Source organism: Macaca fascicularis, chromosome 2, assembly GCF_037993035.2.
Source record: "Macaca fascicularis isolate 582-1 chromosome 2, T2T-MFA8v1.1".
In the NCBI taxonomy this organism is placed as follows: domain Eukaryota; kingdom Metazoa; phylum Chordata; class Mammalia; order Primates; family Cercopithecidae; genus Macaca; species Macaca fascicularis.
In genome coordinates, this window is record NC_088376.1 from 143287318 (window position 1) to 143337807 (window position 50490).

The window sequence follows — 50490 nt, forward strand, 5'->3', positions numbered from 1 at the left end:
TCTGGGCACGGTGGCTGATGCCTGTAATCCTGGCATTTAGGGAGGGTGAGGCGGGCAGAACCCTTGAGGCCGAGAGTTTGAGACCAGCCTGGCCAACATGGCAAAACCCCATCTCTGCTAAAAATACAAAAATTAACCAGATGTGGTGGTGCATGCCTGTAGTCCCAGCTACTTGGGAGGCTGAGGCAGGAGAATTGCTTGCGTCCAGGAGGCAGAGGGTGCAGTGAGCTGAGATCATACCACTGTACTCCAGCCTGGGTGACAGAGTAAGACTCTGTCTCAAAAACAAACAAAAATAGTGCATATAAACAAATGCTCTTGGGTGTCATCAACAAGTGTTAAAAGTGCAGAGGGGTCTGGAGACCAAAAAGGTTGGCTGGGCACAGTGGATTGCACACCTGTAATCCTAGCAATTTGGGAGGCCAATGTGGGTGGATCACCTGACATCAGGAGTTTGAGACCAGCCTGGCTAACATGATGAAACCCCATCTCTACTAAAATTAAAAAAATTAGCCGGGTGTGGAGGCGCCTGCCTGTAATCCCAGCTACTTGGGAGGTTGAGGAAGGAGAACCGCTTGAACCTGGGAGGTGGAGGTTGCAGTGAGCCGAGATCGTGCCACTGTACTCCAGCCTGCATGATGGGAGCGAGACTCCATCTCAAAAAAACAAAAACAGGTCGAGAGCACTGGGATAGAGTATGGATCAGAATTCTTTTGGATGCAAGAGACAAACAACTTCAACAGACAAAGCCTATCTTTCTCCATCTCTTTGTCCTTCTCCCCTCAGTGTTGTATTCATACTCAGGCACGCACTCCATGGCTATCAGCAGCTCCCGATTTACCTCCTATTTGCTTGGCAAACCCCACCCATTTTTCCAGCAAAAAATGTGCTGGAAAAACACAATGGTTCCAGCAAAAGCCCAGAATGGCATGATTCCCACCACATTTCCATCCCTAATCCAACCACTGACTCTAATTCACCAGGTCTTGTTCTTTCGTTCATCTCTGGAATGGTGAGTTCTGTGCAGTCCATCTCAAATGAACCACATGGACTGAGACAGGTGGCTTAACAGAGGAAAACTGTTACCGTGAGAAGGGAAAATGGGGCTGGCGTGTTGGTTCACGCTTGTAATCCCAGCACCTTGGGAGGCCAAGGCAAGAGGATCTCTTGAGCTCAGGAGTTTGAAATCAGCCTAGGCAACATAGGAAGACCCTGTCCTTACAAAAAAATTTTAACAAAATTGGCCAGGCATAGTGGTACATGCATGTAGTCCCAGCCACTTGGGAGGCTGACTTGGGATGTTGAGGCTGCAGTGAGCCATGATTGTGTGCCTGGGTGACAGAGCAAGACCCTGTCTCTAAAAAAAAAAAAAAAAAAAGAGAGAGAGAGAGAGAGAGAGAAGGGATGGGAGATGGGCAAGCAACATTTGTCATCTGGGGAGGATATGAGTAGAAAGCTGAGGAACCTAGAATATTAAGTTATCTTAAATAACCAGACTTTAAGGGTTCAAGTTCCAGAATAAATATACCATGTCCTCTCTTTTCTCTTCTCCTGAATCTTTCCTCTCATCTGCACCACCATCTGGAATAGCTGTTGGAGGGAGCAAGTTAGAAAACAGGAGAACAGACAAAGGTGAGAGTGTATCAGGGAAAGCCAGGCTGAGTAATACATGTTGGGACAGGATTGATTGAGGGGAGGTGTTTCGGGGCTTCCTGTTTCTGTCCCACTGTGGAGAATGGGTAGTTGTGCCTCTGCATTGATTGATGTTAGCCTCTTGAGCATGGTTGGGTTATTCACTGGAAGCCCCACGTTTTGCTCCCACCTAACTGCTTCTTCACTCCCCCTGGTGCTCTCTTGCTGCACTCCTGCATGGGCTGGATTAAGTCTGATGCCCTGACCCCAAACAATGTCTATACTGAGTCCCATTCCTTCAAACCTCTGCTCTGCACACGTGAAAATTAAGTGAGAGCAAGGTTACCCTCAAAGAGTTAGGCCAATGTTGGAGTTGGGAAGGAAAACTTGGGGCTGAGGGCTCTTGAGTATTCCTCAAATACAACCATACAAGAAATTGCCTCTTACTGCCCCAAAGGAGAAAGCTCCCCATGGAGAAACTTATCCTCAACAAGGACCACCCTTGCCCTCTGTCTTTCCATGGAGCAGGCCTTCACTGTGGACTTCTACAAGTGAAAGAAAGACTAGACTTGCTTTATGTGGAACCAAGGCAGGGGTGGAAAAAAAACAGGGAGATAAATTTGGCTTAGTAAAAAGGAAAATGTTCAACAGAGATGTCCAAAGCTGGAAGGCTCAGCTGTGTGTTTTAGGGGAAAGAGTCACTTATATTCTCACTCATGACCTCATTTTCTTCGAGGTGATCAGCCTTGGGGGTGCTGAAAATCAGTATACAATATAAACACAAGATGAATCTTTACTCCTAACTGGGCACCGTGGCTCACACCTGTATACCCAGAACTTTGGGAGGCTGAGGTGGGAGGATCACTTGAGGCTAGGAATTTAACACTAGCCTGGGAAACAGTGAGGCCCATCTTTACAGATTTTTTAAAAAAATTATTTACCCTGAAGTGTCCTTCCTTCCTTTTTCTGTCAGTGTCAACACTTTATTTTGGTGTAAACACAGAAATCTGGAAAGTACATTGTATTTGAAATTTTCCTGGTTCCTGAGCTAATCTGTTTAAATTCAAATACTTAAAGGGTCAGGGGAATGGAAGAATAGGGAGACATTTGTTTAAGGATACAAAATTACAGCTACACAGGAGGAATAAGCTCTAGAGTTCTATGCCACTGTAGGATGACTTTAGTTAATGCGTTACATAGTTTCTTTCTTTCTTTCTTTCTTTTCTTTTCTTTCTTTCTTTCTTTCTTTTTTTTTTTGAGATGGAATTTCCCTCTATTGCCCAGGCTGGAGTGCAATGGCATGATCTCGGCTCACTGCAACCTCTGCCTTCCAGGTTCAAGCGATACTCCTGCCTCAGCCTCCCGAGTAGCTAGGATTACAGGCACCTGCTACAACGCCCAGCTGATTTTTGTATTTTTACTAGAGTTGGGGTGTCACTGTGTTGGCCGGGCTGGTCTCGAACCCCTGACCTCAAGTGATCTGCCCACCTCGGACTCCCAAAGTGTTGGGATTATAGGTGTGAGCCACTGTGCCCAGTCTTTTTTTTTTTTTTTTTTTTTTTGAGAAAGGGTCTCGCTCTGTCACCCAGGCTATAGTCCAGTGGCATGATCTCGGCTTACTGCAACCTCTGCCTCCCAGGTTCCAGTGATTTTCCTGGCTCAGCCTCCTGAGCAGCTAGGATTATAGGTGCATGCCACCACACCCGGCTAATTTTTGTGTATTTTCTTTTAGAGATGGCTTTCACCATATTGGCCAGGCTGGTCTTGAACTCCTGACCCCCTGTGATCTGCTCTCCTTGGCCTCCCAAAGTGCTGGGATTACAGATGTGGGCCGCCGCAACCAGCCTCAATATCCTTCTTCTAGCTACTTGAAACTATGTAATATATTAACAGGGCCAGGTGCGGTGGCTCACACCTGTAATCCCAGCATCTTGGGAGGCCAAGGAGGGCGGATCACTTGATGTCTCAAATAGGAGTTTGAGACCAGCCTGGCCAACATGGTGAAAACCCATCTCCACTAAAAATACAAAAATTAGTTAGGAGTGATTGTGGGTGCCTGTAGTCCCAGCTACTCAGGAGGCAGAGGCAGGAGAATCTCTCGAACCTGGAGGCGGACGTTGCAATGAGCCCATATTGCGCCATTGCACTCCAGCCTGGGTGACAAGAGCAAAACTCCATCTCAAAAAAAGGACATTGAATGTTCCCAACATAAAGAAATGATAAAGTTTTGAGATGATGGATATACTAATTACCCTGATCTGATCACTATTATATGTATGCAACATCACTATTAAAAATGCAAATACTTAAAAATTACAGCAGCAAAATAAAAGCACAGAAAAGAGAAAACCCAATGGAGAAGGCAGCCCGGGTCAGCTGTGCCACTTGGTGTGGATGCCTGAGGTGCAGAACAGGAGCTGCTGTGTACGTGTTTTTCTTTCCTCTCCTTTTTCTTCAGAGAGGGGTCGGAAGTAGCTGCTGGGTCTGGCTTCATGAAGGCTGCTTTGATGGCTTGGCTGAAAGAATGTTGGAAACTGGGCACAGGAACAGGGTCTGAGTTGTCCCTCTCCCTATTGCTGTCCACAAGAGCAGGAGAAACTAGGCTGTTTGCATCTTTGGAGCAGTTTTGGGTCAAACATCTGCTTTTCCTTTTTCAATTCTCCACATCTGGGCAAAAGAAGGAAAGAGAGTCATCTTCCAGATTCCTGATGCTAAATGAAGCAGTGGGGTGACAGAGGGGTCAGCAGAAAGTCTGCTTGGGACCCTGGAGTTCTATTAAGAGGAGAAAGGGAGGGGGCCCCAGGCCCTTCGTGCAGGGGGCCCCACAGTGGAACTGGAGGGGCAGGTGTAGGAATGGCAGGCAGGACGCTGCTATAGATCCTGCAGGTCCCCTGTCTGGTTCTCCTCCATCTCTGCCCTGTGCTCTCAGCAGCATGCCTCCTGAGACTTCTCCTGGTGACTTCTCTTCTCTATACCAGTCTAGGGTTACCTTAGAGACCATAGGAGAGGGTCCCATTTCCCAAGACCCAGTCAGAGAACCACCCTGTGTTGAGAGTTCCCGATTCACTCACATCCCATGTGACCTCGACTGTACATCTTGGAAACAACAGCTCCCATCTCCTCGCCCCTGAAGGACCTGGGTACTGCTAAGATGTGTTAGTGTCCAGGGATTCTGATGCTTATTCTCTATGTGTTCCTGGTGCCAGAGTCTCCAAGGACCTACATTTCCAATTCTACCACCCTGCATTGTTTTCCAGGGTTCTGGTACCTAATTAGGAAAGTCGTCTGTATCCATAAGTTCCTCTGGCCCTCTGGAAAGTGGCCTATTTACAACAAAGCCCCACAGATCAATCTCCTTCATCTCACCACAAAGCCTCGCAAATCAACCTCCTTAATATTACCACCGTCATACGTTGGATGAGTCCCTGTAGGATGATGCCAATAAGAACAGAAGCCTCCAGTTCTTGAAAACTTAGTCCCTTACATGGATGAATTCCTTACTTCTCTCAACAGCCTTTTGACATAAGTACTACTATTATGTGCATTTTACAGATGAAGAAACCAAGGCTCAGAGAAGTTAAATGACTCACCCAAGAGCACATTGTTAGTTTCACATTGACAAGGAAATTCAAGCCCTAGTCTGCCTGACACCAATGTCAGTCATCTTGACCATTACACAAACTGTCTCAGGTTATTTCTACTAATCTCCCTATGAAGAATTATAAAGAAAATTTAAACAGTAGATTGAGGGAAGAGAATGGGAGGGAGATGGGATAATTTAAACAGTAGATTGAGGGAGATTGGTCTTTGTATTAATAAAGAAAATGCTAGCTAATATAATAATTAACCTCCCAATTTTAGTGTCTTAACACAGTACAAATGTATTTTTTACTCATGTTGCAATCTGATGGTGTTCCTGTTGGGTTTCCTCCATATGGTGATTCTGGGACCCAGGCTTGTCTCATCTTATGGCTCTGCCATCCTTTAGGGCTTTGGAGACCTTTGCATCTAGAAGAAAGATACACCCTCTTCTTAACTGCCTTGGCCCAGAAGTGACACATGTCCCTTTCTGTTCACGTTTCATTGGCCAGCACTGGTCCTGTGGCGTTGCATAGATGTAAGGGGACTGGGAAATGTGTTTCTTCCCTAGGCAGCTACTTCTCAGCATCAACTCCATACCATGGAAGAGGATGTGCAAAATATTTGGTGAAAAGTTAGTTATCTCTGCTCCAGCTTCAATGACCTTAAGTGTCTTCTATTTCATAAATTCTAAGGTTCCATAATTTAACTGTTAAATTAACAATTTAATTTAAATTGTCAATTTAATTTAATACATGGGAATCTGTTGGAGACTTGAAGGTCCTTTCTTTCTTTTTCCTTTTCCTTTTTTTTTTTTTTTTTTTTGAGATGGAGTTTCGCTCTTGTTGCCCAGGCTGGAGTGCAATGGTGTGATCTCAGCTCACCACAACCTCCGCCTCCCGGGTTCAAGTGATTTTCCTACCTCAGCCTCTTGAGTAGCTGGGATTACAGGCATGCGCCACCATGCCTGGCTAATTTTGTATTTTTTTAGTAGAAACAGGGCTTCTCTATATTGGTCAGGCTGGTCTTGAACTCCCGACCTCAGATGATCCTCCCACCTTGGCCTCCCAAAGTGCTGGGATTACAGGCATGAGCCACTGCGCCCGGTCTTGAATGTCCTTTCAATATGGCCATATTCTTGTGAGAAATGATGAAGACAGACAATGTCTGTGGTAGTGTGGTTAGTATACTCTGTGGCCTGATGTTTGCGGTGCCTGAAAGGTGAGAATGTCTGTCACCTTTTCTTCATGTTCCCATAGTGTGGCCCATGATAGCTTTCCAATGGGAGGGCAAGATGAACTCCAAGGGCAGAAACCTCGCCTAGTCTCCATCCCTTCATGCTGAGAGAAGCGCTCGAAGACACGGTTTTTACATAATGTTTAGAAATAAGCATCTGAGAAGTGTGGAAACATGCCGTCCTGATTTACTCAGCCCCATCGCTAAGTGCTGGCATTATCACCATCTGCTGAATGTGGAAGTTGCTGAAACATGAGTCACCTGGCACCAAAAGCCATTTCTGCTCTGAATCCCCCCCACACACTAACCCATCTCTTAGTATCAACAAAATGTCTCTGCAGCTTGTAAGTTCTGAGAAGACTAAGAGAACATGAGTTCCCCCAAGTGGTGTATGGTTATTCACCCTCTAATACACAGACATCGATTTCCTTCACCCTTGTTGGCACACTTGCTTTAAAAGGATGCTGAACTTTGTTGCATGGACAAATACAGTATTATTTCTGAATTCATATGTGGACTGGCTGGACCAGACTCCCCTGAATCTCTTTCCCATTTTATACTCGGTATGTTTTTGATAGCTGGCACCTTAACAATAGGAAATACTATGGGTCAAAACATAATATGGGCCAGGCACGGTGTCTCATGCCTGTAATCCCAGCACTTTGGGAGGCCGAGGTGGGCGGATCATGAGGTCAGGAGATCGAGACCATCCTGGCTAACACGGTGAAACCCCATCTCTACTAAAAATATAAAAAATTAGCCGGGCGTGGTGGTGGGTATCTGTAGTCCCAGCTACTTGGGAGGCTGAGGCAGGAGAATGGCGTGAACCCAGGAGGCGGAGCTTGTAGTGAGCCAAGATCGCACCACTGCACTCCAGCCTGGGCGACAGAGCGAGACTCCATTTCAAAAAAACAAAACAAAACAAAAAAACATAATATGATAACCTCTCATGCATCTGTAAACATGTTAACTTTCCCCCAGTAAGGGACCCCAAACTTCCTTAACTATTTTTGGGTGATGTTCATTCCTTTTCTAGTTGAGCTACACTGCCCTTTTGATATCCTGTAACTTAAATACTGAAATATAAGGTTAAATATTAACACTTTTTTTTTTTTTTTTTTGATGAGAGGTGGGTGAGGGATGGTGTCTTGCTCTGTCACCCAGGCTGGAGTGCAGTGGCGAAATCATAGCTCACTGAAGCTTTGACTTCCCAGGCTCAAGTGATCCTTCTGCATTGACCTCCATGAAAAAATCAGGAAGAAATTCCCATAACTATAACAGACCTAGTTCCTGCAACTGGTCACATGGTCATAACTGACATTTACACCCGCCTTCTTCCCCGCCTCATTGCACATTGGTTGTGGCTCCTTCCCTGAGCCTAGATCTTCATTCCTAACCCACTGACAGTGGCCTTTTTAAATGAAGGGCATAGAATATGAGAAGGTTACAACAGGATCAGCTTGCTGTGAAAGCTGCTCCCTGCTTGAGCCCTACAACCCAAAAGACAGGATGCAGCTTGAAGTATCTGTGGCTGAGAGATGCTGTTTGGAGCTGCTGGTAGGGGTGGATCAGCATGGAACCTCAGGATTTGGAAGCAAAGCTGTGTCCTCCTCTGCAGAGCACTACATATTCACCTTTTGAGAAGCCGGTTTGGGTTTGCTACAGGACCTAAGGGGAGACTGAATGCTTTACTCCAAGCTGCCAAGTTACCATGTGACCTGAGCCATCCATCATGAACTGGGCTTTGTGCTCACTTGCTCTTCAGAAATTGTGAAATATCAGAGCATGTGTCAACCTGCAAGGGCCCAGGCAATGTTGTCACATGGATTTCTGCAAAAGTTAGCAGACCTGAGTTACGGTCCTAACCAGTGCTGCCAGCTGGCTGGGTGACTTGAGTGCTAGCTTCCTCATCCGTAAAGTAAGGGCACTCGCATGCATGGAGAAAGGATCCAGCAGACCTGGCGTAGGCTGTCATGCCATCAACTGGAGTCTATTGGGCAGTAAATCTGCTCAGTAGGGGTGTCTCCAAAAAGATTTCACCATCAGATCAGTTTGCTAAGCCTGTTTATGCCCATTGCTTTCTTGTGTGACTTCTCAGTGTTTCTAATATTCTAATGTGTATGTTGGTGGGGGTATTGAAAGGGAGTAACTGTGGGAAGAATATGTGTATTGTTCCCCAAACTTATTATAAATGTATATATATATTATGTATAATATAAATGTAAAAATGTATAAAACCCCTTTTTATTACAGATACTTATTCATATCACCTGGAGGCAGGTTTTCATGGAATACAGGTTAGGAAATTCTCATCAAGTACTCCATTAACATAATAAGCAGTGGTTAAAATTGGTAAGTTTAATGTCTGGGTTTATACATGAAATGTTTACAGAAAATAGATTTACGTTAAAAAGAGCCCAAGATGAAATTACATGTGTGTATTGATGATAGCTATGAAAAACGGTGTCTAATTATATCGAGGAGGAGAGAAAAATAAGAGACGGGTAGTATTTGAGAACTGTGTGATTGTTTTTCTATTTATTGAATTAATCAGTTTAATTGATTAAGTTATCAGATGAAGTGTTGGACTGGATGGGTTTTTTTTTTTTTTGAGATGGAGTCTCGCTCTGTCGCCCAGGCTGGAGTGCGGTGGCCAGATCTCAGGTCATTGCAAGTTCCGCCTCCCGGGTTTACGCCATTCTCCTGCCTCAGCCTCCCGAGTAGCTGGGACTACAGGCGCCCGCCACCTCGCCCGGCTAGTTTTTTTTTTTTGTATTTTTTAGTAGAGACGGGGTTTCACCGTGTTAGCCAGGATGGTCTTGATCTCCTGACCTCGTGATCCGCCCGTCTCGGCCTCCCAAAGTGCTGGGATTACAGGCTTGAGCCACCGTGCCCGGCCGGATGGGTTTTCAGACTGTGCCCCTGGTGGCCACGAACAAGGCCATGGTTAAGGAGAGAGTGACCAGGATTCTGGGGATCTACTCTCTGCTTTAACAAAGCAATTTGGCTTTTATCTGAAAGTGGAGACACAGGTTGAGGGGTCAGGAAGTCTGAGTTCAGATCCTATCTCCCACAGTCACTGGCAGTATGACCTTGGGCCATCTCTCTGACCTCCTGTATCTTCCTCTGTAAAATGGAAGAAGTAAGAAAAGCCCTCTTGTAAGATTATGGTCCATATGAAAAGCGATAATCCAGGTAAAGTATGAAGCACAATACCAGGCACATAGTCATGTATTTAATAAATGTGAACTATTAACATTCTTCTAGGCTGGGCATGGTGACTCATGCCTGTAACCCCAGCACTTTGGGAGGATGAGGTGGGAGGACCGCTTGAAGCCAGGAGTTCAAGACCAGCCTAGGCAATAAATCATGACCCTGTCTCTATAAAAATGTTTATATATATATATATATATGGGTGTGGTGGCACACACCTGCCTGTAGAGGCTGAGGTGGGAGGATCTCTTGAGCCCAGGAGTTTGAGGCTGCTGTGAGCTATGATGTTGCCACTGCACCCTGGCCTGGGTGGGTGACAGAGAGAGAGACCCTATCTCTTAAAAAAAGGAAGAAATGTTTTTTTAAGTGTGTGAACAAGGCGTTTCACAGCTAAAAGGGCTTGAGAAACATAGGACTTGAGCATGTGTGTGTGTTTCTTGAAAGGTCTTTTTCATCTCTAAGAGTATGAGATCCTGCTGTATGACAGACACATCCTGAGACAGACAATTCCCCCATCCCTACTGCCTCACTGTCACTTCTGGTCTGTTCCCCAAATGCAAAACAAACAAACAAAATCTCTAGTTCCCTGCTCCTTTTGCTAGTTTTGGTTCTTCTTCTAAATATGAGAACCAGCAGAAAAGTCATAGAGGCTTGCAGTGTATCTTCATACAGAGACACACTTAACTCTTGATAAACAGACCAGGAGTAGCCGGACACGGTGGCTCACACCTGTAATCCCAGAACGTTGGGAGGCTAAGGAGGGAGGATCATGAAGTCAGGAGTTCGAGACCAGCTGACCAACATGGTGAAATCCTGTCTCTACTAAAAACACAAAAATCAGCTGGGCGTGATGGTGGGTGCCTGTAATCCCAGCTACTCAGGGGGCTGAGGCAGGAGAATCGCTTGAACCTGGGGAGGCAGAGGTTGCAGTGAGCCAAGATTGTGCCACTGCACTCCAGCCTGAGCGACAGAGCAAGACTCCATCTCAAAACAAACAAACAAAAAAACCAACAGAGCAGGGGAAAAGGCTAACTACTGGCTTGTGCTTTCAAAGCAAACACTGAAATGTACATTTACTGTAAAGTGTCTTCATACTAGTAACTGATTAACAATGGAGGCCACATTTTTTTTTTTAAATAGGAACATACTTCTTCCTTTGCCAAATAGTTGGGTTCATAACATGAACCAAATTTTTAGTGCTGGCTGGGCGTGGTGGCTCATGTCTGTAATCCAGCACTTTGAGAAGCTGAGGTGGGAGGACTGCTTGAGCCCAGGAGTTCAAGACAGCCTGGGTAATGACTGCTATTTTTGTAGTGAGTCTTCATTTCTACAGAAATAAAAATAAAATACTTAGCCAGGTATGGTGGCACAGGTCTGTTGTCCCAGCTATTTGGGAGGCTGAGATGGGAAGATTGCTTGAGTCTGGGAAGTTGTACTCCAGCCTGGGTAACAGAGTGAGATCCTGTCTCAAAAAATTTTTTTTGTCTTTAGTGCTGAACAAATTGTATGTGAATCAACTGATGTGAACAAGGAATGCTTGCTGCTTGTCATGTGGGCAATTCTCCACCCCTCTCCACAACCCCAGTTCTTTTTTTTTTTTTTTTTTTTTTTAAGACAGTTTCACTCCTTGTTACCCAGGCTGGAGTGCAGTGGCATGATCTCGGCTCGCTGCAACCTCCATCTCCCAGGTTCAAGCAATTCTTCTGTCTCAGCCTCCCAAGTAGCTGGGATTACAGGCACCTGCCACCACACCCGGCTAATTTTTGTATTTTTAATAGAGACAGGGTTGGCCAGGCTGCTCTCAAACTCCTGACCTCAGGTGATTCGCCTGACTCGGCCTCCCAAAGTGGTGAGATTAAAGCCACCGTGCCCGGCCAACCCCAGCTCTTTTCTCTGCAAACCCTGTGTAAACCATGCTGTGCACCCTGGGAGGCTGATCTCTAGGGACTGGTTTCTGGTTGGCCAATGGTAGGCACCAGTAGGAGGTTGAAGCTTGGAAAGAGATGTGTCTGGATATTTCTTCCTCCTGTGTCTTCCATGACTCGGCCTGGATTGGGCAGTGGCTGCAACCTTCTGTGGCTTCAGCCTCCGTGGGATGGATCCTCTGCATAGAACTAACTCTTAACCAGATTCTGGTTACATCTTCTGGCCTGGGGACCTGGGGGTAGTGATGGCTTCTCCACTTACTAGTCCCTGGGTGCCTGGGCATCTCTGGCTGCTTCCTTTAGTCCTGTCCACACTTCTGTAAATAGTTACTTATTAAAGTCTCTTTAAAAAGCCTAGCTGATGGCCAGGCGAGGTGTGTCTCACCTATACTCCCAGCACTTTGGGAGGCTGAGGCAAGCCAATTACTTGAGGTCAGGAGTTGGAGACCAGCCTGGGCAACATGGCAAAACCCTGTCTCTACTAAAAGTACAAAAATTAGCTGGGCATGGTAGTACATGCCTGTAATCCCAGCTACTCTGGAGGCTGGGGCAGGAGAATCGCTTGAATCCGGGAGGCGGAGGTTGCAGTGAGCCGAGTTTGCACCACTGCACCTCCAGCCTGGGTAACAGGGCGAGACTCTGTCTCAAAAAAAAAAACAAACAGTCCTAGCTGATGATACTAACTATATGGCATTCCAGAAAAGGCAAAAAGATAGAGACAGTAAAATGATCAGTGACTGCCAGGGGTTTGAGGGAAGGAGGAATGAATAGGTGGAGCACAGGGGATTTTTAGGGCAGTGAAATGATTCTGTATGACATTATATTGGTGGACACATGGCATCATATATCTGTCAAAACCAATAGAATGTATAACACAAAGAGTTTCCCCTAATATAAACTATGGACTTTGATTGAAAATGATGTATTAATGTTGGTTCATTGATTGTAGCAAAGGTACTACTCTGCTTGTTGGTGGTGGAGGCCATGCGTAGGGGGCAGGGGATATATGGGAACTCTCTGTACTTTCCACTCAATTTTGCTGTGCACCTCAAAATGCTCTAAAAAACAATCTTTTTTTTTTAAAGTTAGTTTTAAAAAAATCCCAGCTGAGTGTGCTTTTTCCGTGATTGATGTACACCTGTTGGACGCATGCTGAGCAACAATGGCATCATAATGATGATAAAGGAGAAGACATGAATCTAGCTAGCATAATCAAGACAAGATACAGAAGACAATGGGTCTAGCTAGTAAAAACAAGATCATCAATATCAACATCATATTACTGTGTCAAATAGTTTAGATTTGGCTGTGAGCTACAGAGACCTAATATAAAGGTAGCTTAAACAGCAGCAGAGTGTTTCATGCTCACGTAAAATCCTCTATACTTGCCGGGCACGGTGGCTAACACCTATAATGTCAGCACTTTGGGAGGCTGAGGCGGGTGGATCACCTGAGGTCAGGAGTTCACCTGAGGTCAGGATCACCTGAGGTCAGGAGATCACCTGAGGTCAGGATCACCTGAGGTCAGGAGTTCGAGACCAGCCTGGCCAACACGGTGAAACCCTGTCTCTGCTGAAAACATTAGCTGGGCATGCTGGCGTGTGCCTGTAATCCCAGATACTTGGGAGGCTGCGACAGGAGAATCGCTTGAGCCTGGGAGGCAGAGATTGCAGTGAGCAGAGATCACACCATTGCACTCCAGCCTGGGTGACAGAGTAAGACTCTGTCTCAAAAACAAAAACAAAACAAACCCTCTTTACTTTCATCTATAAAGTGGAGATGATTATTGCACTACCTTATTTGGTCATCGTGAAGATTAAATGAGCTAATGAATGAAAACTTAGTACAGTGCCTACTATATTATGAATTTAACTTTTATTGCTGTTATCATTATCATCCTTTCTCCTTCCCTTCCACATTCACCTTGCACCACTCACTTTTTTGATTCTCTTATGCAGAAAAATAAGTGTTTAGAAAAAAGTGTTTAGTGATATGCTAATCCAGCTTTTGATTTATTAAAATGTTTATGGATCACCTTCTTGGTAGCTGGTTTTGGAGGATGGAATCACTGGGCAACCAGTGAGAGATTAGTGGTGAGAAGCAGGTGGTAAAGCAGCAATTTAGGATTTAGATCACTGAAGTGTCTCCCATGGGTGAACACTAAGATAGCTGTTTTGCAGGATCTAGCATTTCCTTAAGATTATTTTACAATATCTATTGTCTATTTTAAATGAAGAGAGCATTTAGCTTCTGCGAAGCTTAAACATGCCTACATCTTTAGTGGTGGTGATCATGCATCCAAAAGATGGCTGGAGCCTGGGGCGACCCATTGCTCTTGGTAAGTGCCAACCTGAAGGGTTGACATTGCTGAGATCTTTTCAGGACAGGATTCTATGGAATGAGTGACAGCACGTCAGTTGTCAGCAAGCACCAGCCGCTTCCCCAGTTCCACAGCACAACCTAAACCACCTCTGGGGAGCAGAAACAATGAAGTGACTGAGCTTAAGCCTGAAATGACTGAGAAAATCTAGGACAAAATGTTATTTTCTGCCAGGTGCGGTGGCTCACTGGAAGGCCAAGGTGAGTAGATCACTTGAGATTAGGAGTTCAAGACCAGCCTGGCCAACATGGTGAAACCCATCTCTACTAAAAATACAAAAATTAGCCGGACGTGGTGGTGGCTGCCTATAATCCCAGCTACTTGGGAGACTGAGGCAGAAGAATTGTTTTTTCTGCCTCAGGGAGAAGGAGGTTGCAGGGAGGTGGAGGTTGCAGTGAGCCAAGATCGTGCCACTGCACTACAGCCTGGGCAACAGAGAGACTCTGTCTCAAAAAGAAAAAAAAAATTATTTTCTGCCACACAGCGAACAAGGGCTCAATCAGAGATTAAGTTGACCTATGGAAAAAATAAGGAAAGGCTCAGTTATGGTCAAGGTGCCGTGGCTTATGCCTGTGATCCCAGCATTTTGGGAAACTGAGGCGGGAGGATCCTTTGAGCCCAGGAGTCAGAGACCAGCATGGGCAGCATAGAAGGCCCTGTGTCAAAAATAAATAAATAAATAGATAGATAGATAAATAAATAAAATTAAAAATAAAAAGAAGAAAGCCCCACTTGAGGCTTGTGGACTACTGTGGCTGTGAGGATTTATACTTACCATGGAGTTAGGGTTTTTAGGAATAATCATAATATGAGCTGAAACTTGCTCAACTCTGCTGTGTGCCAAGCACTACGCTAAGTGCCTTCCATAAGGGATTCCATCTAATCCTCCCTACAATCCTGGCAGGCAAGCACCATGACTCACATTTTACAGAGCAGGGAAATGAGGCTTACAGAAACAAAGCAATGCCCAAGTTCATGTAGGTATTGGATGAGGAGCTGGTTTCGCCTCCAAGATCTCCTTAGCCATACTTTCTCTTAAGTCTATCACTTTGAACGTATTTTGCCCTCTATGGTAGTTAATTTTAACATGCTGTACTTTTAATGACTTTATCATATTCATGAGAGCAGAAGCATGTGCAACTTATCTTTTAAAAATGTTTACTGAGGTCTAATTTAATACCATAAACATAAATATCAAATATAATGTAATCACCCAAATCAAGTATTTAGAACATTCGAGCACCAAAGAATTTTCCCGAGTTCCATCCCAGTCAAAATAGTGCCAAGAGGCCAGGCATGGTGGTTCATGCCTGTAATCCCAACATTTTGGGAGGCCAAGGTGAATACACTGCTTGAGATCAGGAGTTTGAGACCAGCCTGTTGGCAACATGGTGAAACTAACCCTATTTCTACCAAAAAATACAAAAATTAGCTTGATGTGGTGGCGTGTGACTGTGGTCCCAACTACTGGAGAAGCTGAGGTGGGAGGACTGCTTGAGCCCAGGAAGTCGAAGTTGCAGTGAGCTGCGATTGTGCCACTGCACTCCCACCTGGGTGACACAGTGAGACCCTGTCTCAGAAATAAAATAAAATAAGACTGAGAGAGGTGGCTCACACCTATAATCCCAGCACTTTGGGAGGCCAAGGCAGGCAGAACACAAGGTCAGGAGTTCAAGACCAGCCTGACCAACATGGTGAAATCCCCATCTCTACTAAAAATATAAAAATCAACCAGGCGTGGTGGCATGCGCCTGTAATCCCAGCTACTCAGGAGGCTGGGGCAGGAGAATCGCTTGAACCCAGGAGGCGGAGGTTGCAGAAAGCTGAGATCGCGCCACTGCACTCCAGCCTGGGCAACAGAGTGAGACTATGTTTCAAAAATAAACGAATAAATAAATAAAATTAAAAAAGGAAAAAACAGTATGTGTACATGCATATGTGAGTAGAGATGTATGTGCAGGTATGTGTAGATGAAAATCTATACAGCAGTTTATAATAGCGCTCATCACTGTGCTTCAGGACTCTGTTTAATTGACTTCCCACCCAACAATGAGGCCCTTAGGAGCACAGCTGTTGTCTTATTCACTTGGTGTTTGTGTATATATATGTAGAGTATGTATATGTATGTATGTGTGTATATATCTGTGTGTGTATATATATACTTGGTAGGAAATGTCTCATTGATGACTCAGAGCTTACAAAATATATACATACACCTATACAAAAGACACTTCTGCCCCCTCCCCCATGAGTGGCTCCCCAGAGAGTAGGGGAGAGGGACATCAGGACAGTGCCTATTTTCTCAAAGACACCTCCTTCCTCTCCCCACATGTTCCCTGCTTCTAGTTCTAATTTGGGGGTCTCAGTGGCAGGCTCCTTGGAGAAGAAAGGAGTCCTCCCCAAGCTTCCACCCCATCTTGCATTGGGCTGCAGGTGTGGAGGGGCTCACTGAATTCTTCGGGACACACTCACCCCCAACCGCATTTCCCCATCCATCATCCATGCTGGAACCGCAAGTGCAGAAGTGGGTGGGGTGGGCCCAGCTGGTCTGGGACTGGCTCAGTGTGATGGTTGCATTCCCTGGAGGACCCCCCAGGGCTAATGTCACAGAGTGCTGGCCTGGACTCCTCCAGCCCCCATCCCCATTTTGTTTAAAAAGGAAAGAAAGGAAGAAAGAAAGTGGGGGAGGCCAGTGGGGAGGGGATAGACATGGGGGAGAAACAAAGGTGGCCAGCTGGAGAGGGGAGCTCCTGGGCTCTCCCTGGCTGCCCCAGCATGGGGCTGAGCCTCAGCTGGATTCAGGGTCTGAGGAGTTCCCTGAAGAGTAAGAGCTGGAGCTGCTGCCCATGGACTCATCTTCATCCTCATCATACTCCTCATTCTCATCCCCTTCCTTGCTGCTTGACTCAGAGGAGTTCCTGCCATCCTCAGAGGAGTCCCCATTCTCATAGCCAGGCGTGGTGGCATGTGCCTGTAGTCCCGGCTACTCGGGAGGCTGAGGTGGGAGGATCACTTGAGCCTGGGAGTTGAGGCTGCAGTGAGCCATGATCGCACCACTGCACTCCAGCCTGGGCGACAGACAGAAACCCTGTCTCAAAACAAAAAAAAAACCACATATACACAAAACACCTTCTCATGAGTGTACCACAGTTGCTGGTTGCGGGGAGGGGTGAGCTTCTTGGGGATGTCTGACTTCCTGACATTCTTGATCAAGTTGGAATGATCCTTCCTGAAATGGGCCACGTTTCACACGTTTTCCCCACCCTTGTCCTCATGGCCCTCATCCTCTTTATCATCCTCCTAGGACTCTGACTTGGACTGCAGGATCATTTGTCTGGACTCAGAGGAGTTCGAGTCCGCAGCTTGGTCATGCTCTTACATTTATTGGAGATGTACTTTTTCTAGGCTGTGTGGTCCTGGGGACAGAGACCCTTAACCCAGGTGTCCAGGTGCACCTTGTACACTTTTGCTGCTCATTAACCAGCTTTTTGTAGTGCTCCTTCTGGCTCCGGGAGAGGGCTGCCAATTTCCATCCACTGTGCGCTCCATCTGTGGCAGGTGTTTCAGCTTCCTGGAAGAATTTCTGGTTCCGGTTCACGAGGCTTCTTGCTTCCTCCCTGGAATTTCATCATCTTGGAAGAGTCTGTAGCAGCTAGAAGTGCCCGCATCTCACTCAGCTCTCTCATCGCTTTTGGTCTTTGGCTGCCTTCTCAATTCACATCAGGTTCTCCTCCTTGTGATTCCAGGTCACCTCCATGGCTTTCGAGGCCTTCACCCGGTCGTTCTTAAAGCAGGCCAGGTAGTTGCTGATGATGCTCTGTTGCCAGATCTCCTGTGCTGTCTTGGGTGACTCAGGCGGCTTGCTGAGTTCCTGGCACTCCCTGCCCGGCTTGCTCTCTGGCCTTGTACTTGCCCTTCTCAGACAAGTCACTCCACCTTCGGGTCAGCATGCAGGCCAGCTTGCCCTCCAAGAACCCAGGCTGCTCATCCTGCATCTGCTGCTGCTTTTCCTGGGGGCAGATGAACATGGCCCACTGGGGGACAGAGACCCTTAACCCAGCGGTCCAGGTGCACCTTATATGCTTTTGCTGCTCATTGGCCAGCTTTTGTAGTGCTTCTTCTGACTCCGGGAGATGACTGCCAATTTCCATCCACCGAGAAGCCACGTGGGCTTCTCAGAGGCTTCCTTACCCTCTTCCTGGGCTGGCTTCTTGGAGCCCGGGCGGGCGGCTTGCTTCTTGTTGATGTTCAGCACGCTCTCCTCCCACCGGACCTGCTGCTGCTCCTCCTGGGGCAGTTTCCTGAGAAAACGCAGCAGCTCCACCTCATAATCTTTTGTTTTCTGGTCACACTTAGGCTTCCTTCTCCTTCTGGGAGAGCAGCTTCCACTGCTGGCCCCACGGCATATCACGCGCTCCGTGTTGAGCAGGTCCTTCAAGTTGGTCATGAGCTCCACAGTACAGTGAGTAGCTGTTCTGCGGTGGTTTGGTGGGTCGCCCATCAAATTTGTCCTTGAGCTGGTGTTCAGCCTTGGTGAGGGTGGACTTGATGGGGCCCTCCTCAGAGATGTTTGGCTCAGGGTGCTCCTGGATATAGGTCTGCATGATCTCCTTGTACTATTTCCACTGCTCCTGGAGCCTCATGAATCCATTTCAGTCTTTTTTTTTTTTTGTCTGAGAGCTGAGAGCACTACTTCCCCAGAAAGTCCTTCACCTCCTTGTAGGGGCATCTGGCCACACTTTAAGATACACCTTCTTGGCCAGGCACAGTGGCTCATGCCTGTAAGCTCAGCACTTTAAGGGGCCAAGGTAGGTGGATCGCTTGAGCCCAGGATTCAAGACCAGCCTGAGCAACATAGTGAAATCCTGTCTCTACACAAAATGTTTAAAAATAGGCTGGGCAGGCCGGGCGCGGTGGCTCAAGCCTGTAATCCCAGCACTTTGGGAGGCCGAGACGGGCGGATCACGAGGTCAGGAGATCGAGACCATCCTGGCTAACACAGTGAAACCCTGTCTCTACTAAAAATACAAAAACTTAGCCGGGCGAGGTGGCAGGCACCTGTAGTCCCAGCTACTCGGGAGGCTGAGGCAGGAGAATGGCGTGAACCCGGGAGGCGGAGCTTGCAGTGAGCTGAGATCCGGCCACTGCACTCCAGCCTGGGTGACAGAGCGAGACTCCGTCTCAAAAAAAAAAAAAAAAAATAGGCTGGGCATGGTGGTGTGTGCCTGTAGTCCCAGCTACTAGGGAGGCTGAGGTGGGAGGACCGCTTGAGCCTGAGAGGTTGAGGCTGCATTGAGCCGTGATAGCCTCTCGAGTAGCTGGGACTACAGGCACCTACCACCATGCCTGGCTGATTTTTTTTTTTAATTTTTTTTTTTTTTTTAGTAGAGATGGAGGTTTCACCATGTTGGCCAGGCTGGGTGACAGAATGAGACCTTGTCTCAGAACAAAACCCAAAAACACACATACACTAAACTCTTTCTTCTGATGGGTGTACCACAGCTGCTGGGTCGGACAGTTGAGCTTCTTGGGGATGTCTGGCTTCTTGGCATTCTCGATTAAGTTGGGATGATCCTTCCTGAAATGGGCCAGGTTTCACTCAAACTCTGTTTCTGTCTTGGAAAGTCCTCCATGTATTTCATTTCATCTTCTCAGGAAACTCCTTTTATTTCTTGGACAGAATCTTGGTGAAGTCCAGGTTACGTCTCTCAGGGTGGAGTTTCGCACACTTGGCCTGCTTCTCCATAAAGAAGTGGAAATAAGAGATCAGAGACTTCTTTGGGAAGTCTGGGTGTTGTCTGAGTTTTTTGAGTTTAACCTTATTAAGGATTTTTAACATGTTTCTGGCTTTGAGGATCAATTCTGTCAAAGTGCACAACTTCCTCACCTTGTTATAAATTTTCACTCATTTAGGCCAGGCACAGAGGCTCATGCTTGTAATCCCAGTACTTTGGAAGGCCAAGGTGGGAGGATGCTTAAGGCTGCGAGTTTGAGACCAGCCTGGCCAACACCCATTTCTCACTCCATCTCTACAAAAAAAATTTGTTTTAATTAGCCCTGTGTGATGACTCACACCTGTGGGTCCAGCTACTCCAGAAACTGAGGCAGGAAGATTGCATGAGCCCAGGAGTTTGAGGCTGCAATCAGCTATGATCTTATCAGTGCACTCCAGCCTGGGTGACAGAATGAGATCCTGTCTAGAAAACAAAACAAAGCCAAAAAGAAGAAGAAGGACAAGAAGAAGAAAAAAGAAATCTCTACCTATTGAACTTGTCATGTCTCCAGAAATCTTTAAATGCTACTTTGTCCCCATATGTGATTAGGTGGTTTTGAACTTGTAACTGTTATTGGTTGGAAGGCTATTCTTCATGCATTCCAGCAAAGTCAGCATGTCTTCCTGGGACCGGTGGTCTTGGCCTTTGAAGGTGGCCATTTCCGGGTCAGTGGGGGATGGGCTCTCTGTTCATCCTCCAGTTGTCCAGCCACCTCCTTGGTTGTGCTGGCGGCAACCCAGGGTCAAAGTCACTTCGCCCTTTAGAAGACATACCAGTCCCTGCTCAGGCAGGCTGAGAGTTGAGGGGCTTTCTATCCCTCGCCACCTCCCAAAGGGGAGGGAGGGACGCAGGTCCGCACAGGTCCGTCTCAGAGAGACCCAGCCAAGACCCTATTAGACTGAATGGATCTGTGGGTATGACAGTGTGCCCCTCCTCTTTTTCCTAACTCTTACCCCAGCTCCTGCAGTCCAGCTCAACAGCATGCACCCTCCCCTTCCCACACGAAAACTGCTCCCACCTCCTGGTGTATAATACTCAGTGAATGTTTGTAGAGTGAATGAATAAATCATTCATCGTTTTTACGTGTTTATTGCTTTTTTTTGAGACAAAATCTCCCTCTGTCACCCAGGCTGAAGTGCAGTGGCACCATCTTGGCTTGCTGCAACCTCCGCCTCCTGGGTTCAAGCAACTCTCCTGACTTAGCCTCTTGAGTAGCTGGGACTACAGGCACTTACCACCATGCCTGGCTGATTATTTTTTTTTAATTATTGTTATTTTTTTTTTTAGTAGAGATGGGGGTTTCACCATGTTGGCCAGGCTGGTCTCGAACTCCTGACCTCAAGTGACCCGCCCACCTCGGCCTCCCATAGTGCTGGGATTACAGGCATGAGCCACCAGGCCTGACCTATTGTCTATTTTTATATCTTTTGTGAAATGTTACTTCTGCCCTTTTAAAATTGGATTAGTTGTCTTTATTATTGAATTACTTGTATATCCTAGATATAAGTCCTTAGTCACGAGTATGTTTTGCAAATATTTTCTCCCAGTCTGTAGCTTGCCTGTGAATTTTCTTTTCTTTTGTTTGTTTCTTTTTTTTTTTTTTGAGACAGAGTCTCTCTCTGTTGCCCAGGTTGGAGTACAATGGCCCAGTCTTGGCTCACGGCAACCTCCACCTCCTGAGGTCAAGCGATTCTTGTGCCTCAGCCTCACCAGTAGCTGGAACCACAGGCATGTGCCACCACGCCTGGCTAACTTTTGTATTTTTTGTAGAGACAGGATTTCACCGTGTTGGCTAGGCTGGTCTTGAACTCCTGGCCTCAAGTGATCCACTTGCCTCGGCCTCCCAGAGTGCTGGGATTATAGGCGAAGGCCACCGTGCCCGGCCACCTGTGCATTTTCTTAATTGTCTTTTGATGAGCAGAAGTTTTTAATTTAAACAAATTTCAATGTATCAAATGTTTCTTTTGTGATTTTGCCTTCTGAACCTTAGAAACTCTTGCTTACCCTTGAGTCCTGAAGATACTCTTCCATATTTGCCTCCAAAAACTTTATGATTTTACCTTTTATTTACTAAAGGCATTGTTAGAGGTACACTGACAAATATTTTTATATTTATTTATCATTCACTTTTTAGGTTTTTTTGAGACAGAGTCTCGCTCTATTACTCAAGCTGGAGTGCTGTGGTGTGATCACAGCTCACTGTCTGTACAAAAAAAATTTTTTAAAGACATGTAAAATAAAAGAAATTGTTTATCTATCAATGAATCTGTTCTGTTCATCAGTGTGGATTATTGAGGGAAACTTTTATGAATGACTCAGTTTTGCTCACCTCCTATTATACCCAATCAAAGCTGATAAGGAAACTGGAAAGGTAAGATCATTTGAATTAAAATTTTTTAAAAAAATTTCATTTCATTTTTATATATGTTTTAAGGCTAGTCAAGTGGAGCAATGGGAATGGAGAAGGAACAAAGATAGCTGTAACTGGTTGTGATTGATTAGTTGTAAACACCATTGCACTCAGATTAGCCTTGAATTTATTTGGACCAGTGGTCTCCAAGCTATCAGTAAAAAATGTTGAGTGCATGCTCCTCATATATGCATATTCGTTTATTTAGAAATTATATATGGACTACTTCACTCATTGTGAACTTTAAAAATATATGGAATTTATTTTCTTTGCTTTTGTTTGTTTGTTTGTTTTTTGAGATAGGGTTTCTATTGCCCAGGCTGGAGTGCAGTGGCATAATCACAGCTTCCTGCAGCCTTGAACTCCTGGGTTCAGGTGATTTCCCCCATCTCAGCCTCCTGAGTAGCTGGGGCTATAGGCACAGGCTGCCATGCCTGGCTAATTTTTGTATTTTTTGCAGAGATAGGACTTCGCCACATTGCCCAGGCTGGTCTCAAACTCCTGGGCTCAAGTGAAGCTCCAACCTCAGCCTCCCAAAGCGCTGGGATTACCAGGCTTGAGACACCACGCCTGACCTGGAATTTGTTTTTTAAATGCAATTTTAAAAGAATAAAATAAAGATAAAAATATTTAAAACTTATTTTAATTTATTGTTAAGGCTACACCAGTTATTTCTTCTTCTCTGTAGCTCGTGTGGAATTCATCCTTTGAGTAAGAGAAGAATCAGCTTTGTGATTTTCTTGTCATCTTGTGCTTACATTCCCGGTTTATCTTCAATCAGCAGCTTTGCTGTGGGAATCTTCAGAGGTTCATTTTTCTTTACATGAAAGTTGGTTTTATTAAAATTGAAGGATAGAATCTGTAAATCCACATACATGGGAACACAGTAAAGTATGACCAAAGCAGATATCCTAGCTGGGTTACCCCCACCCAAAGTGCAGGCCAGTGTAAGGTCTTCTTTGCAGATAGTTCATTTGGGAATACGGTCACAAGGAATAAAAATGCAGGTCAGGGGAGTGAAACACAGGATGGAAAACCCATACAAGAACCTGTTCCCAAGTTGCCCCTCCAAGTTAGCCCACCCCAGCTAAGGGTGATTAGTGCTCTATCTCACTGGGATATTTTGGGGAGCCTCACAGAGTTCATTTCAGAAATATGTGTCTGTAGGACAAAAAAGAAGCATTTATCCATCAGCTCCTGTGTCCCATTGGTCAAGAATGGCTTCATGGGCATAAACACTCCTGCTCTTCTTGTTTACTCAAAGAGGATTCCCAAGTTCCAGAGCAGAAGAGTGAGATGTACAGTGAGGCCCATATTAGTGCCAGCATGATACTGGTCCCACAGCAGTGGATGGAGCTGACTCCCTACACTTAGTGGGCCAAGAAAATTTTGAAGAGGTGCTCAAGAAGTGTCCGACGCAGCAGATGAACAACAGCAGCCACAACAACAACAAAAGGGGTACATTTTCCAATCCTTAAGCATTGTGGAACTCTCTCTGAGTACCTCCTATACCACACATGCTACATGGTCATTTGGGTACTGAGCAAGGGGAAAGCTTTATTTATTATTTTCCATTTTTTTCTTTTTTAAACTTCCTTTTACTAAATATAAATAAAAGTTATAATGACTTATTGCCTTATTCCAGTGGAAATCATTCCATATCCATTGGGGGTTTAGACTACCAAGAAAAATATAATAGAGGAAGTAAGTTGCTTCTGTTGAAAAAAAAATTTAAGAAGTGCAATCCAAAGCCAAAAACATGAAGATTTTCTAGTGCTTGTTAATAATGTTTTAAAGCCCAATATTCGGAATGGTTTATGTCTTTGCATTACCTTGTTAGTATGGATGATGGGGTATTGGCAGAATAGAATCTAAACATTTATCATATACAGGAAATAATAGCTGCTATTCAAAAGTGTTTGTAAAAGGCAAAACAATCTAGATCTTGTAAGTTTGGGCATCAAGCCAGACCATCAGAGGGCAATTTTCTTGGATTGCTTTGGTCCCTGAAGGAGGCCTTTTATTAGATTATGATTTGGCATGATCCTCATGGCTTGCATTGAAGGAACCCGTAAGAAAGAGCTGAAGCTAACTCGCTGTTCCATTTTCTTTAGGGATGTTTTTGGAGCTATATACATGACATTAGCCAATACTCCTTGACTTTCTCCTGAGGACTGGTACACTGATATATAATTAGTTAAAATATACTTTAATCTTATATTCAATGGGCAAAGTTACTTTTTTTTTTTTTTTGAGATGGAGTCTCGTTCTGTCACCCAGGCTGGAGTGCAGTGGCATGATCATGGCTCACTACAAACTCCACCTCCCGGGTTCCAGTGATTCTCCTGCCTCAGCCTCCTGAGTAGCTGGGATTACAGGCACCCACCACCATGCCTGGCTAATTTTTGTATTTTTAGTAGAGACAGGGTTTCACCATGTTGGTCATGCTGGCCTTGAACTCATAACCTCATGATTCACCCGCCTCGGCCTCCCAAAGAACTGGGATTACAGACATGAGCCACCACACCTGGCCAGTTATTCTTGAAAATAATTGTGTTTTCGATTTTCCTTTGTCCACCAGGAAGTTTAGTGTTTAGCTTGCCACCTACTTTTAATAAATGTGGAAGACTGAAGAGCATGCATTTTAGTGTACTAATACTTTATTGGCTTTATCTTATTATTGGATCCTTATTTTCCTACTCCATTATATTTTTAAGTAAGAAAAAATCTGACAAAATTGTATGCATTCTTTAAAAGCAGCCTCAATTCTGTTTTGTAGTTAAACTAGGCATAATTTAAAAAATAAAAATACCATTTAGATGTCCTGAAATCATATGAATAACACAAATCTAAGTGGTTGTGACATATTTTAAAAACTTAAAATCACTGGAAAATCTAGAGCCTACTAACATTTACATACAGTGATATTTTCTCTTTACTCTCAAACTTTTTTTTACATGTTGGAGCCAATTAAATAGCATTCCTTGATTCCCTTCCTAGTTCAAAACAATTGATCAATAAGATATGGGAGACAAACAAATGGAGATGAAAATGTCATCTCTGTCACTGATAAAAGGGACTGGAAACATGACTTCAGAACTGTGATCCAAAAGGCTTGGTAACACTCCACTGCCATTAATAGATTTTCCCACCAGGGTCTGGTATAGATGGATTTCAGGTCTTCCTAACAGAGAAGAGCCTACCTGGGCAGCTGATCACCCAGCAAAGAGCAGGCCCTAGTTCACCCTCTCTTTGGGTTTCCAGATTTCGAAGAATACATCCCAGTAGGGGCTGAGCTGCGCTGCTCACTTCTTCTCCCAAAGACACCAATTAGAGAAGTTACTCCTTTCCTAGGGTTGGGAGGAAAAGGATCTGAGGCAGGAATGACAGCCGAGTGGGGTGTTTAACGGTTGCTGTTAGTATGGTGGGCAGGACAGGTCTTGGTTGGACTGTTGTATGCATTGTAAACTCTTCAGCATCTCTGAATGGTGGGCCTGTCACTGAACCAAAATTGCCTCCACGTATTTCCAAATGTACCTCAGTGCCCTCACAGGGTTGAGAAACTTGCTTTAGAGGAAGTTTCCTCATAGGAACAGGAAGTCTATGTCATATATGGGAAATGAGGGGGAAGGGAGTGACAGAGACGAAAGTTTCTTGCTAACAGTAATGTCTTTATTATTAACTTTCTGTGGGCTTTACATTTTTAAACGAATTCCTTAGAATGGGAGTGATGTAGCCGGGCACGGTGGCTTACGTCTATAATCCCTGTACTTTGGGAGGCCGAGGTGGATGGATCACTTGAGGCCAGGTGGTCGAGATTGGTCTGGCCAACATAGGGAAACCTCATTTCTCCAAAAAATAAAAAAAAAATAATAATTAGCTGGACATAGTGGCACATGCCTGTAGTCCCAGCTACTCAGGAGGCGGAGGCATGAGAAGTACTCTAACCCAGGAGAGGGAGGTTGCTGTGAGCCGAGATTGTGCCACTGCACTCTAGCTTGGGTAACAAAGTCGAGTCTGTCTCAAAAAAAAAAAAAAAAAAAAAAAAAAAAAAGAGTCATGCAAGGTGGCCTCATTCTGGTCCTGCCTTGCATGCCCAACAAGAAAGGTCAGGGTGGCATGTAAGGAAGACAGTCAGCCACCAGATTCGCTTCAGTGGCTTCTAACGGTTAGGATAGGTATTCCTTTACATGTGATCTCAGGGACTATCACATGGGAGCTGCAGTCATTTGAACCCTGACAAAGTTCGCAACAGCTAAAGCAGAGGAAAAGGGCACGCATAGAAAATGTCAAGGGGGGCCGGGCGCGGTGGCTCAAGCCTGTAATCCCAGCACTTTGGGAGGCCGAGACGGGCGGATCACGAGGTCAGGAGATCGAGACCATCCTGGCTGACACAGTGAAACCCCGTCTCTACTAAAAAATACAAAAAAACTAGCCGGGCGAGGTGGCGGGCGCCTATAGTCCCAGCTACTCGGGAGGCTGAGGCAGGAGAATGACGTGAACCCGGGAGGCGGAGCTTGCAGTGAGCCGAGATCACGCCACTGCACTCCAGCCTGGGCGGCAGAGCGAGACTCTGTCTCAAAAAAAAAAAAGAAAATGTCAAGGGGACGCTTGAAGGGCAGGGGGTGAGGGTGCCTCTAGACAAACAAAAAATAAAGATAATATCTGCCCCATGTGTTCACAATTTTAGCCATACAGAAGGACTAAAAGGTTAACATTTCCAATTGCCATTTTCACTCTGAATCCGTCACTCCTAGAGATCAAACAATAACTAGGAGGCAATGGGACCGCACGACTGGGGAAATGTACCATGCTACCTCTAATTATATCTTTGAGATAACTTTGAGGTATCGCCAATCTTAAAAGCAATCTCTGGCCGTGTTTGCTGTGGATGACTTAAGGAAAACAGAGTAATAGAGTGAAATATAACAACCAAAGTTATGTTTTATAATTGACTTAGGGCTTTGGAGAGGGCAACACATCTGTCATTACTTTGCAAACACAAAGTGACTTACAAATAGAGCTGAAATCCCTGCTAATAATCACCTGCTGTTTATTTCCCTTTGACCATCTGCATTAGATCCACCTGTTGAAGGGAGCTCTTGTTTAAAACCTGTGTCCCACTGGATACCTAACTAACTAGAATCTCTAGGGGTGAATCCCTGAAACTTTCCATTCTAATAGTTCCCTCAGGTGACCTGTGTGCACATTGAAGATTGAGAGCCACTGTAATACAGGTAACTTTCTTCAAAGGGTATACTGTGTGTGTATAGGACGTAGGCATACCCTGTGCCTGAAGGACTTTAGAATAGCCATTCTTAGAAGGGGTGGAGTCTACACCATTACCTAGAAAGCCAGAGTGGGATCAGGCTTTTATATCCAAGAACTTAAAGGACATGCTGGCAAGTGCTGTCAATTCCATCAGGGGACAGATTCCTACTGAGCCCACACAGGGGCAGTCCCTTTAAGGAGGGATTGGCCTCATGGGAGGATGTCTGTAGAGATGTCTGTGAAGGCTGGGTTCAAAGATTATAGAGTGGGCTGGGTGCAGTGGCTCATGCCTATAATCCCAGCACTTTGGGAAACTGAGGCAGGAAGATCACTTGGGCCAGGAGTTCAAGACCAGCCTGGGTGACATAGCAAGATTTTTGTCTCTAACAAAATTAAAAATTGGCTGGGCGCAGTGGATAATCCCAGCACTTTGGGAGGCTGAGGCGGGCAGATCATGAGGTCAGGAGTTTGAGACCAGCCTGGCCAACATAGTGAAACCCTGTCTCTACTAAAAATACAAAAATTAGTTGGGTGTGGTGGCATGCGTCTGTAGTCCCAGCTACTCTGGAGGCTAAGGCAGGAGAATCGCTTGAACCCGGGAGGTGGAGGTTGCGGTGAGCTGAGACCATGCCATTGCACTCCAGCCTAGGTGACAGAGTGAGACTCCATCTCAAAAAAAAAAAAAGAAAAAAAAATTAAAAATTAAAAAATGAACCCGGTGTGGTAGCGCCTGTTTGTAGTCCTAGCTACTCAGGAGGCTGAGACAGGGGCGGATGGCTTAAGCCCAGGAATTTGAGGCTGCAGGGAGGTATGATTATGCACCTGCACTCCAGCCTGGGTGACAGAGTGAGACCCTGTCTCTGAAAAAAGATGGTGGAGTATAGCGAAGAGCTCTTTGGGTCCAGCTTGCCATGAAAGGAAAGGAACAGACATGATCCCCCTTTTTTCCAAGGGCCTACCGTCTAGAGCAGGGAATTGGGCAAGCAAGCACCCACTCCCACAGCCAGCAGCCCCACTTCATGGGCAAGCCGTGGCAGGGCTAGTATTTACCCATACACAAAGGTGTGGCTATATGGGTAGTCAACACACTTAAATACTTTTGTAATGATTGGTCAATAACCATTGCCTCAATCCTTCCTTTCCTAAGTGGCCCCTCTATCCTGGCTACCCACTTGTTTCCCTCCTCCCTATATCCTATGATCCAGTGATGAAAGGTTAATGCCAGGCACAGTGGAGGTACCCGGACCCCACACCAGCACTATGGCTGGCTTGTCTTCTGATTGGTTGGCGCCTGTGCTATACTGATGGTTAAATAGTTTGGATCTCACCTGTAGGAAGTGGGTCACTAATTTCTGGCAATGACACTGAGTGGAAGTTTGGAACATTAGAGCCCTAGTAAACCCTGGACCGGGGGACCAGCACCCTTCCTGGGGGAAGCCTAGCAGACATCCTTCCTGGATTCTGAGGTCCCCTCGGGATTCCTGACATACCAAGGTAGGGAGAATGTCCTGAGAGACAAACAACAGACTCCCTTCCAATCCTAAAATGTGGGGCTGTGAGCTGGTTCTAATTCAATTTCAAAAACAAAGACATAAAATGTCGACTAACCCAGGGATCATGAGGCAATTCACACTGGTTAAATCAGCGTAAGGAATTATTATTTTTATTAAATTACTCTGTATGCCGCAGAAAGGTTGTGTTGCTGAAAACAGGTCATCAGGAGCTGTTGTTTTCCTGGCCATTTGAAGTTCAGACCACCAGGGTAGAAACTAAGGGTTTAAAAAAAATTTTTTTTTTCCATTTTGTTCTCTGATATCACAAGTGTCTACAACACTATCTGGCACGTAGTAGGTGCTCAATAAATGTTAGTTAAACAAAACTACAATTTCAAAGGATTCCAAGTTTGTTGTTTAATTTTAGCAGAGGCTAGAAGACATTAACAGGATATATTGAATTTGGCCAGGTGTGGTGGCTCAGACCTGTAATCTCAACACTTTGGGAGACTGAGGTGGTGGATTGCTTGAGCTCAGGAGTTTGAGACCAGCCTGGGGAACATGGCAAAACCCCTTCTCTACAAAAAAAAAAAAAAAATTAGCTGGGTGTGGTGGCACACACCTATAGTCCCAGTCGCAAGAGGATGGCTTGAGCCCAGGAGGCAGAAATTGCACTGAGGCAAGATGGCACCACTGTACTTCAGCATGGGCAACAGAGCAAGACCTTGTCTCAAAAAAAAAAAAAAAAAAATTCAAGTTTATTTTCTACTTAGAAGCATCCAGAATCCCTGCCTCTTGTAATGACGGAAACCTCTGTTGGAACTTAAAAATTAGTGGTTTCAATTAGCCGGGCGTGGTGACGCATGCCTATAATCCCAGCTACTCTGGAGGCTGAGGCAGGAGAATCGCTTGAACCCAGGAGGTGGAGGTTGCAGTGAGCCAAGATCGTACTATTGCACTCCAGCCGGGGCAACAAGAGTGAAACTCCGTCTCAAAAAAAAAAAAAAAATTGTGGTTTCAATTTGCAACCTCTGCTATCGGAACGAACTGCAATTTACTAATTTATTAGGCAGTAGTACTCTAGAGATTTAACATATTATTCCAGGTTGGCAACTGAGCTCTGTGAGACAGCTTCTCATTAAAGGCTCACTAAGATGATGGGCTCTGAGCACACCTCATCTACAGCCAGGGAATGATCTCAAGAGATACAGTCGGGGCAAAGGCCTTCAGACTTGATCTCCTGTTGTCAGATTTCTTCTCGGGATTTCACTTGTTTTTGCATTTTCTGTTTGCTTCTCTGAGCCTCTTTAGACAGTTCCTTAAACATCCATTCACAGCTGTCTATTTTTTCTCTTTTCTCTTTGAGCCCACAGTAACCAAACTCTCAAAGTAAAACATCCAGAGAGAGCTGGCAGGTGGTTTGAAACCAGTGGATTTTAGTTGCATTAGGACAACCACATTAAATGAAAACAAACAAAAAGCATCTCTTTCAATGGTGATTCACCTGCACCTTAACTAGTAAATGCTAATTGTAATGTTAATAGTTGTAATTACTTGAGCACCTACTATGTGCCAGCCTGGAACTTTACATACATAGATTAACTTTCATGTTGATAATAACAGGGAAACTACAGGGAGACTGAAGTTTATAGAGATCATCTTGCTCAGTGGAACGAAACACAATCATAAATTGTTACATAAGGTGTCTACATTATATTCAGTGCAAAATGGCAAGTTTCACAACAGTACATTATAGATAACTTCATTTTAGAAAATCGCATTAATTCAAAGTATAGATAAACACATACAGATGTACTCACATAATATGTTTTTGTAAATGTATGAGAAAAATGTATAAAAGGCAATATCACCTCAGGAAGTTACCCACTTGCTCTAAGACTTGGGTTTTACATCTGTAGAGCAAGAGTATTAAAAGTATCCACCACAGGCCGGGAGTGGCGGCTCACACCTGTAATCCCAGCACTTTGGGAGGTCGAGGTGGGCAGATCACGATGTCAGGAGTTTGAGACCAGCCTGTCCAATACGGTGAAACTCCATCTTTGCTTTAAAAATGCAAAAATTTAGCTAGGTGTGGTGGTGTGCACCTATAGTCCCAGCTACTCAGGAGACTGAGGCAGGAGAATCGCTTGAACTCAGGATGTGGAGGTTGCAGTAAGCCAAGATCGTGCCACTGCACTCCAGCCTGGGTGACAGAGTGAAGCTCCATCTCGGGGAAAAAAAAAAAGCATCTACCACAAAGAAAGGATAAAAGCACAGTGCCTGATACAAAAATTAGTACTTGATCCATTTTTTTGCTATTATTGTCATTATTTTTATGAAGAGCAATTCATTAAACTGTCAACAGTGATTACCTCTAGGGAGTGATGCTAGAGGTAAGGGAGGGGATGACAATTGGTATTGTCTGCATTATACGCATCTGGGCTCTTCCATGCATTTACAACAATCAGACACCACTTCCATTACATGTTATAAAAGGCGTTTTATTTAAAAATACCTCTTGAGGCCAGGGGCAGTGATTCACACCTGTAATCCCAGCACTTTGGGAGGCTGAGGTGGGAAGATTGCTTGAGTCCAGGAGTTCAAGACCAGCCGGGGGAATATAGCAAGATCCTGTCTGTATTTACAAATAAAAATAAAAATACCTTTTGAGGCTGGGCATAGTGGCTCATGCATGTAATTCTAGTACTTTGGGAGGCTGAGGCAGGAGGATTGCTCGAGCCCAGTAGTTCACGACCAGCCTGGGCAACATAGTAAGACCCTGTCTCTACTAAAAATGTAAAAAGTAAAAATAAAAACCCTCTCATGAGAGGCCAAGGTGAGTGGTCAGGAGTTCGAGACCAGCCTGACCAACATAGTGAAACCCCATGTCTACTAAAAATACAAAATTAGCCGAGGATGGTGGTGCATGACTGTAATCCCAGCTACATGGGAGGCTGAGGCAGGAGAATCGCTTGAACCCAGGAGGCTGAGGTTGCAGTGAGCCAAGATGGCGCCACTGCACTCCAGCGTGGGCAACAAGAGCGGGAGGGAAACTCCATCTCAACAAAACAAAACACCCTCTCCTATCAAAATTTATTTCCCCAAATGCCTTTATTTTCTCCCATAAGCAACCATTAAAATAAAATGAACGCGTTAAAAAAAAAAAAAATCTGTAAGATCTATTCCAGTGCCTGTATTCCATAGCTTATTTTTGGCCCCAGAGCAGCGTGAAGAACCCGATGTTATCAACAGCGTTTTATTTGGACGCTCTGAATCCGTTTTCCCCTAGCACATCGGTAGAGCAGACCGCCTGCCTCGGCCTTGTCAACGCCAAGGGTATTTTGGATGACTGTGTCTATCCTGAAAGCTTCCAGTCTGGCTTTGAACTTGACTTCCAAAAACCTCCGCGAACATCCCCAGACAACCCCGCTGCGCGTCAGAGCGCTGCTCCGGCGTCCTCCTGCCAGCAGAAGCCCCTGCAGTGCGCCCCGCGGCCACCAGCTGGAACCAAAAGGCGGCGCTCAGGCGCGAAGCCCACGGGGAGCCCGGGCTGGGGCGCGCGTCAGCTCCGCCCGACCTACCACCTTCCCTAGGCAGCGAGGGATGGGGGTGAGGGGAGTCACAGGCGTGCCCTCCGAAGCTGGGCTGGAGTTCACTTACAGCTCGCTTTTCTAGGCCTCTTTATTCTATTATCAAAGATTGCTCTAGGGGTTTCATAAAATCAAACCGAAGCGTTGTCAAAGGAGAGGAGTCCAAATGTTGAGAAGACTGGAAACCAGCCATTCCTCCATTCATTGTGAGACATTTACAGACCTCCTGCCAGGGGTCAGTCTCGGGACACTGGGAATGCCGCCTTGAGTAAGACAATCCCTACCTTCAGAGGGCCTCGTTCTAGTTAATAATGATACATTAAGGCAGGGTTGGAATGGAAGCATTTTGTTCTACTTTTGGCTGAAACACAGAGACAGATGTCACATGTCAGCAAGATGTGTGAGATCCTCATGCAGGGCTTGCAAAAGGGTTGGTTTTGAGATGCTGAGCCCTTCGCCCCCACTGAGGGTATGAAAAGGGTTGAAAGAGGAACATTACAGGAAAAGACAATATTTGGAAGGAGTTGATGATGAGTTGATCCTTTCCCCACCTTCCCCCCAGCAGTGAGGAGGGTGGGGGATGGGGAGGGGGGGGTGCCAGTCTGTCATCTTAAATCCAGAAAAAGGGGCTATAAAGGAATCACTCACAGGGGCTGGGGACACAGTGGACTCCTGTCTGAGTAATCTAAAAGTTGCACGCCGAACACAGTGACTGCAATCCCAGCACTTAGAGAGACTGAGGCTGGAGAATCGCTTGAGGCCAGGAGTTGGAGACCAGCCTGCACAATACAGTGAGGCCTTGTCTCTACGAAAAAATTTTTAAAAGTAAAATTAGCCAGGCGTGGTGGTGCAGCCTGTAGTTCTAGCTACTCTAGAGGCTGAGGCAGGAGGGATTGCTCAAGTCCAAGAGCTCAATCACTGTAGCTGTACAGTGAGCTACAATCGTGCCACTGAGTTAAACTGTCTCTAAAAAAATAAAAAGACAAAATAAAATGTGTGGTACCAGGGCTGGCTAACTGTTCCGACTAAGGAACAAAGAGACATTGCCATATCGGGGTCATCCTGTCCCCATGGTTTGTGGGGGCAAAAGTTCCCGTTCCCAGGGATCCATATATGGATGGCCTGCCAAAGAGAACTGAGGTGGAGCTGCCTTAGATCTTGTCCATGGAGATCTTCTGGTGGGGTGAGGAGAAGTCAGCAGAAATAAGATAAACTAGATACTCTGGGTTCTAAAGGAAATTCTCAAGCCACCAGCTGGAATAGAGAGATACTTGCCTGAATTCAGTGAATAACAGGTGAGATCTTTCCAATGCCCCATGAAAGAAAGAGCCAGCCATAAACATCTGCCAAGCCCAGCAAGCACCAGCATCTATCATGGCAGCGTTGGTCAACTCAACACTTTCCTGGCCCCCCTAACTACTCCCTAGCCTACGCCCCACTTCCTACCTCCACTAGATCTGATGCTTCATGGGCAGGGTGACCATATGCCCCAGTTTGCCCAGGACACTTTTTTTTTTTTTTTGAGATGGAGTCTCGCTCTGTCACCCAAGCTGGAGTACAGTGGTGTGATCTTGGCTCACTGCAACCTCCGCTTCCTGGGTCCAAGGGGTTCTCCTGCCTCAGCCTCCCAAGTAGCTGGAAATACAGGCATGCGCCACCATAGCCAGCTATTTTTTTTTTGTATTTTTGTAGAGATAGAGTTTCACCATGTTGGCCAGAGTGGTCTTGAACTCCTGACCTCAAGTGATCCACCTGCCTTGGCCTCCCAAACTGCTGGGATTACAGGCTTGAGCCACCATACCCAGCCTGCCCAGGACACTTGATTTACATCTGCAGTCCTGAGGTAATTAATAGCACCCCCTTTCCATCTCAAGAGAGTCCCATTCTGGATGATAAATTACATGTTCATCCTCCACATGGAAGGCTAGGAGTAGCTGGTTAGGCAGGTGTAATGGGTTGAATCGTATCCCCACAAAATGATATGATGAAATCCTAATATCTAGTACCCCAGATTGTAACCTTATTTGAAATAAGGTCTTTATAGGGTCTTTATAGAGTCTTAGCAAATGACAAGGAAGTCATTAGGGTGCACCCTAACCTAATATGATGTCGGAAAGGAGAAATTCGGACACAGAGACATGCACACAGGGAGGATGTCAGGTGAAGATGAAGACGGAGATTGGGTGATGCATGTGCAAACCAAGGAACGCCAAAGACTGCCAGCAAACTCCACAAGCTAAGGAAGAGGCGTGGAACAGATGCTTTCTCGCAGCCCTCAGAAGAAAACAAGGGTGCTGCCCTCTTGATCTTGGATGTCAAGCCTCTGCAATGATGAGACAATACATTTCTGTTGCTTAAGCCGCCCAGATTGTGGTGCATTGTGACAGCAGCCCTAGCGAATGAATACATCAGGAAACAGAAGCAGCCGAGCTTGCACTTTGTCCCTTCCCAAATGTCCAATCTGCAGCTGGCTCCAGCTGGGGGCTAAGGGAAATATTTTACCTGAAATGCAATTTTTGGTTTTTTAAATGTCTTTTTTAAAATGATTTCAACTTTTATTTTAGATTCAAGGGGGTACATGTGCAGGTTTGTTACATGGCTACGTGCGTGATGCTGACATTTGGGTTACAATTGATTCCATCACCCAAATGGTGAGCATAGCACTCAATAGTTAGGTTTTCAGCTCTTGCCTTCCTCCCTCCCGCTCTGGTAGTCCCCAGTGTCTATTGTTCCCATCTTTATGTCCATGAGTACCCAGTTTAGCTCCCACTTATAAGTGAGAACACGTGGTGTTTGGTTTTCTGTTCCTGCACTAATTTGGTTAGGATAATGGCCTCCAGCTGCATCCATGTTGCTGCAAAGGATATGATGTGTCCTTTTTTATGGCTGCATTTTAATTTCTTTTTTTTTTAGATGAAGTTTCGCTCTTGTCACCCATGCTGGAATGCAGTGGCACAATCCTGGCTCACTGCAACCTCTACCTCTACCTCCTGGGTTCAAGCGATTCTTCTGCCTCAGCCTCCCAAGTAGCTGGGACTACAGGCCCCTGCTGGCATGCCTGGATTTTTGTATTTTTAGTAGAGACCAGTTTTCACCATGTTGGCCAGGCTGGTCTCAAACTCCTGACCTCAGGTGATCCGCCCACCTCAGCCTCCCACAGCGCTGGGATTACAGGCGTGACCTACCGTGTCTGGCCTGCATTTTAATTTCAGAAGACAAGACCATTTGTTACTGAACCTGAAATGTGTGTAGTGATTTAAAGTGACAGCAGGATGTTTTGGTACCTAAGAATGACCAGGTGGACATCTGTTAGGAATCAGTAGTTCTACACACACCCAGCATCCAGTGAGACAAGCCACCACACTGAAGGAGGGGATATCAGTAGAGTAATGGTGGACAGGCTCGGGCTGGGGCTACTTCTGGCACTGCTCCTACACACAAAGATTCATTCAAATCATACAACCGTTAAAACATCTTCAAATAACTCCTCCCGGAATACTTCAGTGGCCACAAATCCAGCTAATGCCACCACCAAGGTGGTTGGCAGTGCCTTGGAGTCAGCAGTCAGTCTCCTCCTAGTCTTGCTTTATCTCGCCCACCTCTAACGTTAGGAGACTCAGGCCAAGAAACATCTGTATGTCCCATCTTCTAAATCCATTTTAAATGGCATCTAGAAGTCCAACATGACAAAGAAAAAACAAGTTTTCGTCGAATCTACTAATCCCACACCTTATTTTATTGACATAAAAACTGTTGAGAGACCAGGAGTGGTGACTCACACCTGTAATCCTAACACTTTGGGAGGCCAAGGCGGGCAGATCACCTGAGGTCAGGAGTTTAAGACCAGCCTGGCCAACATGGCGAAACCCTGTCTCTACTTAAAATACAAAAATTTGCAGGACACGGTGGCGCATGCCTGTAATCCCAGCTACTTGGGAGGCTGAGGCAGGAGAATCACTTGAACCCAGGGGGTGGAGGTTGCAGTGAGCCGAGATGGTATCACTGCATTCCAGCCTGGGCAACAGAGTGAGACTCCATCTCAAAACAACAACAACAACAACAACAACGACAACAACAAAAACCATAAATTTGATTGGCTTGAAGAATGTGTGAAGGGTTTGACAAGATGATGAATGCCAATAGTATATCTGCTGGAGTTTTATGTACAAGATGTAGACAGGCAACATCCAAAATTAGTTAAGACATGATTTCCTTGTATGTGGCTTAACAAATATGGACACTAAAACTCTGCCTAAAAAATAAGAATTGAGGCAAGGCGCAGTGGCTTATGCCTGTAATCCCAGCACCTTGGGAGGCCGAGGCAGGTGGATCACTTGAGGTCAAGAGTTCAAGAACAGCCTGACCAACGTGGTGAAACCCCGTCCTTACTAAAAAAATACAAAATTAGCCGGGCGTGGTGGCGTGTGCCTGTAATCTCAGCTACTCGGCAGGCTAAGGTAGGAGAATCACTTGAACCTAGGAGGTGGAGGTTGCAGTGAGCTGGGATCGCTCCATTGCACTCCAGCCTGGGCAACAAGAGAGAAACTCTGCCTCAAAAAGAAAGAAAAAATAGAAAGAAAGAATTGAGGCCAGGCATGGTGGCTCATGCCTGTAATCCCAGCACTTTGGGAGGCCGAGGTGGGCAGATCACTTGAGGCCAGGAGTTGGAGACCAACATAGTGAAATCTCCTCTCTACTAAAAACACAAAAATTAGCTGGGTGTGGTGGTGAATGTCTGTAATCCCAGCTACTGAGCAGGCTGAGGCAGGAGAATTGTTTGAACCTGGGAGGTGGAGGTTGCAGTGAGCTGAGATCATGCCACTCAACTGCATCCTGGGTGACAGAGACTCTGTTTCAAAAAAAAAAAAAAAAAAGAAAGGTATTGATTTTGTCTTATCTAGAGATAAAGGATGGGATGTGGAATAGAGATTCAATTTCCATTTGGTTCATGAAATCTATAATGCCATAAAACAGGTAAAATGAAAAGCTTCCACGATTTTGTTTATATGTACATCAGAAGGAACTTCCAGGTATTACTGCAAGTCCTCAATGTATTGTTTTCACAGTACTCATTTAATGCTTTTATACCTAGATATTTTACGTTTTTAAGCTATCACTGTTCTCTTGGGAACTAAACACTTTTTTTTCTCCAAGGTTTTGGATTTAGCATTGCATGTGACCTTTTATGTAGTAATTGATATGTGCCAGGGCAGTGATGGATTATCAATAGCATTTACCCCCAAGTTCAAGCATCGTGAGTAACTCTTGCTTATCCTCATAAAGTCAAATGGTAGGCATTTCCCATCATCTATTTTCATTCAACAAGAGCACCCAATTCATTTAGCTAAAATGCATTCAAGGAGTAGAATTTTGTTGACCTCAAATAATTTCAAAATGCTGCTCTGTATTTCTGCATATGTTGAATACATTTTATAATTTTAAAAAATCATCTGTTTTGGCCAGGTGCAGTGGCTCATGCCTGTAATTCCAGCACTTCAGAGGCCAAGGTAGGTGGATCATCTGAGGTCAGGAGTTTGAGACCAGCCTGGCCAACATGGCGATACCCCATCTCTACTAAAAATAAAATAAAATGAAATGAAATAAAAACCAGGCATGGTGACGTGCACCTGTAATCCCAGCTACTCGGGAGGCTGAGGCAGAAGAATCACTTGAACCGGGGAGGCAGAAGTTGCGGTGAGCCGAGATAGCGCCATCGCACTCCAGCCTGGGTGACAAGAACAAAACTCAATCTCAAAAAAAAAAAAAAAAAAAGGCCGGGCGCGGTGGCTCAAGCCTGTAATCCCAGCACTTTGGGAGGCCGAGGCGGGCGGATCACGAGGTCAGGAGATCGAGACCATCCTGGCTGACACGGTGAAACCCCGTCTCTACTAAAAAATACAAAAAAAACTAGCCGGGCGAGGTGGCGGGCGCCTGTAGTCACAGCTACTGGGGAGGCTGAGGCAGGAGAATTGCGTGAACCCGGGAGGCGGAGCCTGCAGTGAGCTGAGATCCGGCCACTGCACTCCAGCCTGGGCGGCAGAGCGAGACTCCGTCTCAAAAAAAAAAAAAAAAAAAAAAAATCTGTTTTGAAGATAAAATAACCAATCTTGACATTAAAGAGGCAAAAATGAAAGCCAGGTGTGGTGGCTCACGCCTGTAATTTCAGCACTTTGGGAGGCTGAGGCAGGCGGATCATTTGAGGTTAAGAGTTGGAGACCAGTCTGGCCAACATAGCAAAACCCCGTATCTACTAAAAATACGAAAATTAACTGGGCATGGTGGCACGTGCCTGTAATCCTAGCTACTCGGGAGGCTGAGGGAGGAGAATCACTTGAGCCTGGGAGGCCGAGGTTGCAGTGAGCTGAGATGGTGCCAGTGCACTCCAGCCTGGGTGACAGAGCAAGATTCCGTCTCAAAAAAAAAAGAAAGAAAGAAAGAGAAAGAAAGAAGGCAAAAATGAAAAATGTGAAGGAGCCAAAACTGTAAATCAAGTATTTGGGAGGTGAAAACTAGAAGCTGTCTTGCATTAAATTCACAAAAAATTTAATATTCACTCTGTAAATATCTTTTAAAAATGGATCAGAACAGCCACATTTAAAACATATTTTTTTGTTATCAGGCAATATTTTTACAAAGAACCTGGTCCTAAACCTAAAAGTGAGCTTGATTCTTCAGTAAATATTTTACAATTGCCTCTATACACAGAAATCTCTTAAAAAATAGACACTTCTGAAGTCTTGAGTGCATGGGCATGCACAGAAGCTTAGACGTTGTGGTAACAAATATGGCCGCCACGGTACTATTGATAACCAATGTCATTTTTTCCCATCTCTAGAACCTACATGGAGACACGATCGAACAGATCTGAAGCTACTGTGTATGTGAATGAATACTCCTTTTGCTTCCTACCCGAATGCTGCCAACCTAACAGAGAGGGGCTCTCCAAAGGAAAAAGGTATTTGGGAATAGAGCATCGGGATGGAAATATACATGCCAAAGTAAACTGTGTGTGTATTTAGAGAAGTAAAGGAAGAAAAAGGTTTTTAAAGGAAAGAAATGAAGAGGATTACATAATTGTTTTGAAAGAACCATCCTTGGCTACAAAGATCAATAACAAGGGTGATGCCAGTTGAGGCTGGACAGGTAGTTACTGGGCAGATGTCCTTGCGGGAGTATTTTTTGTGTCAGGTTGACATGGCCTTTGTGTGAGGTTGTAGTTTTTGTAGAGTCTCTTTTATTATCAGGCATACAAGAATAAGAACCCTCTCTTCATGGTCTTTACTGGCTCTGTTTGTCAGTGTTTTCTTAACATTGCTCTGTCACCCAGGCTGGAGTGAAGTGGTGCAATCTCGGCTCACTGCAAGCTCTACCTCCCCGGTTCAACTGATTCTCCTGCTTCAGCCTCCTGAGTAGCTGAGACTACAGGCACCTGCCACCAAACCTGGCCAATTTTTGTATTTTCAGTAGAGACGAAGTTTCACTATACCAGGCTGGTCTCGAACTCCTGACTTCGTGATCCACCCACCTTGGCCTCCCAAAGCGCTAGGATTACAGGTGTGAGCCAGCATGCCTGGCCTTAATTTTTGTATTTTTAGTAGAGATGGGGTTTCACCATGTTGGCCAGGCTGGTCTTAAACTCCTGACCTCAAGCTATCCTCCTGCCTCAGCCTCCCAATGTTCTGGGATTACTGGCATGAGCCACTGTGCCCAGCCTCCAGATCTACTTTTTATCACCACTATGCTGGCAGTATTGAACCCTGTCAGTGATAACACATTCCTCTCTGCCGGGGATGCTGCTCCCACCACTCCCTACCTCTTTGGTACACCATTGCCACAGAGAGGGTTTAAAGGACATTGCAGGGGAAAATATAAAAAGATAAAAAAAAATTATTGTCTAATCTAGCGGTTTTCAACTGGTGGTTATTTTGCCCCACCCCACCATCCCCTCTCCCCCTCCTGGAGGTATCTAGCAATGTCTGGATATATTTTTATTTGTCCCATCTAGGAGTGGGATGGGGTGCTACCAGCACCTAGTGGATACAAGCCAGGGATATTGCTCAGCATCCTGCAGTGCACAGGATGGCTTCCAGCAACACACAATTGTCCGGCTCCAAATGCCAATAGTGCCAGGTTGAGAAAACCTGACCTTGATATTTTAATCGCAGGACGCACAGGAGGCACTCCTTAACTTTGAGTGAGAAGGGCCCAGGGTGGATTCCCAGGGCCTGTTGTTGTAGACTGTAAACTCTCAGAAGGAGCGGATTACGTAGGTCGTTTTCTGGGTAGCACGCCTGTCAAGGGAACACAGAAAGGAAGCTTATGCATTAGGCATTGGAATCTCAGATGCGAGGGGAAAGAACGGCATCATTTAAACAGCCCCTTCTATGGGCAGAGCACTGTGCTGGGAGATTTTGTTATGTTGCTGCATTTGACTCTCCTGGTAACCCCAAGAGGTAGATATTGGTATTCCCGTTTTAGGCTCAGGGAGGTGAAGCAATATATCAAAGGTCAGAAGTGGGAGAATTGAGATGCAAACGCACACCTGCTTGATGTCAAAATGCATGCATGCTTTTACCCATCAAACTACACCACTGACAGTGGATGCAGCGGCTCATACCTGTAATCCCAGTAGTCTGGGAGGGTGAGGTGGGAGGATTGCTCGAGCCCAGGAGTTCGAGACAAGCCTGGGCAACATAGTGAGACCGTCCGTCTCTACAAAAAATAAACAAATAAGCATGTATGTACTAATTTTCATATGTATGTATTAGTAGATATGGTGGCTCTCGCCTGTAGTCCCAGCTACTTGGGAGGCTGAGGTGGGAGATCTCTTGAACCTGGGAGGTGGAGGTTGCAGACAGCCAAGATCACACCACTGCACTCCAGACAAAGCGAGACCCTGTCTCAAAACAAACAGACAAGCAAACAAACAAACAAACCCTACACAACTGACCAATAATCAGATCCACCAAGCAACCATGAAGCTGCCTACTTGAAAAAAAAGTTTCTATCCTGTACCTCTGTGTTCCCTTTTTCTATCGTTCTCTGTATTTTCTTTCACTTTCCTAACTTTGTTTCTTTCATAGATAGACTTGTTTGTGTTTTGATTACTTAGATCTCTTTTAGACAGGATCCTTACCAGTGCACTTGACAGGAATGCAGATCCAACTAAGTAGAGAGAGATTGATGGTATCTTTTTTTTTTTTTTTTTTTGAGATGGAGTATCCCTCTGTCATCCAGACTGGAGTGCAGTTCCCCAATCTCGGCTCACTGCAAACTCTGCCCCCCGCAGGGTTCAGGCGATTCTCTTGCTCCGCCTCCCGAGTAGCTGGGATTATAGGCATGCGCCAACATGCTCGACTGATTTTTGTGTTTTCCGTGGAAACGGGGTTTCACCGTGTTGGCCAGGCTGATTTTGAACTCCTGTCCTCAAGCGATCCACCCACCTTGCCCTCCCAAAGTGCTGGGATTACAGGCGTGAGCCACTGCGCCCAGCCAATGGAGTCATTTAAATGAAAAATTTAGAACAGCTTCAGGTCCACATCAGTCAGGGCACTCCACCAAAATAACACAGAAACCTTTCTCCTCTGCTAAATAGTCACGTAGGTGTTTCTAGTTACAATGATGACCCTTGTCTTAGTGTTTATGCCACTTGATGTTCCTTTGTTTCCTATAAATATTCAAAACCATAGACTATCAAAATTGAAAGGGCATTATCTCAGAGATGTGTGGGTGCAGCCAGGCACAGTGGTTCACCCTATAATCCCAGTACTTTGAGAAACTGAGGCAGGAGGATCATTTGAGCCCAGGAGTTTAAGACCAGCCTGGGCAACATAGTGAGATCTTATCTCTACAAAAAAGGAGCCGGGTGTCATGGCACACGCCTGCAGTCCCAGCTACTCAGGAAGCTGAGGTGGGAGGAATGCTTGAGCCTGGGAAGTCAAGGCTGCAGTGAGCTGTGGTCGTGCCACTGCACTCCAGCCTGGGTGACACAGCAAGACCCTGTCTGATTTTGAACTCCTGCCCTCAAGCGATTCACTCACCTCGTCATTAAAAAAATTAAATTAAATTAAAAATAACAGAGATGAGTAGGTGGAACACAGGGAATTTTTAGATGAAATGGTTCTTCATGACACTGTAATTGTTGATACATAACGTTATACATTTGTCCGAACCCATAGAATATACAATGCTGAGGCTGAACCCCATTGTAAACTATAGACTTTAGTTAATAATAAGGTAGAAATATTGGTTCCTCAGTTAAGACAAATGTAAGTTGGGAAGCTGTGGGGGTGAGAGGAAGAGTACATTGGAACCATCTGTACTATCTGCTCAATTTTCTGTAAATCTGAAACTTCTCTAAAAAATATAAAGGCTATTTTATTTTATTTTATTTTTTTGAGACAGAGTCTTGCTCTGTTGCCCAGGCTGGAGTCCAGTGGCACAATCTTGGCTCACCGCAACTTCTGCCTCCCAGATTCAAGGGATTCTCCTGCCTCAGCCTCCCGAGTAGCTGGGATTACGGGCACGTGCCACCACGCCTCGCTAATTTTTTGTGTTTTTAGTAGAGACAGGGTTTCACCGTGTTAGCCAAGATGGTCTCAATCTCCTGACCTCGTGATCTGCCCACCTTGGCCTCCCAAAGTGCTGGGATTATAGGCGTGAGCCACCGCACCCAGCTAAGTCATAATCTTCTTAAGGACAGTAACCATTTCTACTTAAATTACTAAAATCATTTTAAATGAGTGAGCCAGCATGGGGAACCTGAAATCTCATCTCTCAGGCATTTGTTTGATTACCTTTGCATTTGTCTAAGGTGATCATTGTTTTGACTCCAAAGAATGAAATGAGTGTGACACATTGCATAGATCCCACGGACCTGATTATCAACTAGTAGCATCTGAAAGTGGCAGCACCTGCGCCTTATCCACAGGACATTTCTGCATTGGGCCAAGTCAATTAAAGAGCCAGAGTTTTTCATTAGCCATGGATGTCACTACAGGTGCTCCACAAAATTTGCAGAATGTCAGTTCCATCTTTTTAAAGGAAGAGTTTTGGCCTTCAGGAAAAGAGAAGCAAGACTCAATTAGGACATTCTCTTTAGAAGGAACATCTTTCTCTCTTTCTTTCTTTCCTTCTTTCTTTTCTTTTCCTTTCCTCTTTAGAAGGAACATCTTTCTCTCTTTCTTTCCTTCTTTCTTTTCCTCTCCTCTCCTCTCTTTTCTTTTCTTTTCTTTTCTTTCTATTTTGAGACAGAGTCTCACTCAGTCACCCAGGCTGGAGTGCAGTGGTGCGATCTCAGCTCACTGCAACCTCCACCTCCCGGGTTCAAGTGATTCTCATGCCTTGGCCTCCCAAAGTGCTGGGATTACAGGCATGAGCCACCAGGCTCCGCCTCTTCATTATTTAAAAATTGAGCTAGTCACCCCCATTTTAAGAATAACCAATCATATGAGAATTCCCTAGGTGGAAAACAGATACTTAGTGCAAAGTAGGGTGGTGCGAAGAGTACTGTGCAGGAAAGAAAAAAACCATGCTGCTGGAAGAAAAGCCATGTCTTGAATTAAAGAGTTCTTAGGTTGGGTGCAATGATTCACGCCTGTAATCTCAGCATTTTCGGAGACTGAGGTGGGCGGATCACCTGAAGTCAGGAATTCAAGACCAGCCTGGCCAACATGGTGAAACCCTGTCTCTACTGAAAAAACAAAACTTGGCCAGGCATGGTAGCACGTGCTTGTAATCTCAGCTATTCAAGAGGCTGAGGCAGGAGAATCATTTGAGCTCACGATGCAGAATTTGCAGTGAGCCAAGATCGCACCCCTGCACTCCAGCCTGGGCGACAGGGCAAGACTTTGTCTCAAAAAAATTCTTGGCTTTGAAAACTAAATGGCTGTGTGACTTTCAGCAAGTCACTTCCTTTCTCTGGGCTTCAGTTTATTTATGAACTGAAGGGTTTGGATAAGATAAAATTTAAGAACCTTTTATCCCTAAAACTTTCCAATTGCATAGCAACCTGACTGAAATGAGATAAGAGGAAGGGATTCCTGCATGATAGAGATGAGAATTCTCTCTTTATTATAACCTTTACAGGCTGTGCATGGTGGCTCATGCCTGTAATTCTAGCACTTTGGGAGGCTTAGGTAGGTGGATTACCTGAGGTCAGGAGTTCGAGATCAGCCTGGCCTACATGTTGAAACTCCATTTCTACCAAAAATACAAAAATTAGCTTGGTGTTGTGGCATATACATATAATCCCAGCTATTCAGGGGCTAAAGCAGGAGAATCGCTTGAACCCAGAAGGTAGAGGCTGCAGTGAGCCGAGATTGCGCCACTGTACTTCAGCCTGGGTGACAGAAAAAGACTCTGTCTCAAAAAATAAAAATAAAAGATAAATAGCCTTTATAGATCAGGCATGGTGGTTCATGCCTGTAATACTAGCACTTTGGGAGGCTGAGGTGTGCGGATCACCTGGAGGTCAGGAGTTCAAGATCAGCTTGGGCAACATGGTGAAACCCTGTCTCTACAAAAAACACAACAATTAGCCAGGCATGGTGGTGCACGCCTACAATCCCAGCTACTTGGGAGGCTGAGGCAGGAGAATTGCTTGAACGTGGGAGGTGGAGGTTGCAGCGAGCCAAGATCATGGCACTGCACTCCAGCCTGGGCAACAGAGTGAGTCTCTGTCTCAAAATCAATCAATAAATAAATGAAGATTATGACTTAAACTCACATCTCTAACTGTAATATATCCCTTCTCTGTCCTCAGTTCTTCGATAAATAAAACTAGAATGGTCTTGAGGGATTCATTTAGGTGTGATGCCATAAAATTCTACCTTTCTTACACAACAGCCACAAAGCAAATACATGAGTCAATCTTATCTCTCGCCCTTGTCCTTCCTCATCCACATTCCCAGGGCTCTGGGATTCCTGACCTTATAAAGGATGCATGAATGGGTCCATGTGTCTCAGCACGTGATCCTCAGTTCCCATTCCTGTAACTGAAATCTAGGCAAAGTTCAAAGGGAATAGCCACCCACATGACTTTGTACACTACTCCAGTGACTTCAGCAGAAAATACTTCCTCAGTTAAAACATCTGATAAGGGTGGTAACCTTACCCGTATTTTACAGATGAGAAACTAAGCCCCTGAATTGTTGATCATATATCCTAACTCACTATGTTCCAGAAATAATGACTAGTATTTAGAGAATGTTAATACTGTGCTAGGCTGGTTTTTTGTTTGTTTGTTTGTTTGTTTGTTTTTTTAGATGGAGTCTTGGCTGGGCGCGGTGGCTCACGCCTGTAATCCCAGCACTTTGGGAGGCTGAGGAGGGTGGATTATTTGAGGTCAGGAGTTCGAGACCAGCCTGGTCAACATGGCGAAACCCTGTCTCTACTAAAAACATAAAAATTAGCCGGACATGGGGATGAGTACCAGTAATCCCAGCTACTCGAGAGGCTGAGGCAGGAGAATCGCTTGAACCCGGGAGGTTGAGGTTGCAATGAGCCAACATTGCACCACTGCACTCCAGCCTGGACAATAGAGTGAGATTCACCCTCAAAAAAAAAAAAAAAAAAAAAAAAAAAAAAAAAAAAAAAAAAAGATGGCGTCTCACTTGGTCATGCAGGCTGTAGTGCAGTGTTGCAATGTTGGCTCACTGCAACCTCAACCTCCCAGGTTCAAGTGATTCTCCTGCCTTAATCTCCCAAGGTAGCTAGGACTACAGGCATGTGCCACCATGCCCGGCTACTAATTTTTGTATTTTTAGTAGAGATGAGGTTTCACCATGTTGGCCAGGCTGGTCTTGAACTCCTGACCTAAAGTGATCCACCCACCTGGGCCTCCAAAAGTGCTGAGATTACAGGCATGAGTCACCAAGCCCAGCTCGTGCTAGGCTACGTTCTAAGAGCTTGATGTGAACTCATTTGTTTACTCTTCACAATAATCCTATGAGGCAGATAACAATGTTTTCTCCTTTATAGTAAATGGAGGCACAGAGAGGTTAAGCAACTTGCACAGTTCATACAGCTGCTAGGTAGAAAAACTGGTATAAAGCTGGGCGTGGTGGCTCATGACTGTAATCCCAGCACTTCGGGAGGCTGAGGCAGGCAGATTACTTGAGGCCAGTAGTTCAAGGCCAGCCTGGCCAACATAGCAAAACCCGCTCTCTACTAAAAATACAAAAAATTAACCAGATATGGTGGCACGTGCCTGTAGTCCCAGCTACTTTGGAGGCTGAGGCATGAGAATTGCTTGAACCAGGGAGGCAGAGGTTGTAGTGAGCTTTGATTATGCTGCTGAACTATAGTTGGGAGACAAGAGCAAGACTCTGTCTCCAAAAAAAAAGAAGAAAGAAAGAAAGAAAAGAAAAGCTGGTATAAAAATCAGTCATTTTAACTATGTAGACCATATATATTCAGGATAACTCTATCGTCCTGCTTTTTTTTGCTTTATTTAATGTAATTTTTAAAAAACTGCTGGCATGGCTGGAATTACAATTTTAGTTTATATACTTGTCATTCTAACAGTATGTTAGGTATTATCAGTGATGGGGTGGTAAACGTCTAACAATCAACTCTCTAGGGGACAGGAAATACTGATTTGAAGTGTTTGCCAGTTTCTGTGGTGTAAATATTTCCACTATGGCCAATTTCAAGCTACCAGTGTGACATCAATGAACACAAAGTTGAGATGTTCAGTAGCTCTCCATTACATGACGTTTCCATTATACAGATGCACTACCCATAAATGCTACAGGAACATAGATAATAGCAAGCTACAGCAAAATAACTAGGAAATGACGAGTTTTTAGTATTTATTGCCTGTATAAACTTATTTATTTTAGAGACTGGTCTCCCTATGTTGCCCAGGCTGGTCTTGAACCCCTGGCTCAAGCAATCCTCCCACCTTGGCCTCCCAAAGTGCTGAGATTACAGGTGTGAGCCACTGCTCCTGGCTGCCTTTATTTTTATTTTTTATTTTATTTATTTATTTATTTATTTATTATTTTTTTGAGACAAAGTCTCACTCTGTCACTCAGGCTGGAATGCAGTGGCACAATCTCAGCCCACTGCAACCTTCGCCTCCCGGGGTCAAGCAATTCTCCTGCCTCAGCCTCCTGAGAAGCTGAGATTACAGGCGCCCACCACCACACCCTGCCAATTTTTGTGTTTTTAGTAGAGACGGAGTTTCACCATGTTGGTCAGACTGGTCTCCAACTCTTGACCTCAGGTGATCTGCCCGCCTCGGCCTCCCAAAGTGCTGGGATTACAAGTGAGAGCCAGTGTGCCCAGCCTATTTTTATTTATTATTATTATTATTATTTTTTGAGACAGAGTTTTGTTCTTGTCGCCCAAGCTGGAGTGCAATGGCAGTGGTCTTGGCTCACTGCAACCGCCACCTCCCAGGTTCAAGTGATTCTCCTGCCTCAGCCTCCTGAGTAGCTGGAATTACATGCACTGGCCCCCACGCCCAGCTAATTTTTGTACTTTTAGTAGAGATGGGGTTTCGCCATGTTGTCCAGGCTAATATTGAACTCCTGACCTCAGGTGATCCGCCCGCCTCCACCTTCCAAAGTGCTGGGAATACAGGTGTGAGCCACCGTGCCTGGCTTGCCTTTATTTTTAATAAAATGTATTTAACTGTATGTTGAGTGAGTAAAGGGAGCTATTGAGTAATGCTTACATGTTCTCATTTTTGTAAATAAGAGAAACTCTCCCTGGGCACAGTGGTAGGTCCCAGTAACTTGGGAGGCTTAGGTAGGATAATCCCTTGAGTCCAGGAGTTTTAGTGCAGTTTAGGCAATATAGCCTAATATGGATCCCGTCTTTAAAAAAAATCATAAATAAATAAGGGCCAGGCGCGGTGGCTCACGCCTATAATCCCAGCACTTTGGGAGGCCAAGGTGGGCAGGTCACGAGGTCAGGAGTTCAAGACGAGCCTGGCCAACATGGTGAAACTCCGTCTCTACTAAAAATACAAAAATTAGCTGGGCGTGGTGGTGGGTGCCTGTAATCCCAGGTACTCAGGAGGCTGAGGCATAAGAATTGCTTGAACCCTGGAGGCAGGAGTTACAGTGAGCTGAGATCATGTCACTGCACTCCAGCCTGGGTGACAGAGTGAGACTTTGTCTTAAAAAAAAAAAAAAAACCATAAAGAAATAGAAGCCTGGGCAACATAGCAAGACCCTCTCCTTACACAAAATTAAGAAATTAGCTGGGTATGGTGGTGCACACCTGTGGTCCCAGCTACTCAGGAGGCTGAGAGGGGAGGATGACACGGGCCCAGGAGGTCAAGGCTGCAGTGAGCCGTGATGATGCCTCTGAACTCCAGCACAGGGTGAGAAAGCAAGACCCTGTCACAAAAAAAAAAGAAGAAAAAAAAAAAACCAAAAACCTCTTTACTCTTTTGTATTTGTTTGCTAGGGCTGCTGTAATGAAGTACCACTAATTGGGTGCCTTAAAACCACAGAAACTTACTGTCTCACAGTTCTGCGGGTTAGCAGTCTAAAATCACAGTGCCCCAGAGCCATTTTCTTTCTGAAGCTCTGGGGGAAAATCCTTCCTCTCCTCTTCTGGCTTCTGGTGGTTTGCTGGCAATCCTCAGTGTTCTCTGACTTGCAGCTGTAACAACTCAATCTCTGCCTTGGTCGTCCATGATATTCTCTCTCATGTGTCGGTATTTCTTCTCCTCTTCTTAAAAGGATGCCAATCATAGTGGATGGAGGAAGCACCCTATTTCAGTATAAGATGATCTCATCTTAATTAATTACATCTATAGTGACCCTGTTTCAAACAAGGTCACATGCTGAAATACTGGGAGTTAGGATTTCAATATCTCCCCTCCTCTTCCCACCCCTCCCCTCCCCTCCTACCTTTCTCTCTTTTCCTTCCTTCCTTCCTCCCTCCCTCCCTCCCTCCCTCCCTCCCTCCTCCCTCCCTCCCTCCCACCCGCCCTTGCCCTCGCCCTCTCTCTCCTGACCTCTGGTGATCCACTTGTCTTGGCCTCCCAAAGTGCTGGGATCATAGGCATGAGCCACCACGTGCCCGTCTTTCCCTTCTCCCTCCCCCTCCTCCTCACCCTCCCTTTCCTCTTCCCTTTCCCCTTCCCTTCCCTTTCTGTTTTTTAATTAGAGACAAGGTCTCACTTTGCTGCTCTGGCTGGTCTTGAAGTCTTGAGTGCAAGCAATCTCCCACCTCGGTCTCCCAAATCCTGCGAGGATTACAGGCATGAGCCACCACATCCAGCCTTCAATATGTCTTTTTTTAAGGAGGGAGGGGACACAATTCAACCCCTAAAACCCCCTTACAGTCAGTTTGCCACAGTTGTGCCATCGTGAGCTGCTGTTGCTTCTTTTTTCTTTCTAAATAATCAATAGACACAGAGAAACGAACTAAAAATATCAGTTGGATCACTCTCCTGGCTTCCCATCACACTGAGAGTAAAATCCAAGGTAGGCCTACCATGCCAACTTTCAATCTGCTCCCTTCCTCCTTCTCCATCCACATCTGTTCCAACACCCCGCTTCACTCATCTGTGCCAGCCACGCCGACTGTCTTTCTCTGCCCAGAGCATTCTGCACTCCTCCCAGACTGGATCTTTGCTGTTCCTTCTGCCTGGAATGTGCTTCCACCAGATGTCTGCCCGGATATGTTTCTCACTTCCTCTAAGTCTTTCCACCCAGGGCCACCTGATCCGAAGTAGAACAGTCCTCTCCTGTTCCTTCGCTTGTTCGGCTTCCTTTACTACATGCTATTATGTCTCAGATTTATTTGTTTCTTTTATTTTTTTGAGACAGGGCCTTACTTTGTTACCCAGGCTGGAGCACAGTCATGGCTCACTGAAGCCTCTGATTCCTCAGCTCAGGTGATCCTCCTGCCTCAGCTTCCCAAGAAGCTGGGACTACAGGCATGCGCACCACACCTGGCTAAGTTTTTCAGTTTTTTTTGTAGAGACAGGGTCTCATTATCTTGTCCAAGCTGGTCTTGAA

The 50490-nt window shown here is 45.4% G+C and overlaps 1 long non-coding RNA gene and 1 pseudogene across 1 annotated transcript; both read right to left on the reverse strand.

The window, feature by feature from the left end:
* Positions 1–16690: 16690 nt before the first annotated feature.
* LOC102142049 (nucleolar transcription factor 1-like) lies at positions 16691–28805 on the reverse strand (annotated as a pseudogene).
* An 11764-nt stretch (positions 28806–40569) lies between these two features.
* Positions 40570–49858, reverse strand: LOC123571692 (uncharacterized). The gene is made up of 3 exons (XR_006695908.2): positions 49648–49858; positions 48980–49234; positions 40570–40794 (listed from the first exon to the last, which is right to left on the reverse strand). It is a non-coding gene; the product is annotated as an uncharacterized lncRNA (long non-coding RNA).
* Between the last annotated feature and the right edge of the window lie 632 nt (positions 49859–50490).